This window comes from Triturus cristatus, chromosome 8 (genome assembly GCF_964204655.1).
Source record: "Triturus cristatus chromosome 8, aTriCri1.1, whole genome shotgun sequence".
Taxonomy (NCBI): domain Eukaryota; kingdom Metazoa; phylum Chordata; class Amphibia; order Caudata; family Salamandridae; genus Triturus; species Triturus cristatus.
Window position 1 is genome coordinate 193,138,520 of NC_140591.1, and position 72,089 is coordinate 193,210,608.

A 72,089-nucleotide genomic window follows, 5' to 3' on the forward strand; every position below is an offset into this window, starting at 1 on the left:
ACACTGAGGAATTTCTGGCGCGCCTCCTGCACCGCCAGTGTAAAGTAGGGGTGGGCGGAATTTGCGGAATTAACTTCCGCAAATTATCGCGAGAATGCAGAAAATCTCCGCAAACACGCCGGAAATATCGCGAAGACGCGGAAGTTTTTTTGCCGCCTGTTCGCGGTATTTTTTGCGTGATCGCGGGTCGCCAACTTACCCATGCGGTTGCTCACGGGCGCGGCCATCTTGTTTTCACTTGTCCCGCCCTCTGGCGATGTTTACTTCCTGTTCCGGGTCGCGCAATGCATGTTCGCGGTCGATATTTCCTGTTCGCGACCGCTTTTACTTGATCGCGTTGCTTTTTGCTTGCTCAGGGAGAAAATATCGCGCGAACTTGCGCACGTGGTCGCAATGGGCGCGGCCATCTTGTTTTCCACTCTATTGCATGGTTCTGGGGCCTGATTTTCAATCCTCCCTAAATCTTTTCAATCCTTTGTTTATAGCCACTTTTTTTGGATCTTTATTACTTATTATTTCTCTAACTATTTTCCTGCCTCTATATTTTTGTTTTTTGTCTACTTTTTTTTTGTTTTTTAGCTACTTTTTCTCTTTGTATTGCCCGCTATTTATTTCCTTTACTCCTTTATTTATTTTACCTTTTCTTTCCCGCCCCGTCCCCAGAACCATGTCCAAGGGCAGGGCTGTTCGCCGGCGCAGCCAGAGCCGCGACCGCCTTCCTCGCGGAAGGCGGCGCCCACAAGGGGTGCATGCACAGGCCTTATTTGGGGAGGCGGAGTTGGCTGCACTAATTTTCTTTGTGCAGCGCCAACTCCCCTCAACCCTGGCAGCAGGTGGCAGGCCTGGGTCCGGGTACGGCCTCCGGGAGCGTCGGCAGCGGTGGGGGAAGGTGTGCCGGGCAGTGTCGCGCATCTCTGGGGTCCGGCGCACCCAGGCACAGCTGACGCACCGGTGGTCCGACATCCTGGACCGTGAGCAGGACCTGCTGGACCTGCTAGGAGTGGAGGTCCCGGGGCTTGGTGAGTACCTATTTAATTATTACAACTTTGTGTCTGTTCTTCTGCTCTATGTCATATATTGCGAATATCTTTTTTTCCTTCCAACCAGCTAGAATGTTGCTGCTTACAATACATTCCAGGTTAATAACGTTTAAAAGTCTTCTGTGATTATGACACAGGTGCTCTTCTGCGCTACTTCTAATCTTACTTGTTTGCAGCTTTGCGTTTGCGCTTGCTTAGCGTGATTCTTTACGAGTTTATTTTAGAGAAATTAAGTTACGTAATGCTACAGTGACTCACGTCCACTCCTTAATTTGTCCTGTCACTAATAGATAGGGGCGGATTGATACATAGGTTTAGGTACTTTGTATGAGCTTCTAATTGGTTAGTGGTATGCGTGATGCCCCCCCTCACTCAGTTACGTGACGTGCTGCTAGTACGGCAGTCTTTAGAACCTTTTCTAGTTTGTTCAATGAGTGGAGGTAGGCTTTGCAGTTACTTAGCAGTAGCAGATCAGCATCAATCAAACCAAAATTTGGTGTATACAAAAAATGTAGTCATGTTCATGTGTCCTCCATGATTGGATCATACACATTGTTGAGGAATACAGTGGAAATGCATACTTAATGTACAATTGGCATGCCTGGAATAGGTGGGCTAGGTTGGGTGGTACGTTGTACTAATACTTAGGCTTACTTGTAACTTAGTTTTCTGGAATCAGAATGGAAGAATGGATTACTGTTGATAAATAGTAACTTAAGTAGTCGAACTGCGAATCCCACGATATTACATGTTGACCAGATGAGATCGGTCAATGTAGTAATTGCAATTGTTGTTTACATAAGTGTTTTTTGACCGTTGTTGAAAAATATTGTATTTGTTTGACACCATCCATCAATGTTTGTCTCTTTCTTAATTCTTATATCTCTCCTGTCCATCAGCACCCAGGGGCAGACCGACAGGGACTGGACAGTCGGCGGGACAGGAACACCACCAGGAGGACACCGCTGAGGGCTCCTCTGCTGGCCCCAGTAAGTCTTCTTGTTTTTAATAATATTTCTTATTCCATAACTTTTACTGCCCCATTTCTCCCGAACTATAGTGTGTTTCCAAATGCTATTTTTTTACCACCAATTATCCTTCGATCTGTACGGTTTCAAAAAGCTTATCCCTGCCTCCGCTATGATGACTGAGTACTACTACATACTATCAGTCTGTCTGTCTGTACTGTAGTAGCTAGTCTTGCCCAGTTGGCCAGTGCCACTCTTTGTGAAAGGTTGTAATATAAAACTCATATTCACCAGTAGCTCGTACAATCCGTTGGGTCGTTGTCTTGTACTACTTTTTACTCTTATTGATGTTGAGGCTTTGAAAATTCACAGCAACAACAGCCCTACCAGATTTCTTAATATTTTGATATGATACCCTATAGGACATACCACTGTTGTAGGGATCTTGCACATACATTTGCACCAGAAAATAGGATGTTGGTGATGGTAGGTTGGACCTTCCTTGCACACCTCAATCAGAAATTCCGCACCCACCACAATTCCACTGCTTGACTATAGTACTGTCTTGTCATACCTATTAGGTCTCGGAACCCTCCCCCCAAGATAACCAACAAGTAGACAACCCAGAACATAACACACCCAACCTCTGTCGTCGAAGCAATTCACATGCACACCCTTACTTTAATTTGCTCACTCGTGTAAGTTAGTCCACTCCACACCAAATAACACGAAGTCTATGTAAGTTTAAAATGTTTATTTCAATTTGAGAAGGTCTGTACACTGTTTTCTTAGCAGCACCAACCGGCAAATCAATAACATTAAAACAATATACATTGTTACACTTATACAGTTGGGAATTAAATCATGATAACTGAACAGTGGTGGAAGGCAGCACCACCATCCCATAGCAATTTAGTTTATATACATTTATAAATGAAGATGTGAGTGAAGGGACCCCTCACCTCAGAAGAACCTAGTACTGGTAGTTGGTGCATCGTTCAGAAGCTCTGGTTCGTAGAAGGGAATCTTGCGTCAGTAATGCGAAAAAAGAAATGGTGTGCGTTAGTATATTGCAACTTGCAAGCATTTCTCAGCCGTGCCAAAAAGTGTAGCATCTATGGATAAGCAATATGGACTAACAGTAACAGTAGTACACCAGTTGTTCCTAAAAAAGTGGCTTGTTAATGTTTGTTGACCGCTTGTACGCAGCGCGTAGACTAGACAGTAGCAGTGTGAGGCAGGTCATGTGGGCTCAAAGGTGTCTTAAGAAGCTGCAAGGTAAAGGTAACGTCACATGTGCATGGCTAGGGCTAATCAAGCAAATGCTACAATGATCATATAACTTAGTGTCTACTCTACTACTACCTGATTTGTACTAGTGATGTATGTTGGTATTAACTCATTTTTCAACCTTGCTACTGATCAATAGGGGGGAGGTGTATATGTCGCCTAATAAATGTGTAATGTTTTCTAGGCGCACTACCGACCACCATTGCTGGGGCCAGCGAAGGCGACGCCGAGGGCGAGGATGCGGCAGTTGCAGATAGCAACGGAGGGGGAGTGGCAGCACCAGTGGCAGGCGGTGGTAAGTTAGATTCATAATCTTTAACTATTGTTGAACTTGACAGCACACTCACTGCAAAGGTGTACTGTATGTATATGTATACTGTACAGTTGTGAATTAGGGCCCCATTAGGATGGTGGGCGTATTGCCCCCGCCGGGCCGGCTGGAATTCACTGCCGTCACCGCAGGGGCAAACCTCCCGCCATCCCTGTAGAAAATATTCAGACATGTCCAGGCGGAAAAGGGTTCAATATGGCGGTGGTGTCTCTCTCACCACACCGGCAGCCATATAATCTGCATTTTGGAATGCCTTTGCGTGGCGGCATTGCCATCCGCCACGGAAAGGCATGCACACATTGCAGAGTATGCTTGGGGGCCCCCATGGAGGGTACCTACCGATGCTATGGTACCCCCCCGACTTTCAAAGCAAAATGTGACAGGCTCCGTGCGAGGCCCATCATGTTGTGCTTGGAAAAGCAGCACAACATTTTAGCATTGCTTTCAGCAAAGCCAACCAGAATTTAAATTTAAAAAAACAGGGTGCACCCGCCACTGTGCCGGGCGCATCATCCTAAATAATTGTCCCCACTGGACCCCCACCCTTTTTAGCAGTCGGATGGCGGGCGAACTTTGTCCGATGTCGTAAGTAAGTATGAGTTCTTGGGGACGTTTGAAGAGTGAACTAGAAGACTAGAATTCCCTTTAATCGGTATAGGACTAGGAGCCGGAGTATTGAGTAACCAATGTCCTCATCTATCTGATTTCAACTCCGCTTTGAAAGTTTTATGGAGAAGAGCACCTGGTGCACTGTTCAACTAAAAAGTGTAAGACAGGTGGAAGGAAGAAGGACGGGCGACATTTAAAATGTTATGTACTACTGTGCTTTATTTTATAGTGCTACTCTACCATGCCACTATGTGTATAAATAATTACCTTGTCCTACTGTTTTATTAAGACTATATTTTACAATTGTCTTGTTTTTTTTCTTTTTGATACACAGCAACTCCGAAACTCAACCGTAAGGAGTTGGCCGCCAAGGCACGGCGCCGGAAGCTGGAGGCAATCCAGCAGGAATACCGGCGGCTGGTGGTCCTAGCCGAGGAGGAGGAGGAGGCTGCTGCAGCTATTGAAGCCTCCTCCAGTGCCCCGGGCCCCAGCCACCGCCCTCCAGCGGTACGGCGCCACCGCCGCCACCGTGTCATCTCCGGTGCCCCCCCCACTGTGGCTGCAACTGCCGCGGCCTTAGACGCCGCGTCGCCCATTTAGAGGACCAGATGCGTGTCCTCCTCCAGTCCCGCCCCACCAGTTAGTCCCTGTCACTGCCCCTTTTTTAATTCCTGTTCGTTCTTCACTCGTTTGGGCGTTCTCTACTTCTATGGACAGTCGTTGGGGTTAGGGAGGTGGGTGGGTCAGCTTTTGTGGGTTTAGTTTATTTGTTAGGGTCAATTAAATATATTTTTCTATGTTACATGCAATGTTGTTAATGTTTTGTAGGTGGGGTAACTGTTTTACATCACACTGTTTCCTTGCTGGTGCATGGCCGCCCATAGCGTGTGTTTGATTTCAATAATTTGCTGACTGTATAAGACACAAACAGATAGATGAGACACACCTCACTCATTGACTGGTCCTACTATGCATTCTTTGGAGTGGTGTTTGAAACTGAAATCATTGACAACATGTCCATTATTAATTCTGCCTCCCCCAAACTTCTCTCTTACCGGTGCTTGATGTTTATGTCCAACTGTGGCACAGCACTGGCTGCATGGTGAAGATGGTTTCCTTTTTCATACATGCCATGATTGGGGTGGTGGTGGTAGTATAGTAGTAGTAGTATACACTGGCAGGGTGGCAGCATTTCCAAAAAAAGAAAAGGAGATAGTCAATCGCCTTTGAGAGACTGTTAGAGGAGTAGTTGAATGAAGTACATCACAGAATTTACCGAGCAACAATTATATGCTCAAATATTTGACAAAAAAACTGAATGCTGGTTATTATGAGGATAGCCTACTAGACAGAGTTACAAACTATAGTTTTGTCGACTTGACTATGCCTACAGTCTAACATTTAGTGCTGTATATGAGGAATGACAACAAACAAATCCAATCAATGCCGGCAATTCATGCTGAGGTATATGTTCCTTTGGTAAATAAAATAACCTCTGAAATATCCTACTCATGGGTGGGCAAGCAGAAGAAGATCATCGCTCTGCATTGAAATTGAAGTAGTGTTGCTTTCACCACATCCGCCCCAGCAAGTGTGTGATTAAGTATTGGTGTACATTTAATTTAGTTACACCTCGACAATAAGTCACACAGCCCGGGGGAAGAGGGTTAGGGTCCGTTGATTGGATGGGAAGGGGGATTTTGGGAAAGGTTTGACATAGAAAAACAGTATGCATACATAGACAAACAAACGACAATCATTGAAGACTACCATACCATATCCATTCCATATGTTAAGGGAGAAAAAGGCAATGCATGCATGATGATGAGACCCGGATTACATACACTTCTATTTCTTGTTCTGTTCCGGCCTCAATACTTTAACAGATAGCAAATAGAAATTTTAAATATTGGTAGTGAAGAATCGTAAACACAGAGCAAACGTAATGATGATTGATAATAACAACTCCAAGAACACACTGTTGTAAAGAATGTATACAAGATATTAATCAAATTATTTAAAAGAAGTGAAAAGTGGATACTGTTACTGTCTTATCCTGGTCAAAAATGTGGACTGGTTTTTTGCATCTCGGGATTCCTCTTGCTCCTCTCGTCCATCAATCTTGGGTGTGTCGCCTCGCCACTCGCCACTGCCCGGCTGGAATAAAAAGGTGATTGATTGGTAAGGTAATTAATATGCATTGTAATGTTTTACAAAGTTTTGGACAAGGCCAGGCCTGTAATTTTAGATTGAAAACCAAAGGGGATATTCAGAAAGAAAGTGAAAACAAATGCACAAGTGATGGTGTAGTGCAACAAGAACACTTTCCGAGGTGGCATGTATGCATATGCATCATCTCTACTGTAGTCTGTTTCCAGCATAGACCTTCAACAGTAACAGGAGAGATCAGGCCCACAGTGCTTACCATTAGCACATCCTACGTTAACACTTTAGAGTCCTTTTTTTTTCTCTCAAAGAGTTGGACAAACACCAAGCACATTATCCATTCCAAACATAGCATTTTACAGTTAAAGTTAGTAAAATCAATGCACTGCAGTCATCCCACCGCTACACTCTATTCAACTTCTACACAGACATTTGGGTGTGCTGTGGTTGTTGTTGACGTGTTTACCTTTAGGCTTTTCCGTTTTATGCCACTCATGAAACATCCTCCTGACTTCATCATCAGCTCTGATACTTCTACTGACTGACTGGAGATCGGCCTGCAGTACAAGTGTAATTTTTATAACACAACAAGAGTAGAAATATAAATATTACTGACTTGAGTCATTCTTTATTGTGTACAGAAAGATAGATTACCACTAGTACACTTTGACATCACTTTGTGCACAACAAACAACGCAAACACAAAGACCAATAGCTCAGAGTCAGGTGTCCAATGCATGCCATTAATTGTCATCATTCATTACCTGTTCCTTCTCATCTTAAGTTAACGGGCCGTCTCTTTCGCCATCATCATGATGGACGGTGCTATTAAGTCACAGTCATTTGCATTGCGCAGATTGAGTGAGTCCCCTTCCTGTATTGAATTAAAAGCAATGTATCACCAAGATGCAGGAGAAGTACACATTTCTTGTTTGCCAGAAGGGGAAAATTAGTAATTACTAGTGTGTTCTGTAGAAAGTTGATTAGTGGCAGTGCACAATTACATCAATTCATGCGCAACACACACCACAAAATCTACATCATTCAGTCTGCCATTCTGCGGCCAATGCATGGCATCAATCATTACCTGTTGCATCTCATCTCGTTAACGCTGCAGGCCGTCTCTTTCGCCATCATCATGATGGACGGTGCTGTTAAGTCACAGTCATTTGCATTGCGCAGATTGAGTGAGTCCCCTTCCTGTATTGAATTAAAAGCAATGTATCACCAAGATGCAGGAGAAGTACACATTTCTTGTTTGCCAGAAGGGGAAAATTAGTAATTACTAGTGTGTTCTGTAGAAAGTTGATTAGTGGCAGTGCACAATTACATCAATTCATGCGCAACACACACCACAAAATCTACATCATTCAGTCTGCCATTTTGTGGCCAATGCATGGCATCAATCATTACCTGTTGCATCTCATCTCGTTAACGCTGCAGGCCGTCTCTTTCGCCATCATCACGATGGACGGTGCTGTTAAGTCACAGTCATTTGCATTGCGCAGATTGAGTGAGTCCCCTTCCTGTATTGAATTAAAAGCAATGTATCAACAAGATGCAGGAGAAGTACACATTTCTTGTTTGCCAGAAGGGGAAAATGAGTGTGTTCTGTAGAATGTTGATTAGTGGCAGTGCACAATTACATCAATTCATTCATGCGCAACACACACAACAAAATCTACATCATTCAGTCTGCTATTCTGCGGCCAATGCATGGCATCAATCATTACCTGTTGCATCTTATTTTCAGTTAATGGCCAGTCTCTCTCGGCTCTGAAGGAGGATAGCTATAGAAGTCATCAGATTCATGGTCCACTTGTTTTGGAAGGACGAGGAAAGTTTGAATTTGTTGTTACCATCATCCAATCATCATTCATGAGGGAAATGGAATTGACCAGGAGATGCAGTATGATCGAGCGGAGGAGCTGGATTCTGAGGACTGTAGTGTCAAATGGCAGACACCTGAAACTTGTATCTTAAATTAGAAGAGTAGAAGACGGTGATAATGCATTGGTTGCGATTCACAAGTTTATAACCGGAACAACAGACACAAACAAAGGGGGAAAAAAGGGAGGAAGACAGTAAGTGCGAGCCTAATTGTCAGGGAAGTATAGCTCGTCCTCAAACTCTGGGGGATCTTCCAGTAGTAGGTAATCATCTGACACAATACTTCCGTCACCTGAGCCGCTGTCCTCATCTTCCTCTGTTGATTCATGCATTGTGTAATTCGGTGGTATGAAGTGCTGATTCATTTTGATCATTGTTAACCTCTCCACGTTTTTGGGAGATAGACTGGTCCTTCTCAAGGTTACAATGGAACCAGCAGCACTGAAAACACGTTCGGAAGAGACACTTGCGACAGGGCAAGCCAGATAGCTTATCGCCAGCCTGCTGAGCTGTGGCCATTCAGACCTTTTCCTATACCAATACTGCACTGGGTTTTGATCAACATACACCTCTGTTGGGTCGTCCAGATAGGCCTGGACCATCCGCTCAATGTTCAGGGTTGCTGCTGGTAAGCTTTTGTGCTGTTTTTTCTGTGCATCAGCACTGTGCTTATGGCCCATCTTTACATACCAATCTGATAATGATTGTACTCGGCCGAATGATCCAGTTATTGTTTTTGTAGTCGATGGTGATGGTGAGTGTTGCGATTGTGAGCCAACCGCACTGCCCTCAGCCGACGAAGTTGCACTTGATTCTGCATGGCCTGCTTCAGTATCAGTACTTGTTGTGGGTTGATGTGGCGGGCTTTTAATTAGCAGCCCTTCGTTTTCAAACTTGATGGCTGCTTCAGCTATACAACTTTTGTAGCGGGCAACATCATTGTCGGAAAAAGAAAGGAATAGTCCTAATTTTGCACGTGGATCCAGAATTGTGGCACAAATGTAATGTTCTTGTGACAAAATTTTATTTTGTATCCTTACATTTTCTGATAAGCGCCTGGATAAGCTCTCCACCAAGTCATGGGCTTGCCTTCTGTCCTCTACACCTTTGTAGGATTCAGACACATTATTCAGCTCATGCTCTAGCATTTGCAACAATGGGATAGCTTGGCCCATTGTACAGTCCTCCTTGCTGACTTCACGTGTGAAGACCTCAAAAGGAGACAGCATCTCAGTCAGGCATTGAATTAGGGTCCATTGCTCCCTCTGAAGGGTCATGCCTTTAACACTAGCATCACTGCTTCTGTACCAGACATATTCATTGAGTGACCTCTGCTGTTCGTACAGACGATCAAGCATGTAATACGTTGAGTTCCAACGTGTTGCCACCTCCTGGATGAGTGCCTTGACTGGCATCCTACGCTCACGTTGGAGGATCCTCAGCTGCTTCCGAGCTTTAAAAGAATGGCTGAAATGAGTGCATATTCTTCGGCAGATGGCCAGTAAATTGCTTACTATGGGTTCTTTTTTCAGAAAGTCTTGCACTATAATGTTTATGCAGTGTGCCAAACACGGAACCCTGAAATAGGAACCAAGTTCCATGGCCTTAAGTACATTACTGCCATTGTCTGTGGCAACAAAACCAATACCAAGCCCTCTGGGCCGCAGCCATTCCAAAACCTTGGTGCGAAACTCTTCTAAAATGTTTTCAGCCGAATGAGATTTCTCCATGGCGAACATGGCTACAGTTGCATGTTTCCGAGTACCTTCAAAAATCGCAGCTGTGTCAACAACACCTCGTGCAGATAGTTGATCTCTAACCCCCACAAAAGAGATCCAGTGTGCAGTGATGCACATGTAATCTGTGGCTTGGCAACTGGTCCACATGTCTGTTGTCAGGTGGATATTGTGCACAGCACTCTGCTGCAAACCGTGACCAACCAATTCCAGCACATCATGATGTAGTGCCGGAACAGCAATTCTTGCGAAATAGGACCGGCTGGGAACTTTCCATTTCGGGCAGATGGCAGACACAAATTCAAGGAAACCCACCCCTTCCACAAATGAAAAAGGAAGAAGGTCCAGCGCTAACATTTTAGCCAGCTTCGCATTGTACAATCGTGCCGTTGGGTGGTTGCGTTGGAACTGCCCCTCCAACCTAAACATGCTGTCAATGGTAGGCTGTCTTACTTTCCTTAGTGGTGCTGTTTTCATTAACCCACTAAGGCTCAACGACACAGATTGTCTCATTGAGGTACTCGCCGGTCGCCTTGGTGTCTCACCCACACTCTGAGTATGGCTCTTACTGCGGTGCCACTCTGATGTTACTGAGGAGGATGTGGGCGTTACCACTGCAGTGACTGCGCTACTGGAGACAGGGCTAGAAATGCCTCCCTGTTCTTCACCTGCCACCACAATAATATCGCTCCCTGATTCCTGACCAACTTCAAAGGGTTTAGTTTTCCTACTTTCTTTTAACTTACGTAGGTGATCCTCCCACACGATATTGTGGTGTATTTTTAGATGACTTGCTTGTCCTCCGGTACCATAGTTTGTACCAAGCTTACCACGCCGAACACCTTGCCGACAAATTGCGCATATAGCAACGTTCTCCTCCTTGGCGCTAACAGAAAAGAAGTCCCAAACTGGGGAGGAGAACTTTCTGGCACTGCTGGATGTGCCACTTTCAACACCAGATGAACTTGAGGGGGTGCTTGAAAATATGTGACCCTGTCCACCTACACTGTGACTTGTACTACCACTTCCTACTGAGATGGTTGAGCTGGATGTAGGTCCCTGCCGGGCCTTGGAAAATATGGCAGCTGGAGGTAGTGGTGGTGTAACCTGTGTTGGTGAGATCCGTGCTACATCCCGCTCAGTAGCAGCCTTTCTGGATAGGGTGAGAATGTCGGTCTCCAATCCCTTTGGGGCGGGAGTAATGTGCGTGATGACTGGCTCGTCTTCATCAACATCATCACCCCCCTCTTCTACATCTACCTCCATAACTCTAAGTTTTTCTGGGACCTTCCTTTTCAGAAGCAATGTCTTGTGGCGTACTTCACTCTCAGACCGAGCTGGTGGGACCCAAGTGTCATCACGATCATTAGAAGCGGGGCTTGAAGAAGAAGATGACGGACTAAGCCTCCTTTTCCTTGCTGGTGGTCTGGAAGACAATTGATCTTCTGAAACAGTGGTTTGACTTCGCTCCGCTTTGTCTGCAGGAAGCTCGATTTCCTGAAATGCCCCTACGTCAGGAGCAACAACTACTATGGTGGGCTGTTGCGGCGGCTGCTGCTGTTCTGGTTGCGGCGGCTGCTGCTGTTCTGGTTGCGGCGGCTGCTGCTGTTCTGGTTGCGGCGGCTGCTGCTGTTCTGGTTGCGTTACAACAAACAAATGATGGACGGAATGCTGACAATGCAGACATTCTCCCCCAGTCAAGAGATCTGGGTTAAATCCATCTTTCTTTTGCCCACTACGCCACCCCAGTTCAAACATGGCCATATGCAAATCAGTCTTGACCCTGTGCCTCATGGGAACAGTCCAGCCCGAACTGCCAAGCCATGTCTTCCCTGGACCGGAATCAAGCATCCTAGGACTGGTTTCTGGCTATCAGCCATCATCAGCCAGGATAGCTTGACTCCAGTGGCGTAGTGAGCACGGGACCCACGTCTGGGCATACCCATCCCACTTAGGGCGAAAAGCGTTACAACAAACAAATGATGGACGGAATGCTGACAATGCAGACATTCTCCCCCAGTCAAGAGATCTGGGTTAAATCCATCTTTCTTTTGCCCACTACGCCACCCCAGTTCAAACATGGCCATATGCAAATCAGTCTTGACCCTGTGCCTCATGGGAACAGTCCAGCCCGAACTGCCAAGCCATGTCTTCCCTGGACCGGAATCAAGCATCCTAGGACCGGTTTCTGGCTATCAGCCATCATCAGCCAGGATAGCTTGACTCCAGTGGCGTAGTGAGCACGGGACCCACGTCTGGGCATACCCATCCCACTTAGGGCGAAAAGCGTTACAACAAACAAATGATGGACGGAATGCTGACAATGCAGACATTCTCCCCCAGTCAAGAGATCTGGGTTAAATCCATCTTTCTTTTGCCCACTACGCCACCCCAGTTCAAACATGGCCATATGCAAATCAGTCTTGACCCTGTGCCTCATGGGAACAGTCCAGCCCGAACTGCCAAGCCATGTCTTCCCTGGACCGGAATCAAGCATCCTAGGACCGGTTTCTGGCTATCAGCCATCATCAGCCAGGATAGCTTGACTCCAGTGGCGTAGTGAGCACGGGACCCACGTCTGGGCATACCCATCCCACTTAGGGCGAAAAGCGTTACAACAAACAAATGATGGACGGAATGCTGACAATGCAGACATTCTCCCCCAGTCAAGAGATCTGGGTTAAATCCATCTTTCTTTTGCCCACTACGCCACCCCAGTTCAAACATGGCCATATGCAAATCAGTCTTGACCCTGTGCCTCATGGGAACAGTCCAGCCCGAACTGCCAAGCCATGTCTTCCCTGGACCGGAATCAAGCATCCTAGGACCGGTTTCTGGCTATCAGCCATCATCAGCCAGGATAGCTTGACTCCAGTGGCGTAGTGAGCACGGGACCCACGTCTGGGCATACCCATCCCACTTAGGGCGAAAAGCGTTACAACAAACAAATGATGGACGGAATGCTGACAATGCAGACATTCTCCCCCAGTCAAGAGATCTGGGTTAAATCCATCTTTCTTCAAGCTATCCTGGCTGACGAGGGCTGAAAGCCCGAAACCGGTCCTAGGATGCTTGTTTCCAGTCCAGGGAGGACCTGGCTTGGCAGTTCGGGCTGGACTGTTCCCATGGGGCACAGGGTCAAGACTGATTTGCATATGGCTGGGTTCAAACTGGAATGGCATGGTGAGCAAAAAAACGATGGATTTAGGCCCAGATCTCTGTACTGGGGTGAATGTATGACATTGTTCTGCATTCTGTCCATCAATTGTTGTTTTTGCATTTGTCACCCCGAGTGGGAAGGGTATGCTCAGACGTGAGTCCCTTGCTCTCCATGCCACTGGAATCAAGCTATCCTGGCTGACGAGGGCTGAAAGCCCGAAACCGGTCCTAGGATGCTTGTTTCCAGTCCAGGGAGGACCTGGCTTGGCAGTTCGGGCTGGACTGTTCCCATGGGGCACAGGGTCAAGACTGATTTGCATATGGCTGGGTTCAAACTGGAATGGCATGGTGAGCAAAAAAACGATGGATTTAGGCCCAGATCTCTGTACTGGGGTGAATGTATGACATTGTTCTGCATTCTGTCCATCAATTGTTGTTTTTGCATTTGTCACCCCGAGTGGGAAGGGTATGCTCAGACGTGAGTCCCTTGCTCTCCATGCCACTGGAATCAAGCTATCCTGGCTGACGAGGGCTGAAAGCCCGAAACCGGTCCTAGGATGCTTGTTTCCAGTCCAGGGAGGACCTGGCTTGGCAGTTCGGGCTGGACTGTTCCCATGGGGCACAGGGTCAAGACTGATTTGCATATGGCTGGGTTCAAACTGGAATGGCATGGTGAGCAAAAAAACGATGGATTTAGGCCCAGATCTCTGTACTGGGGTGAATGTATGACATTGTTCTGCATTCTGTCCATCAATTGTTGTTTTTGCATTTGTCACCCCGAGTGGGAAGGGTATGCTCAGACGTGAGTCCCTTGCTCTCCATGCCACTGGAATCAAGCTATCCTGGCTGACGAGGGCTGAAAGCCCGAAACCGGTCCTAGGATGCTTGTTTCCAGTCCAGGGAGGACCTGGCTTGGCAGTTCGGGCTGGACTGTTCCCATGGGGCACAGGGTCAAGACTGATTTGCATATGGCTGGGTTCAAACTGGAATGGCATGGTGAGCAAAAAAACGATGGATTTAGGCCCAGATCTCTGTACTGGGGTGAATGTATGACATTGTTCTGCATTCTGTCCATCAATTGTTGTTTTTGCATTTGTCACCCCGAGTGGGAAGGGTATGCTCAGACGTGAGTCCCTTGCTCTCCATGCCACTGGAATCAAGCTATCCTGGCTGACGAGGGCTGAAAGCCCGAAACCGGTCCTAGGATGCTTGTTTCCAGTCCAGGGAGGACCTGGCTTGGCAGTTCGGGCTGGACTGTTCCCATGGGGCACAGGGTCAAGACTGATTTGCATATGGCTGGGTTCAAACTGGAATGGCATGGTGAGCAAAAAAACGATGGATTTAGGCCCAGATCTCTGTACTGGGGTGAATGTATGACATTGTTCTGCATTCTGTCCATCAATTGTTGTTTTTGCATTTGTCACCCCGAGTGGGAAGGGTATGCTCAGACGTGAGTCCCTTGCTCTCCATGCCACTGGAATCAAGCTATCCTGGCTGACGAGGGCTGAAAGCCCGAAACCGGTCCTAGGATGCTTGTTTCCAGTCCAGGGAGGACCTGGCTTGGCAGTTCGGGCTGGACTGTTCCCATGGGGCACAGGGTCAAGACTGATTTGCATATGGCTGGGTTCAAACTGGAATGGCATGGTGAGCAAAAAAACGATGGATTTAGGCCCAGATCTCTGTACTGGGGTGAATGTATGACATTGTTCTGCATTCTGTCCATCAATTGTTGTTTTTGCATTTGTCACCCCGAGTGGGAAGGGTATGCTCAGACGTGAGTCCCTTGCTCTCCATGCCACTGGAATCAAGCTATCCTGGCTGACGAGGGCTGAAAGCCCGAAACCGGTCCTAGGATGCTTGTTTCCAGTCCAGGGAGGACCTGGCTTGGCAGTTCGGGCTGGACTGTTCCCATGGGGCACAGGGTCAAGACTGATTTGCATATGGCTGGGTTCAAACTGGAATGGCATGGTGAGCAAAAAAACGATGGATTTAGGCCCAGATCTCTGTACTGGGGTGAATGTATGACATTGTTCTGCATTCTGTCCATCAATTGTTGTTTTTGCATTTGTCACCCCGAGTGGGAAGGGTATGCTCAGACGTGAGTCCCTTGCTCTCCATGCCACTGGAATCAAGCTATCCTGGCTGACGAGGGCTGAAAGCCCGAAACCGGTCCTAGGATGCTTGTTTCCAGTCCAGGGAGGACCTGGCTTGGCAGTTCGGGCTGGACTGTTCCCATGGGGCACAGGGTCAAGACTGATTTGCATATGGCTGGGTTCAAACTGGAATGGCATGGTGAGCAAAAAAACGATGGATTTAGGCCCAGATCTCTGTACTGGGGTGAATGTATGACATTGTTCTGCATTCTGTCCATCAATTGTTGTTTTTGCATTTGTCACCCCGAGTGGGAAGGGTATGCTCAGACGTGAGTCCCTTGCTCTCCATGCCACTGGAATCAAGCTATCCTGGCTGACGAGGGCTGAAAGCCCGAAACCGGTCCTAGGATGCTTGTTTCCAGTCCAGGGAGGACCTGGCTTGGCAGTTCGGGCTGGACTGTTCCCATGGGGCACAGGGTCAAGACTGATTTGCATATGGCTGGGTTCAAACTGGAATGGCATGGTGAGCAAAAAAACGATGGATTTAGGCCCAGATCTCTGTACTGGGGTGAATGTATGACATTGTTCTGCATTCTGTCCATCAATTGTTGTTTTTGCATTTGTCACCCCGAGTGGGAAGGGTATGCTCAGACGTGAGTCCCTTGCTCTCCATGCCACTGGAATCAAGCTATCCTGGCTGACGAGGGCTGAAAGCCCGAAACCGGTCCTAGGATGCTTGTTTCCAGTCCAGGGAGGACCTGGCTTGGCAGTTCGGGCTGGACTGTTCCCATGGGGCACAGGGTCAAGACTGATTTGCATATGGCTGGGTTCAAACTGGAATGGCATGGTGAGCAAAAAAACGATGGATTTAGGCCCAGATCTCTGTACTGGGGTGAATGTATGACATTGTTCTGCATTCTGTCCATCAATTGTTGTTTTTGCTGCTGTTCTGGTTGCGGCGGTGTTCTGCTCGATTTTCCCGGTCTTCCTGTATTAACAGGTGATTGAATGTGACTTCAGTCTCTTACCATTCAAGCCTAAGGGTTAGAGTAGTGAATGGAGCCTATTTACTAGGCACTTCGACATGATTCTGTGCTCTTCCCCATAGATCAGGGCTTGCACACATAGCCTTGGGGATAGATTTGTTAGCATTAGGGATAACCTGTCCTGTAGTGAGGGTATTTCATGGAGCCGTGCTGAATTCAGGCCTGGTAGGCCTCAAACGGGAGAGACTCCATCTTTCTTTCTGCTCCGGCAGCTTGGGATTCTTTTAGGTCAAACGTAATGTTTTAGTTATGAGGTGTTATTCGCTTGGAGAGAACCGGTTCAGGCCGGCCCTTATCGAAGGATTGTATTTTTCTTCATGCCGAAGACACTACATCAGGCCGGCCGGCTGGGAACGTGTCCTTGGTACGGGGAGGTACAAGAATTTGGTGGGCGGCAGGTTACGGGCCGGAATTTTCCATGAGGAAACGCACCTCTATATTAGTGAAAGTCTGAGGCAGTTACATGTTCAGTCCGTAGGCGGCATCTAGCCGTTACAAGTAAAGCTACTACTTATTCCAGGGAAGACAGACGCCATCTTGAAGGCGGAGAAGAGCTGAGAGACAGATGCTTTCCTAACAGAATAGCCAGAGAGGAGAGAGTAGCCGATAAGGAAGAGGTCCCAGTGACTCGGAGAAGGGTGATTCCAGGCGAGCCGAGGCACAGACGAGAAGGGAGCCTAGATGACCACTGAGTGCAGGCTACATACTACTAAGGTGATGTCGACCCTTTCTTATTAGAGTGTACAACTTAATCTTTCACTTTTCTTTGCAGGTTATGTGTTATATCGTAATGTTATGTGATTGTGTATGTAATGGGTAATAAAGTATCCAGTTTGTAGTGAACCAACATGTGCTGTGTGTTTTCTTGTATAAGAGGGTAGCCTATTCTTCTAGTCAGCTGCGGCTACATGAACAGATGTTAACCCTGATCAGGTAAGTGGTAGCTGAATAAGGGAAAGAGGAGCCCCTCAAACCTGAGAACAGGCTATGCCCGAACTGGCAATCCTTGTGTGATCTGATGAATAGTGAGACTGATTCCCTTTTTGTATGTTATGGTGATCATAGGATGAACTGTCATATGAGACTGCCGTCTAGGTAGAGAGGTCTGGATTCGTAGGCGATCGCGAGGCCGCCAATTGTGCTGAGACTGCCGTCTGGGTAGAGAGGCCTGGGTTCGTATGGGACCGCGAGGCCACCACTTGTGATACTGTCGTATGGGCAGAGAGGTCTGGGTTCGTATGGGACCGCGAGGCCGCCAATTGTGCTGATACTGTCGTATGGGCAGAGAGGTCTGGGTTCGTATGGGACCGCGAGGCCGCCACTTGTGATACTGTCGTATGGGCAGAGAGGTCTGGGTTCGTATGGGACCGCGAGGCCGCCACTTGTGATACTGTCGTATGGGCAGAGAGGTCTGGATTCGTAGGGGATCGCGAGGCCGCCGATTGTGCTGATACTGTCGTATGGGCAGAGAGGTCTGGGTTCGTATGGGACCGCGAGGCCGCCATTTGTGATACTGTCGTATGGGCAGAGAGGTCTGGGTTCGTATGGGACCGCGAGGCCGCCATTTGTGATACTGTCGTATGGGCAGAGAGGTCTGGGTTCGTATGGGACCGCGAGGCTGCCACTTGTGATACTGTCGTATGGGCAGAAAGGTCTGGATCCGTATGGGATCGCGAGGCCGCCGATTGTGAGATCTTGGTATGCATAGTAGGAATCCCCTGTCCTTAGGTGATAGATTTATGTGGTTGTAGGATTGTAAATAGGTTCTAGGGATGGGGTAACGTTCTGGCTGGGTTAGTGAGGCTCTGATGAGCGAGTTCTATCTGATCAGAAAACCCAAGCAGAACATTTGGCGTCACGAACCGTTTACGAAACCTGTGTGCGTTGTGGTTGTATTGTATTTGCCTTCGGCGCGAGCGTGATTTTGTTTGTCTATTATTTGTATCTACCTGCGTGTAGTTTTCTTTTCTCTTTCTTCTTTTTCTTTTTCTCTTTTTCTTTCTTTTCAAAAATGTTTTCTAGAAAGTCGAAATCTACTTTTAAGTTGCCCGTTGATATTCCCGGCTGGGATTCAACGCCTTATGAAGCCTTAGCCCGTGAGTGGGCTGATTCTACTGGTTTGAGTGAGAATTGGAATTCTTTTTTGGAGCTGGCGGAGCCGGCTAATGTGATTACTTGTTTACAGAAGGCGCCGGTATCTAAGGGTGATGAGCTTCCCGTTTTAGGGCGCAGAGGTTGGATTGTTCTGTCTGCGTACAGGATTCTCCATGAGAGGTTGTTGACGTTGCAGAACTTGCATAAGGATTTGGAAGCGAACTTTGTTGAGATTCAGAATGCTCATACTTTGTTGCGGTGTCAAAATAAGTTGCTTGCTGATAAACTTGAGACGTACCAAACTATTGCCGAGAGGGCGGCTGTGCGAATTGCTCGTTATAAATACAAAAATCGGCGTGGTCGGGTTTCGACGCGGAAGGTGCGTTTGGTCGTGGCGAAAGCCGGACTGGATTGGAATCCTGATGAATGGGATGGTAATATCTGGAACTCGAGTGATTCTCCTTCCTCGGGTGAGGAGTCTGCCAAGCGCGAGTCCTCTCGCTCCGGCCGTGCTTGTAAATCTGCTTCTTGCGCCTCTGATGGTGCACCCCGTGATTGCGCTCGTCCTTTGAGAGGGGTCGATGCTTCTTCCACTGATTGTTCCTCTACGTGTACTGGTCGAGCTCCTTGTGATGCTCATCCCGCGGTCTCGGCGCATCCAGTTTTTCGACGGAAGGTGCAGCAGGCTCCCGGTGCTCCGAATGGTATTGCTTTAGACTCTTTGGAGGATTTTACTCAACAAGAAATTAGTGATATTTTGCAGCGATTTCGGCAGCGAGCTGGTGAGACCTTACTCACATGGATGGTGCGCCTTTATGAACTGGGCGCTGCTGGCATTATGTTGGATGCTGGCGATTGTTTGAAGTTTTGTTCCTTGAGTTCGGATTCTACTGTACAGGATCATTTTGGTAACTTTAATGGTGGTGGTCAAATTTCTTTGCTTCAATTGGCGACTGAGGGTTGTAATCAAAAATATCCTACTGAGTCTGACTGGCCTGTGAATGACAAACCGTGGTATACTTTGCGCGATGCTGCGCAACGTCTCAAAGAGGAGGTGATGAAAACGGCAATTTTTCTGAATACTGCTGACCGGTTGCTTGATGGTTTCTTGACATCTTCTGTGCGGAATCGTATTATTCGTTCTTCCCCTGTTGCTTATAAGCAGGTCATGATGACTTTATTGATTAATCAGACTGGTAACATGTTATCTGTGGTGCTGGAATCGGCACGCCAACTCGGTGAGTTGGGTGAGTGGTTTAAACCTGAACGGCAGTCCCGGCCTGACACTCGTACTCCTGGTGAAAATAAATTTACTAGACGTGATATGTTTCTTGCTCTTCTGGCTGATGGTGTGCGAAAGGAGGACATTGATGGTGAGACTACTTCTCGTTTGTGGGAAATGTTTCGCAAACGTGGTTTGGATCGAAAGGAGGGTGCCCGGCGTGTTCGGACAACTGAGTGTGATCGTGGTTTTTCTGACGGTAGCGGTGATGACGACCGCCGTGGGCGCTCTGATCGTCGTGATGATCGACGTTATGCGCGTGATTTGTCCCCCCGTCGTGACAGAGACAGGGAGAGAGAGGGGGAAAGAGAGAGGCGGAGTGATGATTATGTTAACAGCAGACGTAGAGATGATAGGGATCAATCCCCTGAGTTGAGAAGGAGAGAGGATCGACACATATTGGCCGATCGAAACCCGCAGTACAATGCAGGGAACAGTAATCCATTTCGTAATGGAGATGGATATGAACAGGAGGTATCGATACCTAGGTACCGTGAGAGTCTTTATCCTGATTTATCCTGGTACACAGAACACAATAAAAAGGACTAGGAAATAGGTCAAGCTCCAGTACACAGATGGGCTCACAGAGATAATAGACCCTATGTAGATATTGATATTTATTGGAGACATCGTAATATCCAAAGGGCCCGAGCATTGGTAGATACAGGAGCGGAGGCCACTCTTATTCATGGAAAATCAAAGAAGTTTAAAGGTCAGCCTTTTACAATTACCGGATTAGGTGGAAAGGAAACTCCCGCAGTTCAAACCTTACTTGAAATGAGAATAGGTAGAATTCCTAGAAAAGAATACTCTGTATTAGTGGTGCCACTCTTAGAATTCATAATTGGAATTGATATTTTGAAAGGAATGACTTTGCACTTAGATGATGGATGTTACCAATTTGGAACTAAACATTATATATCGTCCAGGCCTGTACGGGTTGGTCGTTTAAGAATGCCCCCCATAAAAGTTCCCCAGGCGACAAAAGTGGTTCGTCAGAAGCAGTATCGTATTCCAGGTGGTCATGAAGAGATTAGTACCACTATTCAGGAGTTGGTGGATGCAGGAGTTATAACCCCAGTTACTTCTGCTTGGAATAATCCTGTTTGGCCTGTACGTAAGAGTGATAATTCTTGGCGCATGACTGTTGATTATCGAGAATTGAATAGACACACACCCCCTTTGACTGTTGCAGTACCGGACGTTATTACCCTAATTGAAAGAATCCAAAAACATCCAGGTACATGGTATGCGTCCATTGATATTGCTAATGCTTTCTTTTCGATTCCGATTGCCCCTGAGTGTCAGGAACAATTCAGTTTTACGTGGAACGGGCGTCAGATGACGTTTAGAAGTCTTCCTCAGGGCTATGTGCATAGTCCTACGATATGTCACCGGCTGGTGGCAGAGCATCTGGCTGAGGTACCAGTTCATCCACAAATTCAGATATGTCACTATATTGATGATATTTTGATCCAAGGTGAATCACAAGAGGAAGTTCAGACCCAATTGGATAGAGTCATTGAGTGCTTGCGTGAGAAAGGTTGGGAAATCAACCCGGATAAATTACAAGGTCCGTCCCAGGCTGTGAAATTTTTGGGAATTAATTGGCATGAAGGGCACCGAGAAGTGATCCCTCAGGTTAAACAGAAAATTCTTGATTTTGCAGTTCCGAGAAATAGGAAAGAAGCCCAAAGCTTCATTGGTTTGTTTGGATTTTGGCGCCAGCATATTCCTCATTTGAGTCAAATATTGGCCCCTTTGTACCAGGTCACTCGTAAAAAGAATGCATTTGAATGGGGTAAACCACAGCACGATGCGTTCAGTCTGGCTAAAGAAGCAATTCAGCATGCTCTGGATTTATGGCCTGTATGTGATGGTGATGTGGATTTGAATGTGTCTGTACAAGGCCTTTATGCGAATTGGAGTTTGTGGCAGAAACAAGGCAAAAGTAGAGTACCGTTAGGTTTCTGGACCAAAAAGTTACCTGATGCTGGTGAGCGTTATACACCTTTTGAGAAACAGCTACTTGCATGTTATTGGGCTCTGGTGGATACCGAGCAGTTGACTTTGGGACATGATATAGTTTTGCGACCTGAAATTCCTATCATGCAGTGGGTTATGAGTTCGCCGAAAACTCACCGAATTGGACACGCTCAAGAGGCGAGTGTGATTAAATGGAAATGATATATACAAGACAGGGCACGTGTGGGACAAAAAGGAGTTGCATCTTTGCATGAGCAGGTGGCACGGGCGCCATCAACTGAATCTGAGAGTGTATGTTCCGTACCTTTAGTACAGGAATCTCCTGTTAAGTGGGGTAAACCTTTTGATGATTTGTCCGCAGAGGACAGAAACCATGTCTGGTTTACGGATGGTTCAGCAAGGTTCATAGGGACGAAACGGCATTGGAAGGCAGTGTCCTATAATCCGATCACACAAAAATTGCTGAGTACAACTGGTGAGGGTAAGAGCAGTCAATTTGCTGAACTCTATGCTGTTTATCAAGTTCTGAAACAAGAGTTACCTGGCACATGTCATATTTTTACCGATTCTTGGTCTACTGCCAATGGACTGGCAGTTTGGTTACCGACTTGGCATTCCCATAGTTGGAGAATCCATTCCAAGGAATTGTGGGGAAAAGAATTATGGCAGGAGATTTGGGAAATGCTCCCACAGAGTACTGTTACAATCTTCCATGTGGATGCTCATACCCCGATAGACTCTCCTGACAAATTCTTTCATAACATTGCAGATGAGAAATCTAAAATTGCTGAGGCAGTGGTGGACACGCAAGATTCTGATATTGCGGGATTGGCGAAATGGGCCCACCAGAAAGCAGGACACTTTGGAGAAAAAGCCACTAGCAGGTGGGCTGCTGATCGAGGAATTTATATTCCCCTAGATTTAATTAAAAATGTTATTCTACATTGTCCCATTTGTCAGCATATCAGGCAGCGTAAAGTGCCCCAAATTGTTAAAGGTCATTTACATCGCGGGAAATTGCCCGCTCAAATTTGGCAGATTGATTACATTGGTCCACTTCCTATGAGTAGGAATTGTCAATATGTTTGCACTATTGTTGATACATACAGTGGCCTGTTGGTGGCCCTTCCCTGTAAGCAAGCTACTCAATTGAATACTATTAAAACATTGGAATTGATTATGATGTATTATGGTGTGCCATTCCAAATTCAATCTGATAATGCATCCCATTTTCGTGGAAGATTGGTACAGGAATTCTGTGTGGAAAACAATATTGAATGGGTATTTCATATACCATATTATCCACAGGCCTCGGGTCTTGTGGAGAGGTTGAATGGCCTGCTAAAAGACCAACTTCGCAAATTAACAGATGACAAGTATAAGAATTGGCGAGATTTTTTGCCTCAAGCGCTATTGATTTTGAATAACCGTCCTTTTCTAAATGCTGAATCCCCACTTATGCGTTTGTTTCCCCCGAATGTTGATGCTCAACCTAATGAGATCAGAGAGACTGTGATGTACTGGGAGATTACTCCCGGAGCTTTGGCTCCATGCAGAGCGACCCCAGGGTCGGCAGGTTTAGACTTGCATGCCATGGATGACACCATTATAAAAAGTAAAGATCGAGTCATCCTTGAAACAGGTGTTGGTGTTCAGATACCACCTGGAAATTTCGGATTAATTGCCCCTAGATCGGGGCTGGCTGTAAAAGGCATTCAGGTGCTTGGAGGAATTATTGATAGTGATTATCAGGGAGAGATTAAGGTGCTCCTGCTGAATAGCAGTGAGGTTGACTTACTGATACATAAAACTGACCGAGTGGCTCAATTGCTAATAATGCCTGTGTTCAGCGGTGAGATCACAAAAGGCACTGCCCCAACGTTGCTAACGGTACGAGGCCAGAAAGGTTTTGGCTCCACAGATAATCCTGGGGCCAGAGTTTGGGTGCAGTCGCCTAAGAATCCCCCTGAACGAGCAGAAGTGATTGCAACCGGTCAAGATAACACCATTTTAGTTATGAGACCAGGGAAAGATAGCTGGGAAGCAGTCCCGGCTGACAAATGTTACTTACGAGAATGAATAATGCCTGTATTTGATTCTTTTTCAGATCATTCTTTGGACTGTTGCTGCAGGATGTGTCGGCATTGGACTCCTTTTGGGATGGTACGACGAGAGAAGAGGGATCCCATCAAACCGGGCTGAGTTGAGAACCCGAGTGTCGCGTTCCTTCGCTGCGTGGGATTCGTCGCCAAACTTTTGGGTTACATTGGCCAAGCAAGTGACGAAGACCCCTTATTTCTGCTTGACACCGATGAGATCGGTAACTGATATATTGGCAACTTGTTTGGTTGCTGTCCCTGCTTCATTGGAGACCCTGACTTATATTTTTAATATAACAAATGCTCGTCCCAATGTTCTTCTGGGCGATTTCGCTGCCCATGAGTATTGCCCCTTGTGTACTGTACTGTCGGACCCAATACCGCCTGTCCAGTCCCAAATAGTTACCTATAATATCACACAAGGTGATTTATGTTTTTTCCTTACTTGTGATCCTAGTGCGATTTCTGAATGTATGCGTTTAAAATTGAAAGGTGCCACCTCATTCACCGCTCGTGAACGAACTTTGTGCTTTCAAAGGACACCGAAAACATGTACTTCTGTTCAGAATAACATGACTTGCAAGAGTATGGTAGTTACTCCCAGTCACTATCGCACGATGTTACTGCCTGCCGGATGGCTTTTCTCATGTGGTAATACTTCCTGGCCATATATACCCGCAAATATTTCTGGAGGCCCTTGTGCCATTACTAGACTGAGCTTGCTCATGTTTTCCTCACATCCGAATGCCAACTCTCGTGTGATTCGAGATACAGTGAGGTTACAGGAGGATTGTGACTCATCTTTGCATTTATATTCCAAGTCTGAATACCTTAGCCTGGCTGTTTCAATTGTTGGTGTTCCTGCTTTGGCAGTTTATAATGCCAAATCTATTGGGAAAATGGCCTGCTGGATGGTAAAATCCATCAATCATACTTCTACAATCCTGTCTGACATGCTATTAGACGCCCAGGGTGAACGAAGGGCTATCTTACAAAATCGAGCGGCTATTGATTATCTTTTGCTTAAACATGGACACGATTGTTCTGATTTTGAGGGTCTTTGTTGTTTTAACTTGTCGGATCATACAAAATCCATTCAGGTTCACATTGACAAATTACATGACTTGACAGAAGAAGTTAGAAAACACATTGACCAGGGCTGGTTTGACTGGCTCTTTAATTGGTTACCTGATTTGCATATGTTACGTCAAATATTAGGAGGTATTCTGATTACTATCGGCATTTTGATTTCTATCTGTTGCTTTATTCAGTGTATTCCTTCACTACTTCAATTCTGCACACCTGGTACTAGACATAGATCAGTTAGTCTTGTTTCATATTATTCTTCCACAGATATTAGTTCTGTTTAATGAATGTATAATAGACTGAAGTCAAGGGTGAAATGTTCCGCTCGATTTTCCCGGTCTTCCTGTATTAACAGGTGATTGAATGTGACTTCAGTCTCTTACCATTCAAGCCTAAGGGTTAGAGTAGTGAATGGAGCCTATTTACTAGGCACTTCGACATGATTCTGTGCTCTTCCCCATAGATCAGGGCTTGCACACATAGCCTAGGGGATAGATTCGTTAGCATTAGGGATAACCTGTCCTGTAGTGAGGGTATTTCATGGAGCCGTGCTGAATTCAGGCCTGGTAGGCCTCAAACGGGAGAGACTCCATCTTTCTTTCTGCTCCGGCAGCTTGGGATTCTTTTAGGTCAAACGTAATGTTTTAGTTATGAGGTGTTATTCGCTTGGAGAGAACCGGTTCAGGCCGGCCCTTATCGAAGGATTGTATTTTTCTTCATGCCGAAGACACTACATCAGGCCGGCCGGCTGGGAACGTGTCCTTGGTACGGGGAGGTACAAGAATTTGGTGGGCGGCAGGTTACGGGCCGGAATTTTCCATGAGGAAACGCACCTCTATATTAGTGAAAGTCTGAGGCAGTTACATGTTCAGTCCGTAGGCGGCATCTAGCCGTTAGCAGTAAAGCTACTACTTATTCCAGGGAAGACAGACGCCATCTTGAAGGCGGAGAAGAGCTGAGAGACAGATGCTTTCCTAACAGAATAGCCAGAGAGGAGAGAGTAGCCGATAAGGAAGAGGTCCCAGTGACTCGGAGAAGGGTGATTCCAGGCGAGCCGAGGCACAGACGAGAAGGGAGCCTAGATGACCACTGAGTGCAGGCTACATACTACTAAGGTGATGTCGACCCTTTCTTATTAGAGTGTACAACTTAATCTTTCACTTTTCTTTGCAGGTTATGTGTTATATCGTAATGTTATGTGATTGTGTATGTAATGGGTAATAAAGTATCCAGTTTGTAGTGAACCAACATGTGCTGTGTGTGTTCTTGTATAAGAGGGTAGCCTATTCTTCTAGTCAGCTGCGGCTACATGAATAGATGTTAACCCTGATCAGGTAAGTGGTAGCTGAATAAGGGAAAGAGGAGCCCCTCAAACCTGAGAACAGGCTATGCCCGAACTGGCAATCCTTGTGTGATCTGATGAATAGTGAGACTGATTCCCTTTTTGTATGTTATGGTGATCATAGGATGAACTGTCGTATGAGACTGCCGTCTAGGTAGAGAGGTCTGGATTCGTAGGGGATCGCGAGGCCGCCAATTGTGCTGAGACTGCCGTCTGGGTAGAGAGGTCTGGGTTCGTATGGGACCGCGAGGCCGCCACTTGTGATACTGTCGTATGGGCAGAGAGGTCTGGGTTCGTATGGGACCGCGAGGCCGCCAATTGTGCTGATACTGTCGTATGGGCAGAGAGGTCTGGGTTCGTATGGGACCGCGAGGCCGCCACTTGTGATACTGTCGTATGGGCAGAGAGGTCTGGGTTCGTATGGGACCGCGAGGCCGCCACTTGTGATACTGTCGTATGGGCAGAGAGGTCTGGATTCGTAGGGGATCGTGAGGCCGCCGATTGTGCTGATACTGTCGTATGGGCAGAGAGGTCTGGGTTCGTATGGGACCGCGAGGCCGCCATTTGTGATACTGTCGTATGGGCAGAGAGGTCTGGGTTCGTATGGGACCGCGAGGCCGCCATTTGTGATACTGTCGTATGGGCAGAGAGGTCTGGGTTCGTATGGGACCGCGAGGCCGCCACTTGTGATACTGTCGTATGGGCAGAAAGGTCTGGATCCGTATGGGATCGCGAGGCCGCCGATTGTGAGATCTTGGTATGCATAGTAGGAATCCCCTGTCCTTAGGTGATAGATTTATGTGGTTGTAGGATTGTAAATAGGTTCTAGGGAGGGGGTAACGTTCTGGCTGGGTTAGTGAGGCTCTGATGAGCGAGTTCTATCTGATCAGAAAACCCAAGCAGAACAGGCGGCTGCTGCTGTTCTGGTTGCGGCGGCTGCTGCTGTTCTGGTTGCGGCGGCTGCTGCTGTTCTGGTTGCGGCGGCTGCTGCTGTTCTGGTTGCGGCGGCTTGACACTGATATGCTGAGTTTGCGCCTGCGTTGAACTTGATTGTGTACTACTTTGCGGTAATGACATTTCTTCAACATCGCTGCCCGTTAGTAGACTGGCTACCTCTGCGACAGTAAAGCCCTTGGGCCTAGGTTGGTGGGGTTGCTGGACCGCTGTGCTGGTCCCAGCTTGGTTCCCGGACAACGCTTTGGTGCCAAAAAAAACCTTGGCCGGCACACCACCAGTCGTGGTTAATGGCACTTCCTTTTTCTGTTCCTTCTTCTCACCAGCAACTTTCTTGGTACTGGACCTGGTACCTTTCTTTGGGGCCATCTTATTCCGATGTCAGGCAGGAGGCAGATGCACAACAAGTTCTGGTCACACGTGGGCGTGATGCGCAGCAGGACTTCTGTCTGGCTGGCAGTACAACGGGTAGCCAGGTGATGCCGATGACACCTCCTACTCTGTCTTTTGTGCACCTAAAAGCAAAGAAGACAGGAGAAGAACATCAGTGAAATGTTGCATTTGTTTTTGTGGTTCAGTTACTTAGTACTGTACTAGTGCAAACAAAAGATAGTCTAGCCATTTATGACTTTTTTTTAACTAGAGCTATGTTATACTACTAGTACTGTGTACAGCCACACACTACACTCTCAGGAAGGTGATGTCTAAAAATTCAACAGATCACATAGAAAACACTTGATCAATAAAGCTGTGGCTACCTACTCTGATCCTAGTGGATGAAAAAGCAGGCCTGTTGGCAGACAAGGCCAGGCAAGCTTGCAGGCCTAGGCCTCAAAATGGCCACCAGCCACATGGCCAGGCCCAACAACATCAGCAAGGCCACCCCAAAAAACACACTTCCCCAACTCAATCCAATGCCATCCATGCCCTAAATGATGTCTAAATTCACCAGAGCAAACAGAAAACAGTAGATTACTAAAGCTGTGGCTACCTGCTCTGGTAGCAGTGGATGAAAGCAGGCCTGTTGGCAGACAAGGCCAGGCAAGCTTGCAGGCCTAGGCCTCAAAATGGCCACCAGCCACATGGCCAGGCCCAACAACATCAGCAAGGCCACCCCAAAAAACACACTTCCCCAACTCAATCCAATGCCATCCATGCCCTAAATGATGTCTAAATTCACCAGAGCACACAGAAAACAGTAGATTACTAAAGCTGTGGCTACCTGCTCTGGTAGCAGTGGATGAAAGCAGGCCTGTTGGCAGACAAGGCCAGGCAAGCTTGCAGGCCTAGGCCTCAAAATGGCCACCAGCCACATGGCCAGGCCCAACAACATCAGCAAGGCCACCCCAAAAAACACACTTCCCCAACTCAATCCAATGCCATCCATGCCCTAAATGATGTCTAAATTCAACAGAGCACACAGAAAACAGTAGATTACTAAAGCTGTGGCTACCTGCTCTGGTAGCAGTGGATGAAAGCAGGCCTGTTGGCAGACAAGGCCAGGCAAGCTTGCAGGCCTAGGCCTCAAAATGGCCACCAGCCACATGGCCAGGCCCAACAACATCAGCAAGGCCACCCCAAAAAACACACTTCCCCAACTCAATCCAATGCCATCCATGCCCTAAATGATGTCTAAATTCACCAGAGCACACAGAAAACAGTAGATTACTAAAGCTGTGGCTACCTGCTCTGGTAGCAGTGGATGAAAGCAGGCCTGTTGGCAGACAAGGCCAGGCAAGCTTGCAGGCCTAGGCCTCAAAATGGCCACCAGCCACATGGCCAGGCCCAACAACATCAGCAAGGCCACCCCAAAAAACACACTTCCCCAACTCAATCCAATGCCATCCATGCCCTAAATGATGTCTAAATTCAACAGAGCACACAGAAAACAGTAGATTACTAAAGCTGTGGCTACCTGCTCTGGTAGCAGTGGATGAAAGCAGGCCTGTTGGCAGACAAGGCCAGGCAAGCTTGCAGGCCTAGGCCTCAAAATGGCCACCAGCCACATGGCCAGGCCCAACAACATCAGCAAGGCCACCCCAAAAAACACACTTCCCCAACTCAATCCAATGCCATCCATGCCCTAAATGATGTCTAAATTCACCAGAGCACACAGAAAACAGTAGATTACTAAAGCTGTGGCTACCTGCTCTGGTAGCAGTGGATGAAAGCAGGCCTGTTGGCAGACAAGGCCAGGCAAGCTTGCAGGCCTAGGCCTCAAAATGGCCACCAGCCACATGGCCAGGCCCAACAACATCAGCAAGGCCACCCCAAAAAACACACTTCCCCAACTCAATCCAATGCCATCCATGCCCTAAATGATGTCTAAATTCAACAGAGCACACAGAAAACAGTAGATTACTAAAGCTGTGGCTACCTGCTCTGGTAGCAGTGGATGAAAGCGGGCCTGTTGGCAGACAAGGTCAGGCAAGCTTGCAGGCCTAGGCCTCAAAATGGCCACCAGCCACATGGCCAGGCCCAACAACATCAGCAAGGCCACCCCAAAAAACACACTTCCCCAACTCAATCCAATGCCATCCATGCCCTAAATGATGTCTAAATTCACCAGAGCACACAGAAAACAGTAGATTACTAAAGCTGTGGCTACCTGCTCTGGTAGCAGTGGATGAAAGCAGGCCTGTTGGCAGACAAGGCCAGGCAAGCTTGCAGGCCTAGGCCTCAAAATGGCCACCAGCCACATGGCCAGGCCCAACAACATCAGCAAGGCCACCCCAAAAAACACACTTCCCCAACTCAATCCAATGCCATCCATGCCCTAAATGTGCTTGAAAATGAAATATATTCAAAAAACAAAAGGAACAGTTGCTTCATCATGCACACACACACCCATGAGGCCATGCCCATGGCTAGCTTGGGCCTACTACTACAACCCACAAAATTAAAAAAAAAATTTTAAAAAAAGGAATGATGATGATTAATTATCAAAAATAAATTGTAGTTACACAACAACTGCAATGCCCACAATCAAACACAACAACCACTTACTTGTAAAGTATCCTATTCCAAAAATCCTGAAAACCAATTGCAATGATGCAGCAGACAAAAAGAGTGATCTTTCCAGCTCCAAATCCAAAGGCAGAATGAGCAGGAGATGGACAAAGCACTGGGAGGAGCCTGCTGGACAGGAACAGGAAGTTGGAGATTCTGTGTCACTTCCTCCCTCTCTCCACCTTGTAAAAAAATGACTCCTTGCACAAAAAAGGAAAGCCAAATGTGAATGTAAGGAGTTCTTTTCATCCAAAATCAGTATTTGCAGATGGTTTCATGCTGCTAGAGCCGATATTCCTCTCCAAATTGTAAATTTTACGTTGTTGAGTTCTCGAGCTTCACATTACTTCCGCCGGCGTGTCGAAAACGATATGATCGCGTTCTCTTCTTTGTCCCTGTCGCGTTGGATATGAAGTGTTCGCGGTCTCTTTCTCCTGTTCGCGTTCGATTTCACGTGCCCGCGTCCTCATCCTCTGGCTCGCGATGTAGAATGACATGTTCGAGATCTCAATCTTCTCATACTCGCGCGGTGCATGATCGCGAGAAGAAAGACGTGATCGCGCGACAAATGACGTGATCGCGTGAAAAATGACTTTAATGCGGCCGCGAACTCTCGCAAGACAGCGCAAAATGGCTACCAAAATCCAACATCTCGTGGAGAACGCGATCGGGTCAAGAAAACTTGTCGGAGAACGCAGGGATTCAGGTAAGGCGATCGCGCGCGCGCGAGAATGTATTGTTTTACAGCGCGAGCAAGAAAAAAATTATCGCTAAGCTGCGGAATGCGGAAATTTTGACATTTTCGCGCTTTCCGCAGAGCGCGAAAATGCCAAAATATCGCAATTTCCACGAACGGAACGGAATTTTGGCCCAGGCCTAGTGTAAAGTCTGGATAAATGGTGAATGGATTTCCTTCAAACTGCAGCGGCTTCAGTTCACGTGCCTTCTGTAATTCCACATTGCGGTCATGGTAATTGAGAAGACGAGCAATGATGGGCCCTGGGGCCTCTCCATGGGGGGTCGTGGGCCCAAGGAGCGATGCGCACGTTCAACCACCAAGTGCGCGAAAACGAATCTTCACCGAAGGAGTTCTTTATAAGACGTTTTATGTATTCCTCCATACGTCCTGTATTTGTACTTTCAGGAATACCTAGGATGCGGACGTTGTTGCGGCGGCTCCTGGCTTCAATGTCCTCATTCTTAGCTGCAATGACTTTTAGAAGTTTATCCATTTGAGCGACTTGAGTCTGCATCCGAGTAGTGACATCCTCATTCTCAGATTTGCGTCTTTCCCCCTCCTTTAATTGACCATCGTGCTTGTCAACCTTTTGTACCAAGAAGTCAAGCCGATTATTCATAGTGTCCATCTTTCCCGATAGATCCGACAGGCTATGTTGTACCACTAGGAGCAACGTTTTAACATCGTCCTCGGAGGATTGTGAGGTGGATTGTGTTTGGTCCGTAGTTGCAGATTCGGCATCAACAGAGGTGGATCTCGTCGCAGCTTTTTTTTGGATTCGAAGGTTAATCGTGGTTGACATCTGTCAGGTCTCCCCATCGCAGCTGTCAAGTGCGCCAGCAACTCCACAGCATGAAGGAGCAAGCGCCGAACAGCTACAAGGAGGCTCAGGCTGTGGGTCTGTCGGGCTGCACAAATAAGCGATGGCCTGGGTTGTCTGCGGAGAGCGTTATGGTTTGTGGTCGACCTTCAGATTGGGTTGTCTCTCAAAGCAGGCTGTTTCGTGAGGGAGTTTCTCCAGAGGAGACTATCCAGGCCCTGATTTCTGTGGAAAGCAGAGGGCCCCCTCACTGCAGCACAGTGGCGTGAAGGGGCAATCGTTGAGTACCTGTCCCCGTGTGCCGGGGTATGCACGTCAATCAGCGTCGAGTATATGACCGGCCAGTGGTGCAGCGGCAATATGAATGGCAGCGGTTCAACGACAAATCACCATGAGGGCCGTGCCACAATGCGACACACAACAGATGGTGCAGTGAGCCTGGGGGGAAGCAGAGGCCGCGCCAGCAAAATTCAGGGACCAGATCAGTGCTTAGGATGTTGAAGATTAAGTGGGCCACAGGAGCTTCAGTATGTGGCACGATATGTGTAGCGTCGCAGGCCAATGACAATTAAATCGCAAAACTAGGACAGCGCCCCGTGGGCCCGTACTCATGCGGCCGCCACAACACCTAGATCCTTACAGGTGACGTACACCATATCAGCAGTCAGTGTCCCGAAATTGCCACGTACCGCACCGTCTCTCCACCGACAGCAAGCACAATCCTCTGAAGCAGGAAGGGCAGCAGCAGAGTCAGAAAGGAGCCGGCAGGGAAGGGCCAAGCTGCAGCGCAGGAGTTCCAAGCGGATCCGAGGCAGGGCAAAAGGGCGCACTGCAGTTTACCTCAGTCCTCACCGCCCTCGATGTCAGCAAAATGACCCAGGCCTCCGTAGATGAATGGAATAGCGGCAGTGTCCAGAACAGGATCAGCAGGTGAGGATCAAGATTGAGGCCGCAGTGCCGCGACTCAGGCCCGATGATGAAACTAAGGCATACCACCTCGTGGCAAGCCGCGGGGCTCGAGTAGGCACAGCGGCTGAATCAGGGCTCCAGCAGGCACATCCGCCGCAACCCCCGTAGGCCGCACCCTCTCACAGCCGGAGCAAGGAAGCTTCGGGAACCGCAATTCTTGGCCCAATGGTAGCGAAGTTGTCAAGTACCAAATAGGCAGCAGTTACTATTATGCCACCATAGTAGAGGTGAGGATAAATTACGGATAAGTTCACCAAGCTTCCCGAGCCTCACAGGTGTGCGGCCATCTTGGATGTGTGCCACTTAGCGCCCCCGTGCCCTTGAAATTTATCATACTTCTCCACTACAATCTTAATTGATGTGTCTTAGGTTATTATTAAAAACTTTATGATATTAGTTCTGTCTAGTAAAAGACAAACAAACCCTACATACATTGTAAATTCTCTTTTGTGTGTGCTGCTCAATTTTCTTTTTGAATTTTAATGTTTACATTAATTTAACTTTGCGATGAAGATCAAACACCAAAATGCTCATTTTCAGCAATTGTAAGAAGTCTTTGGCTAATATAATGATAGCCATGATAATGTAATGATTTAACAATCATTAAAGTAACTAAAAAAAAACAAGCTATGTTTAGATAACAAATAATTCATAATAATTATATCTAAAAACTAACCTAATCCAATATGAACACCAAGGGGCCGATTCCAATCCTGGAAAAAGGCTGTACAAATCGTTGTATGGAGCGTTTTTTCCGTACAACTCGTACCCGGTAAACTTTTCTTACAACCTAGAAAGTAAGATTCGTACAGAAAGCCTCTTTCCATACAAATCGTACAAAAGACCATACAGCTAAAATAAAGCGACGATTCTGATCCGGAACAGCTTGCATGCGACATCTGTATGTATTTAAGCAGCGGTTTCCAGCCCAGCAAGTACGATTCGTCCCTACGGCACTCCGTACGGCTCTTTTCTTACGGGAGCCAAAAACAGCTGTAAAAGCAGAGTCCCTAGGGGTACGAGTCGTACAGGCATACACCCCGTGCGTTGTGTATGAATGGTGCGTACCCCAACATCGCGTATGTACTGTGAGTACCCCCAACATCGCGTACCCAACATCGCGTACCCCAACATCGCGTATGTACGCACCGTACATACACGATGTTGGGGTACGCGATGTTGGGGTACGCAATGTTGGGGTATGCGATGTTGGGGTACGCGATGTTGGGGTATGCGATGTTGGGGTATGCGATGTTGGGGTACGCGATGTTGGGGGTATGCACAGTACATACGCGATGTTGGGGTACGCACCATACATACACAACGCACGGGGGTGTATGCCTGTACGACTCGTACCCCTGTACAACTCACACCCCGGGAACAACTTTTCCCGGGATACGAGTCGTACAAAGTTTGCTTCGTAGCGGGTAATGGCATTCCCCGTGTACGGGACGTTTTCCGTACAAATCGTAAATCGGAAAGCCGGTCCAGATCGTACTAGTACGGTTGGACTGCATTTTTACAATTTGTATGGAAAAGTGTCCGGGTCCGTCTGGTACAACTTTTCCCGATCCAATTTGTAAGGATCGGGCCGATCCGTACAAATCGGATCGGGAAAAGTTGTATTTTTCCCGTACGAATCGTACTTCACGGGTCGGACGGGACTTGTACGATTTGTATGGAAAAATTTACTGATACGAGTCGGGCGGGAAAAAAAAATACAGGATCGGAATCGGCCCCTTAAACTGATCACACTAAAAACTACCTTACTGAATCTAAAACTATTATCTTAATAAATATAATTAGAAAATACACAAGTGCCTAAAACCTTAACAAAAATCTTCAAAAATCTAAATTCCATTAAAACACTAATTTCAACCTAGATGAATACATATAATGCTAAACACATCATAAAACATTTACCCCCTCCTCTCTAACATCTCATATACTAAAAACTCTCAGAATCTAGCTACTTAATTCTACTCTAACATCTATCTGAAACTATTTTAAACTGCAACTTTATAAAGTACAACAGTATATCACTAAAATATGAACAATGACATTTTAAAATAGTTCTCCTTAGTGGCTCAAAGTCAGCTTTAAAATTTGTTGGTCAATAGTGTGCTTCCTGGGGGGGCGTGGCCATCAGCATGGCTGACTAGCATCATTTGCCGAGGCTCCGGCTGCCCGACATAGATCCTGCATCGAATCCTGTCTTTCAGCCACACACGACACACTCATTTGCCAGCCGAGTGCACCTTAACCCTCAGCCCCATAGAGGAAGCCGCCTTTAGAGCAGCTGCAGCGAAATTGACAGCAGGAAACTTGACCAACAAGAAAACGGGTCCCCGCCCGCCAAAATGGCCGACCGGACCAGATAGCTACCCAGCAGTAATCGGGGGTGCCCTCTAGGCAATGATAGGAGGGCCGCCAGCATGCCAAGCTGAGATCGCCGCTGTACCTGCCCTTTAGCGGAGCCCGATCTTGCTGACCGACAGACAGACGGGCGGCATCACAGAGGAACCTTGCTGGTCCTGCAGCGCTGTGGCAGCCGCCCTCCCCAACCGAGATGACGAACAAGTATCGCTGGCTACGCGGCGAGGAAGGGCTCCCCTTTCCTTCTCCCTCGATCCACTGCAGTGTGAGGGGCCGCACCGCTATCCTGGAGAAACACGGGCCGATGGACGGGCCCGTCTGGATGCGGCAACACTGAGTAAACCCAGCCTCCTGACCAGACCACCGGGGGACCCGGAGACAAGTTGGTGGTGTGTCTGGCAGCGGTGCGCATTGGGGAAGTAAATAACACCGATGGCGTTGAACCGTTGTAGACGCCACGCAGGGACACCCCAGGTCAGTTTCGCCATTGTTCATAGACCAGTCGCTTATGGACTTTTTTAGGGTGAGTGGGCCAGTCATAACCACGCATATCTGGTCTCTCCCTCCTCACTGGAAGACTACTTTAGGGCCCACCATTCCAGACGGCAACAAGGACAGGCATATTGCTGGCTCACGGACGACGTTGGGCTTCCAGTACTGGCTGGTCCTGCGAGGTAACGCAGGGTCAGAACCTTTGAAGGGAACTTCAGAAGGGGCCCAGTGGAAGCACCACTAAGGATTGAGGCACTGGTACACGCTGGAGAGCAGTCCTTGCTGATAAAGGAGTAACACACACGCTAGGAGGTCCCGCTGAACACTGACCTAGCCGGGAGAGAGACATTTCTGCAACGTAGCAAGGGGAGAGGATGTTTGCGGGCAGGCCTTCAATCTACGCTACGCGCAAGAGTGGGGTGACGAGCCTACCTCACATGCATTACTTAATAAAATAGCCTCCCCGAAACAAGCTTTTAATCCTCCCACTAGTACCTTCAGCCTCTGGATGTGTGGACGGCAGCACCTACTACACCCGACAATGGCCCAAGGCAAAGAACCCAAGACGCAAAAGCAAGGGAAAATGGACAAGTATACGAAGGTGCTTCCTCCGCACGCAGAATCAGAGGGGGAGAATGCGAGTGCACCAGACAATGCATCCATCCTCCAGGCAATCCATGCCTCGAGAGAAGCCATTGAAGGCAAAATGGCAGAGATTAGAATGGAGGTGACCCTTCTTTGACAAGATGTACGCAACATTGCAAACAACGTCACTCAAACAGAGGCTCGCATATCTGAGGTGGAGGACACGATACATAAATCCAAAGGAGACATCAAGGAGCTCCAAGCCACCATGAGAGAGGTGATGTGGAAGGTCGACGATGCGGAGAACAGGACCCAGAGAAATAATCTCCGCTTTATCGGGATACCAGAAGGACAGGAGAACACTGATCCAATTGCCTTTCTGATGACATGGCTGAGAGAAGTCTTTCCAGGAGCTAAGTTCTCCACTTGTTTTCTCATTGAACGAGTGCACAGGATGCCAGCTGTGAGATCCCCGCCTGGGACCCCCCGCGTCCACTAATCGCACGATTCCTGAACTATCTAGATCGGGACGTAATTCTGAGGGAATGGTGGAAAATGGGAGAGCTCAAATTGGCCAAAACTAGAGTCATGATCTTCCCTGACTACTCTAGAGAGATGGAGAAGATGCAGCGGTCTTTCGATTCCGTAAAAGTTAAACTACGGGTCCTGCACATCCAATATATGTTTCTCTTCCCAGCCAAGCTCAAGGTCATCTTCCAAGACTCGACCCAGTTTTTTCAAACACCTGAAAATGCCTGGGCGTGGATTGAGGAACACCCGAAGCCTAGACAGGAGATTAGTAGCAACACAACAAGCCCGGGGGACTCACAATCAAGATGGGAGCCTAGACCGCTGGGAACAAGACCGAGGAGGCCTCTCATTGTGAGAAATCCAAAGCGCCTGGGGAATACGCAGCCTGGGACTCCCTATCGATAGAGGGGGGAACCCTTGGAGGAGGAGACGGGGGGCCCGGGCCACCAACAGAGATTCGATCCAAGGGGATAGTACTCATGCTGATCCTTCTGATCAAGAATCCCTGACGGCGACATTTCCCCCCGCTTAAGGCCATTCACAATGTGGAGGGATCTGGGGTAACTGGCCCGGAAATGGGAAACGAACGTCAATTGAATCTAATTGAATCTAAATAATATTGGCGAAAAAATGTGAACGAAGGGCGTGATGGAAGAATATGCTGGCGGTACAGTGACTGCACGGAGGCCACCCCTCCTAGACTTATTTGCACCCAGGAGAGACTGTGTGAACCACTTTCCTGGATTAGGATCATATCCTTTGTTGTTTTGATTATTATTTGAGGATAAGGGGGTGGGGAAGGGAGGGTTCGACAGACTCCTCAGTTGACACTTATGCCTGTTGTCATGTTGACAGTTGAAAGGTTAGACATAGGGTAAGTGAGGATGTGGGGTGGGGGGTTTAAGGAGGGGAGGGAGGGAAGTTCGGGGTTTTTTCCATTGAAAGGTTTTTCGTTATTAGCAACAGCAGGATGTCTTAAATGACAGAGTCAGAAGCAACCGGATGGGGGTTGGCAGGTTAGGGAACAATCCTTGTACAAACCACATGAGCCACAAATGTAATGCAAGATACACCATATACCGTGTTGACGTGGAACGTCAACGGATTGGGTAGTAAGATTAAGAGGGGCCTAGTGAACAAATATATCAAACGGATCACGCCAGACGTAGTTCTCCTACAAGAAACTCATCTCTTAGGTACCTGATGCGCATTTATTGGGAGAGGGGTGTATGCTACACTGGCACACGCTGGATTTTCCCATGGAGCCCGTGGAGTAGCCATTCTTATTAGAAAAACCCAACCCTTTCAAGTAGTTAAGACCTGGGTTGACCCTGGGGGCACATAAGCAGCGGTCTGGGGTTTGTGGGGACAGAGGGAGTTTACCCTGGCCTGTGTTTATGCCCCGCCGCAACTGCAGCCCCAGACGTTACAGGCAGTAGCTAAGATACTGATGGACTCAGATTCCTCAACTTACATAATAGGGGGCAACTTCAACAATGTGATGAACCCACGCTTACATAGATCTGATGCAGCGGCTGGAACTCAGGCACCTACCCCACTGGTGGACTTTGTGAACTCCTTAGGACTGACTGATCTCTGGCGCCGCCAACACTCACTTGACCATAGCTACTCTTACTTTTCAGGGGCACATAAGACCTTTTCCCGAATTGACTACCTTTTTCCCCCGGCATGGGAGATTCAAGTCATTGAAGACGCAGAATATCTAGCTAGAGGTATCGCCGTTCACTTGCAATTACAGTTAAAGGCAGGGGGTAGGCAACATAGACCCAAATCGGACTGGAGACTGAATGCCTGGGTTTTACGGTACAAACGAATAGCAGATACCATTGACATCGAGACCAAATTATTTTTCCACGATAACAAAGGCTCCATACCCACGGAGGCCACCCTTTGGGAGGCATACAAGGCAGTCCTCAGGGGGAGACTACAAGACGTAATTGCCTGAAAGCATAGAGAAGAAACGTTGCAAATACAAGACTTAGAAGGTAAATTGCTGGAATTAGAAAAGAAACTATCCCTGGACAACGAGGCAGGGACGCTAGACAGTTGGAGGTCACGCGGCGGGAGCTCCGGGCTTTAGTAGAGGGAGAAGCCCGCACCCAAATTCTGACCACCCACCACAGACTATACGAGTCAGGGGATAGAGCAGGGAAGCTACTAGCCTGGTCAAGCCGGAAAGAGAGAGAAGCAAATTGGGTAAATCAAATAGAAGAGGCAGGGACACGACACATGACGGCCCCCGCAATTGCGACAGCATTCACAAATTATTACACTAACCTGTACGCGGACTGACTGACAACACAAGAGGATAGCATAGATGACTATCTCACAACAATAGACATGCCCATCTTGCAAACTGAGGACACGGCGGCCTTAGACGAGGAGATTACTTTAGAAGAAGTCTATGCTGCCATTGCCAAACAGAACTCGGGGAAAACTCCAGGACCAAACGGAATTCCAGGGGAATTCTTCAAACAGAATAATAATATATTAGCTCCACGCCTACTAAACATGTTTTTAGCGGCAAAGGATGAGGGAGCACTTCCTTTGGGCCTCTGTCAGGCCACAGTTGTGGTCATTCCAAAACCGGGCAAGCCCCCAGAAAATTGTGGCTCCTGTGGCCCAATTTCGCTCCTTAATGTTGAAACCAAGATATTGGCCTCCATACTGGCCACGCAATTATTGACTGTCATTGCGTCCCTGGTGCACAAAGATCAGTCGGGCTAAATGCCCAAGCATGCCACACGGCTCAACCTTCGTGGGCTGGCAAACTGGCTAGACAAGGTCAAAGGGAGCGAGGTTTCCCATATGCTTCTATCACTCAGCGCCGAAAAGGCATTTGATACGGTACACTGGCCTTTCATGAGACGGGTCCTCATAAAATTAGGCTTTGGGCACAACCTCCGGACGTGGATCAATCTCTTATACACAAATCCCAGGGCTAGAGTACGAGTAAATGGCATTAAATCAGCCGAGTTTCCCATCCAGCGGGGTACTAGACAGGGCTGCCCATTGTCCTCCTTGCTCTTTGCGCTTGTTCTGGAACCTCTAGCGTGCCTGATTAGAACACACCCGGATTTAACAGGGTTCCAGGACTCCAAGGGATGGCTGTTAGATGAACGAATCTCGCTCTACACACACGATATCCTTTTGTATATAACTATCCCGGATAAGACACTTCCAATCATTTTTCATGTAGTCAAAGACTACAGTAAGCAGGCGGGGTAAAAGATCAACTGGGGAAAGTCAACCATATACCCAATAGGGGGCCACATTGACGTGCGGTCCATACCGGTGCATCTCCCCATTGCTGAAGAAGGCTTTAAATATCTAGGACTCTACATTTCGTAAAACGTGACAACTTGCCTCACCCACAATATTCAGCGCGTCCTAGCAGACTTCCGGGATGACGTGGCTAGGTGGCGGCATCCCCCCTGACATTATTTGGAAGAGCTGCTATGTTCAAAATGATCACGCTACCCAAGCTATTATACATTTTCCAAAATACGTACTGTAAAATACCGGAGCCAATCTTTAGGGCGATAAATACTGAATTGAGATTTTTGCTATGGGACGGAGGCCTCCCTCGAGTGGCGCTGCAAACGTTGCAATGCAGCCAGTATAATGGGGGAATCGCACTGCCAGATGTCCGGGTATACTATAGAGTGACACACCTCATAGTCATCAACGAATGGGGGCATGCCCATCAGGATCACCCCACATACGCCCTAGAGAGACTCCCATTTTCCAAACACTCACACTTTCACTACATATACAGGGGCCACGGGATGAGAAGCCTGCTGCCAGCAACACAGAGGGTAATTGAGGCATTGAGGGAAGCCGAACGTGTAATGAAATGGGAACAAAGACTAACTAAGTCTACACCCCTAGGGGAGGGTAAACAGCTGCCTGAACGTGCAAAATTACAGGGCTTTAAAGGATGGGATGCTATTATGCAACATTATAAATATATTCAACTCCGACACGCTTGGCAGGTACAAAAACCTTACATCACAGATCTCCTGGAATATGCCCCACTAGAAGGCCGGTTGCTGCAGAAAGAGATACCGGAGAAAGCAGTCTCCTGGACATATAAAACTCTAATAAACAATATGCCCGATAATTTATTAACACTTCGGGGCAAGTGGGAGGACCTCGTAGGCACATTGGAAGACATAGATTGGGAGACGGCCCTAATGCACCCTAGAGAGGTGGCGATTAAGCTCAGGCTATGACTGGTTCAGTTTAAAATCTTACACAGGGTATACTACGACAGGGCAAAACTACACGCGATGGGCAGTGCGGAGATGCCGGAGTGTCTGCGATGCTGAATAGAACTCGGTTCCTTCGCCCACACTCTATTGGACTGTCAGCAAATGCATGGCTACTGGACACGGATAGTGCAAGAACTAAATAATATACTCCATGCACAAATCCCGATGGACCCTAAGTATATTCTGTCAGGCATCCACACGGATGTCAACATTCCTCGATATCAACTCCTACTTAGTAACTTTGGCCTCGTAGTGGCAAAGCGTGATATAGCTAAATACTGGCTGCGACTTGAACTTCCCACCCTGAAAGAGTTGCGAACCAGCATGGACATGTACATGGGTGCCGAAAAGACAGTGTATAAAGTGAGGGGATGCCCGCAAAAGTTTAGGAAAATCTGGCAGCCATGGTTGAGTTACTACAATCTAGATATGGAAGAGGACGATGTAGAAGTACTGGAAAACACATGAAATGGTGCATGGGCGAGGGGTTTGTTACTCTAGGCACATACCTAGCTGAGGGACTCGAGAGATATCTAGCATGGGGGGTGGAAGGTACCAAGGGGGCCATGAAGGAAAACCATAATACCGTCAACTCTGCATCATTACTAATTGTAAATGTTGTCACTTGTAATCGATGGATACTGATTGAGATGTACCTGCTGCGTTGTTTGATGTTTTATCAAAAAATACTTAATAATATTTATAAAATATATATATATATTGTGCTTCCTGACACCACATTAATATGACTGTTATCTGTCTCAATTACCTGTTGATGCTTCTTGAATGTTAAGTAAAGTTTTTCAGAAGTGCGTTGATCTTCTGTTCGATTCTGAATGTATTAATTAGTTTTTTTTCCATTTTTGTTTTGTAATTTTGATTCTGGTTGCTACTCGATGTCTAGAAGTGGGAGTTTGAGATTTTCTTAGATTGGAAGATATGCTTACTTGGCGAGAAATACCTTGTCCTGTCTTTGTTTTTTTTTATTTAGGAGCATGTTGTTCGGCTTTGCATGCCTCATAAATCCTGCCTATTTTGCGAAACCCTGGGCAATTGCTTCCAGGCATTGCTAACATGCCTTACAGATGTTAAAAATGTTCTTGTGCTTATCATGCATGTTATTCATGCAATAGAATACAGATTCATATGTGAAATTTATTTTTCACAACATGTATACATTCCTGGGAAAAAAACAAGTTAACAAAGTCATTAACAAATGTACAATGATCTCGGACATGTCCAACCAAAGAAATATAAATTAAAGATGGTACTTTATAATTAATGACTATGGGGCCGATCCACAGAACTAACTTAAGACAAAATCCTAAACTTACTACTTTTGGTATTCACAGAAGTTAGGATTTTGTCTTAAGTTTGTCTTAAGACAAACTTAAGACAGACTTAAGACAGACTTAAGACAGACTTAAGAAAAACTTAAGACAGACTTAAGACATACTTAAGACAGACTTAAGACAAACTTAAGACACACTTAAGACAGACTTAAGACAAACTTAAGACAAAATCCTACTTAAGTCTGTCTTAAGTCTGTCTTAAGTTTGTCTTAAGTTTGTCTTAAGACAAACTTAAGACTAAATCCTAACTTCTGTGAATACCAAAAGTAGTAAGTTTAGGATTTTGTCTTAAGTTAGTTCTGTGAATCAGGCCCTTTGACATTGGCTAACTAACACTCAATACAGACTTATAACCAGCAGGAAAGAAAATTGATAAAAATAGTGATATCCCTAACAAAATACTGGCATTAATCCTCAATTTAGACACAGTAAATCCTTCTTAGAAACAGAAGACTACAGTATATTTTCAAAATGTAAAATATATCAAACCAAATTGACATTTGTTTCGTTTCCCAAATATAATTCAGTTTCGTACTGAAATTAACATCAACTACACTATAGCTATGTATTGGGTAACTTTTTGCCATAGTATTAAGAAATGTAATATTACAGTTCTTGCATGTCTCTTAAATTTACACTTTTGATTTGAGACTACCAAAATATATATGCATGAGTAAAAACTCATGCATGTATGCCTCAAGTTATGATGAAGTCAAAGGATAGATCTATGTCATTGACTATGACACATGTCTTATGTTTCACATTTTATGTGTCCAACTAAGCCACACACATTAACATTTTGTAATTGCCAGCATTATTATAGAAATCATTCCGCTTACCTTTCACAAATATTAGCCAGGCTTATCTCAATGGATTGCTGATGTCACCATGTTTCATGTGTGTATGTGTTTGCAGATGCTCTGAATAAACTAACTACTTAGATACATCAAGAATTTTTGTATTTACATAGCATATTAACCTTTTTTATTGTGTATATATTTACTTGCACTTGGACAAGGCACTCAAAAAGACATCCAATCTGTTTGGTAGAAGACTGTGTCATTTAAGACATATTTCCTTAGCATTTTTAATGAACTTACTCTATTGTACATTCAGGAGAAAACGTTGGAGTTCCAAATACATATATTTAGAAGACAATATCCACATAGGTGTCTTCTTTTTTTTTATTGCAAATTTTGGACCAAGAATACATGTGTTTACCTTAAAACACATGATTTCTACTAGAAAAATTTGTTTATTTTAACATATGTCAGGCATGGTGATTGTTATGCTAATCTGCCCTGATTCCTGGGTGCCATGTTTCCATTGATATCTGGATCACTGATAACACATTAAGGTGATGATGATGACAAACTGATCTTCCATGTGCTCAAAGATCTAGTAATGACTGATTGATTGGGGACTTGTATGATCAGGAGTAAAACACAATGTAACGTCATTGTAATACTAAAGGACTCCAATCCTACACATTATTTAGTTAGCCTGAAAGTGGTGGGTTTAGAATAGCATAAGGGTAATACTGAACAGATTCATGAACATTAACGTGCACACATGGCACAGGAGTGGTGGCAATCCATACACTAATATAATGTTTTGTCCCTGTGTACATATTTCACACTCAAACATAATCTTTATGGTATCTAGTGTTTTTGAGCATCTGCTTACCGTGATTAATTAGTATTTAAATGTTTTACTGTGCTTGATGGAAGCATCTGAAACACAGGTCCCTGTTATGAAATGGGGGGTGGAGGAGTCATTAGAGACATATTTAAATTGCTCTGGATTCATGCAAGCTGGGTGGAATGCACAACTCAGAAATGTATAGACTAGGACCTATATTTAATTCTCTAGGAGTTAGTTAATATGTAAAGGTCACTGATTAGTGTGTCCTGACAACTTTTTATTTACAATATAACCCTGTTAATATAAACACTGCAGATTAATAAGATTGTCATAATGATGGCAGGGTTTTAAGTTAATTTTGTTTTGACATATGAAATTTAGCATTACATTGAAATGGGATGCTCTTCTCACTCCTATGGCCTGAGTTGTTTGCCTACAAATGTGCTTCTTTCTCTTGATTTCACAGACTTCTGCCTCTCGTAATGAGGAGTCCACACTTCAACAGAGGCTGCAACCACAATCTCAAAATGTAAGAGTGAGACAGAAATACAAATCTGTTGATGTGAATGATTTAAAATAATGCCTGCCTCTTTCTTTCATTTCTTTTAGGAAGAACCAATTATTAGCATGTCTTCATACATCATCCTTGCGGAAAACATGGCAACGTTTGGGTCTTATGAGCAAGGCAGGTACCCAAGTTATGCAATTAACATTACAGTGTGATTGAACAACAAACAAACCGAAATTATTTTTAAAATCAAAAAGGCTGGGGACCCAACAACTGGCAGACTTCTCAGACTGGAGTTCCCTGTGAGGATGATGAGTGGCTGAATGAAGGGAGGGCCTTGGAGATTAATGCTGACTGTACAGTGTTATCAAAGTCCAGTTGACAAGAGAACACTGCATATGAAGTCCACTCTTTCATACAGATAAGAAAGCATTAATCATAACCTATATATAAAAAAGTAACACTGACATTGTTGATAGTTAACAAGACAGTTCAAATCAGTCTTTCCAAATTGCACTCTGTAAATGATTGGACAGCACATTTAACCTGTGAATAAAAATATTTCGTTAGTGAAACAATCTTAACAATAAAAAAAAACACACTGGCTGCAGCGGGATTTTGGAAAGAGCCAATCTCCAAGGAATCAAAAGGTAGTGGTCCACCTAAATGGAAAGGAAACTCCTTCAGGATTTTTGGAAATGGCCCTTTTTGCAGGGTTATCCCCAAACCTTCTGATTCTTCCTCCTAGTTTTTCCTGACCTGCTGTTATTGGTTTTAGGACTCAGGGCACTTTACCACTGCTGATCAGTGCTAAAGTGCATATGCTCTCTGTAAATTGTGTTATGGATTGGGTTTTCCATGATTGGCATATTTGATTTACTTGTCAGTTCCTAATAAAGTGCACCGAGCGTGCCAGGGCCTGTAAATCAAATGTTACCAGTGGGCCTGCAGCACTGATTGTGCCACCCACATGAATAGCCCTGAAAAGGTAACTCAGACCTGCCACTGCAGAGTCTGCATGCAGTTTGTAACTGCCATGTCAACTTGGCAAGTATACCCACTTGCCAGGCCCTAACCTCCCCTTTTCTTACCTGTCAGTCACCCCTTAGGTAGGCCCAAGGCACCCCTGGTGCAGTGTATGTGAAAGGTAGGACATGCCCTGTTGTTTGTGGCATGACCTGATAGTGAACTACTGCCAATTTCGTTTTTCACTATTGAAAGGCTATCTGGCCCATAGGAAAGCATGGGAGTTAATTTATAACATCTTATAAATATAAATTCCCATTGGGACCAGATAGGAAAATAAAGTTTAGTATGTCTGAACTCAGAATCTAACAATAGATCTTTTAGTAAAGGTGATATTTACATTCTGTGTTTTAAAAAACACTTTTCGAAAGTAGGTATTTTCTTGCTTAGCCATTCTGTGTGCCTCTGCTAGAATGAGTATTGATTGTCTGGCTTTGGAGTGACAGGAGTTGGGGAGGTGCATTCTCTCAGACGGCCACCGGCCATGTGTGTCCTGCCTTTCCTGAATGAGTCCGGGCTGGGCTGAATAGATCTGGGCTGCATTCAGATTGGTGGGAGGAGTTGTCACTAGCACCTGATTAGGCCCAATCTGCATTTACAGTGGTGGGAGGAGATTTCCGTTGCACCTGAATAGGCCCTGCCTGCCTTGGACAATGCTGTCTCCACCTCCTGCCAGGAATCTGCACCAGAGAGGACAGAACTGGTTTGGGCTGGGCACAGACACTCTCTGCCTTCAGAGAACAAAGCATTTGGTGGTCTAAGTATTGGGGCCCAGAACACAGAACTTTAGAACTCTTTTGGACCAAGAAGACTGCCAAGAAGAAGAGCTGGAGAAACTGTGAGGAGGAATTACCACTTTGCTGTGTGCTTTGCTGTGTTGGCCTGCAGTGGCGGCTTCTGTCTTGGGCACTGAAAGGACTGGATTTGAACTTTCTGCAATCTCTTTTTGTGAGTTTCTCCAAGGGCTTGAGGTAGAGCATGCCCCCTGTTCGAGAAGTCTCAGGAACAGCAAAGACTTCAAGTTCTTCTGCTCTCAGGACTAGGGAATGTGTGTTTTGTGCTGCAACAGAAGGAAAAGCACCCCGACGCCATCTACAATGCCGCCGCCGACTCCGTATCCTGAAGGCACTGCAGAGGGCACCGCCGCACCGCAACCCTGGTCTCACCGATTACACCTGCTGACGCCACCACCGAGCTGCTGCTTGCACCGCGACCTGTAGGCACCGCACTCCGCACCGCCTTGATTCACACCGTCGCCTTGGTATCCCTGATGACGCCGCTTCAAGCCGACATCGGTGCTGCTGCTTGCACCGTGGTTCAAGGGCACCGCTCGTAAGTTACACAACACACCGTCCTCATCCCGCACCGAAGCCTTAGCCTACTAACGCCTGCTCCATCGACCCCAGTTCGTCAGTCGACAACAGCACTTCCGCAACGACGCCGCCGCTGCTTGCACCGTGACCTGCCAGCACCGTGACTAGCACCGCATCACTTCGCACCGCAGCCCTGGTCTCACCGACACCGCTGGCCAACCGTCACCGAGCCGCTGCCTGCACTGCGACCTGAGGGCACAGCACGCCGCACCGCTGCACTTCGCACCGCAGCACCTAACGCCTGCCGACGCCGGCGCTCCCGACTTCAACCGCAAGCAGTTCAATCTGCATTGTGTGTGACTTCAAGGGCCAGACAACTCCTGCACCGACCTCCAGAACCGATGCCTACGGATGTTGTGCTTTCGGAGCTCAACGAGAGGCCGCCGACAACCTGCCTCTTGTGGGTCTTCCCGACACTGTAGCTGGCCTGTGACGCCATGGTAAGACAGAACTGTTTGGATTTGTTGTTCATGATGCCGTGATAGCCCCAGGTGGAGCTATTGACTTCAAGGAACTGTTCTTCAAGTTTATTTTGATAACTGAAGATTTCGAAATACTGCATTGTGGATTTTTATTATTTTTGATCTTGTCTTAAGTATATCAAAATATTGGATATTTTTCTAAACTGGTGTGGTGTCCTTTTGTAGTGCTTACACTGTATAATGCTTTACACACTGCCTCTAAGATAAGCCTGACTGCTCGTGCCAAGCTGCCAAGGGAGTGAGCAGGGGTTATTTTAGGAGTGTAACTCCCTTATCCTGACTAGAAGGAAGGGTCCCTACCTGGACAAGATGCCAACCATTGCCAACTAGAGACCCCCATTTCTAACAAGCATCATTACTGATCCACAATTATTACAACTTATATTATTGTATTTATTGATGTTTTAAAATCACATTAGATACAATGGTAAGATGGCGTTTGTGTGAGCGGTCGTGTTCGGCCGCTCTTCCACTGCTCGGAGGGTCATGCAGAAATACTGCCATGGTTAACTGCGATTTTTGTGTATTAAGAGCAGGGTATGTGTTGGTGCCAAAGAAAGACTTACCGAAAAACCGGGGAAGCGTATTTGGGTACCAATTCATCAGTGGAAAAGGGATTTAGAGATAGGTCAAGATGAAGCATGATTTTTTTTCCTGTAGTACTCAAATTGTGGGAAGATGAAATGCACTGTTTTGGCACTTTACTAAATGGTGAGAGCGTCCTGATATGCTTAAAAGAATAAGGCTTGGTCACTTTTTTTTACAACACATTTTTTTTATGAAACATGTAATATAATATGGCTGAAGGATGTCCTGTTAAAACTGAACTAATGTATATGATTTCATGACAAATTGACAGTTAATACCATTAGGTTGATATGGTTCCTCGATTTCATTTTACTTGGGTGTTTTTTATGGATGAATCTCCTCATGTATGTATGTATTTATTATTGATAAAATGTGCAATAAAAATATTTTTAAAAACTCACATTACACATTTTTAAACATGAATTGTAAGGTCTGGTGTTACTGAAGACACATAAGGACATATTCTGCAATCATAATTGACAGAAATAAGAATTTATCTACACACATTTAGTCTTAGGCACTCATCACATCCATGCTGCTAGGTATGTGAGCTCGGACTTTATTGCAATAGTGAGTGTGTTACTGTCTGGCTAATGACAATGGTTAACAGGCTGAAATCATACGTCCAGCTAAATGTAATGTCATTTTTGTGTCAATACATTGTAGGCAATTTTCAGCACATACTTATGAAATGAATAAAATCATAGACATCGGCCATTCTACATGTGTGTATTAAGCTCTTGTGTACTTATCACACTTTGCTTTTGAAGATTAATATGTAAGATTGCTCTCATTCACTTGCATTTTTAGAAGGATTTGTCCCATTTGTTTTATGTAGACATTTACAGAACAGAATCATGTTATGTACAAAGCAACACTAAATCAGTTTTGTATTTTTGTAGCAGAAAGAAATATTAAAGAATGCCACATCCTGGTGCCTTATGTTACTTACTATAATGTACCAACGACATGGGTGGATAGGAGGCATTAATGGCCATGCACCCATTCACTTTGTAAAAAAAAGATTTGAGGCCTACATTTACATTTGCCAGACACTGGCATAAATAGGACAATTACATTTCTATATTATCTTTTTTACTATTGGCATATGTGCTGCATTTAGCATCACATGCACAAAGAGTAAAATACAGGCCAGGTGTTTATGTTGTGCAGAATGGTTTGTCTTCTTAACAGAGAAGAATCCTTAGCTTAAACCTCTCTCACTTGCAGTACTTTGCACGTGTCTGCATGTTAAAAAGACAGTCAGTAGTGGAACAGCACATGGCTAATTCAAAAATTTCCTAAATTGTAGTTTAAATTTTACGTTTCTGTTCTGTGACATTTTCAAAATGCAGCACAGCAGTTTCACTTGCTGCCTTACTTTTTGCAATTTGAATACCATTCAGATTTTGGATAAAGTCAGTTGATGACACACAAGCATTATCACAGACAAAAAACATTGGGGCATTTTTAGTAACATTTCACACAACACAGCACAGCATGTGAAGTTTCTCTCCCGTGTTGCATGAGTGGGAGAGAGCAGAACAGTGCTCTGTTTTAAAAGGCATGGTGCAGTTCTGATCTTTCCTAGTGCTGAGGCACTTGTCACTACTTAGCACCAATGCAGGCATACCTTCTTGCACAAAAACTATAATTTAAGGCTATTTCCTCTTTGTATGTGTGCGGTAAAAGGCAAATGATCAGTGGCAATCAAGGGTTATCCCTTACATGGTCTTCATTGCACCTGACAGGGTCAAAGGGGCAGCCTTCCCTGGACTCCACCCTGCCACACCGAATTCAGGGGCATATTATCAAGCACTGAGTTAAATTATCGCCGCTTTAGCGGCAGAAAACTGCCGCTAAAGTGGCGATAATGGCCTTGATAATATGCCGCAGAGAATTCCAATAGAAGCCCATGTTGACACCAGAACATGGGCTTCTATGGGAATTCTCCGGGGCATATTATCAAGCCCATTATCGCCGCTTTAGCGGCAGTTTTCTGCCGCTAAAGCAGCAATAATTTTAATGCCGTTTGTTGATAATATGCCCCTTATAGAGTATGAAAGGTGAGACTGGAAATTGGTGCCAAGCAAAAGGTGAAGAAGTGAAGAAAAGAAGTATTAGCAAGGCAAATAGTGGAAAAATACAAACCTTTTAAAAAAGAAACCTCAAAAGAACAAGCAAAAACAGTTAAAGAATGAAAAACAACAAAAATAAACTAAGAAAAAATAAATTTGAATCACATAGAGAGACAAGGGAATGAACTGAAGGGGGCATTAAATGCGATGAAGATGGCATAACCTAGGTATCGTGATGGACTCCTTTAGGGTTTACTCACCTTTAAACAGAGGGACCAGAGAAGCACTGCTGATGTGACCTGGAAGAGGTGATACTCCATCTTGTCTTGGTAGAAAAGAAATTGTAAAGAATTAATAGTGTGCAATGTGGTAATATTATGTTTTGGCCACCAAATATCAGTAGAAGGCAGAGAGAAAACAAATTAAATCCAGGGACAGCACTGTAAGGTTAATTGGAATTGCCAAAAAACAGCAGAGAGAATGAAGAGCGGCTTGAAGTAAGAGGAAAGTACAGTAAGGGATCAATGTAGCAGCCAGCTGATTCATTGAAGGCCGAATGCAGAACATCAGTGGAGGCGGGTTCACATCTGTCAGCTGAGGGAGCACAAGAGCTGGAAGGCAGAGCAATCCGCATGCTTCCTCACATCCTGACAGGACCATGCCTCCAGCCCTGAACGTCGTCTCCCTGACTCTTTTGGGTGGCACACAGAAGCAAAGGACACACCTGAGCTGAACAGTGAGCAATAACAGCAACAACATTGAGAATGCCTTTTGAGAGCCTCATGTCTATTTGGACAACTATTAGAATGAAAAATTCATACATTGCCTAAAGAGAAAAAATATGTTTCTTCTTTTGGAAACTACAGCAATCTTCTTCCTCAGAAATGGGTAGATCATCTTTAATATAACCATTCAAGAAGTAGCAGCAAACAGGCAAATCTCTGAAATAGCATGGTAAACATATCTCTAGTGAAAGTTTCCTGAAGCAGAAGCTAAGTTCACCCGGGAAACTGATGAGATCAGTAACAGACCAGGGTTTCTGGTATGAGGGATGATACAGCACTTCCTGGAAGCCTTGCAAATGTTTCCTTGTGAATTGCGGATTCTTCAAGTAGTACAGGATGACTATCAAACAGAATTTTCGGCCATAAACTCAGTAGTCAGACAAACTCTGTGGGTAACTAGTCTAATACAGAGAGCAGTATTTGTGACAGCTTCATGGGACTTACAACTGAGGAATGCAGTTGTGCCAGTACCTGTGGAGGAGAGAGGGTATTCTGTCATCTGTGTAGCACCGATATTGTCAGGAGAGTAAAAGATGGCGATATATGCAAACAACGTGAATCAATGGGTAAGAGTAATTTCCTTGAGAAATAGAGATCCTTCAGAACATCATTTCTCTAGTGACTTTATGAACCTTCATGGTCACTCTGGACTTAATGGATACTGACTTCTATGTCAGTATAGCCATGGACCATCAGAAATATCTAAGCTTTTGTGATTAGAATCTTAACTTTTGCTTCTGAGTTCCTCCGTCAGGACTTAGATCTGCCCCCAGAGTCTTCACTAAAATGGCTGTAACCTTAGTTGCTCTTCTTCACCTGCAAATACAACACAAGTATTCTGATGGCTACTTCATGCAACATTTAAATCACACATTTTGAAATGCCTGAATGCAATCCATGATTGTCTATGGCATGTGTTCCTATGCAACTGGAAAAAGTGTCAGCTGTCTCCGTCCTAAAATTAGGTATTTATAGATGCCAGGTTCAGGGCGGATGTTGACATGATTTTTCTTCTGGGGAACGAGTAGAAAATCGCAAATTGATATCTTACATTACACAATATTCACAGGCCTGAGCACAAGTATGGTTGAGAATTCAGGGCCACATGGCATTGTGTGTGTTTACAATGCCATGACCCTGCCGGTGTCTCTGGTTCCCTCTTTCTACATCTTCATACTGCCTGAACTCTAGCCTACCAGGACTTAGAGGCAATAGTTTCACTGTCACCAAAAGTATCTCAGGCCCTCTACTGGTGGTTGGTTCCAAATAACTTGTTAAGGGGTCTGATGCTTCATCCATAGATCCTTGAAATGGCAACAACAGATGCCAGTTCTCTGCGGTGAGGAGCGACCTTGGAGGACTAGACTCTTTAGGGTCATTGGTTCTTAGTGGGGAGCGTATGCTCCTTCAATTGGAGGGGATTGACTGCAGAGTTCAGGGCTCTCAGACATTTCCAGCAATTTCTTTCTCAGAAAGAGTTTCATACTCAAGCCACACAGTTGTGAAGAAAGAGACACCAAAGAACTGCAGGATTCAAAGGCAGTTAATTCTTCAAGTAAGTTGCTCTCGTCCTGGCTGGACTGGTCAGCTCAGGATCTCAACTGTAACTGGGAAGAGTCACCGTTGAGTCCCTGACTACCACTCCATTCCAGAACAAGAAAACAAATCATAAGGAAACATTCACATACACGACACTCTACATACACCTCAACACCTTCCCCCAAAAGAAAAGAAAAGTCTAACAGTAAGTACAAACATTCAATACAATACGTAATCATTGAATTTTTCAGGTTTCTAACCGCACGGCTAACATAGTGTACAGAACTGACTACAGCACCTTTAACATGAGGCCGTACTGCCACATGTCACACTTCCACAGGACCTGCATTAAGGCACGTGTCCTGAACACTTTCACCTGCTGATGTGGCAAGCCAATTAGGCCACTCCAGATCTGTCAAATCTGACTCAGCAATGTTTCTTCTGGTTTCACTGATAGAGACAGCTTGCTGTGGATTGAGAATGACCAACTGTCTTCTATTCCACCATCCCTCACTATCCAATAACAGCGCACCTTTACTGACTCTCACCACTTGAACTGGCAATTAAAGCTTTGATTTACCCTTCCTTACCATCACATGTTTTTCGATCTAAACCTAATCACCAGTTCTAAAAACTACCTCCCTCAGATTGTGCTTTCGGTCAAAATATTTCTTCATTGTTGACTGTCTAACAGCCATATTGGACATCAATTCATCACAGTTATGAACATTTTTGCATGTCTTTTTTTTTTTTTTTTTTGCTCTTCAGACAACCAGGGAATAAATTAGTATGTGGAGAACTACCCCTCAACAATGTGATAGGTAACACACCTGTAGTGCAGTGTGGTGCAACATTGTAACTCCACACTATGGTCTTCAAAAACTTGGTTACATCACTTCTTGAAGTGACTGCAGTTTGTATACCTTCCTTCAAAACTTTGCTCACCCTTTCCATCAAACCATTAGATGAAGGTGAGTACAAGGCAACTCTCAAGTGTTTGATGTCATGCTTTTTCATGAATGCACACATGCATTCAGAAACAAATTGTGTGCCATTGTCTGTCACTATTTCCTTTGGTGCCCCTACCAAACTGAAAATATTTTTTCCTAATGGAAACCAGAGAAGCATAATATATACATTTGGAAAAGTAATCAACCAGTACTATAAAATAACGCATATTACTTGGTAAAATCAAAAAAGCCCCCTAAAAATCCTCTGCTACCGACCTTCTCCCAAACAACCCTAGGAAAAGTTACAGGAAGTAAGGATGACCCTCCAGTTTTCCAATGCTAATCAGAGATAAGGCATTGACCCCATTTGTCAACAAAATGTTTTACCTGACGATCAAGGAAAGGCCGCCAGTAAACCTATTTAAAGATTTCTTCATGTTTTATTGATGCCCAAGTGTCCTTGATGCACCAATAAAATGAGATAATTTCTTAAACTTTCAGGAGGTATAAAGAAATTATCTCTCATGACTATGTCAGTCACCGAGGGGTAACTCATCCAACACCTGTAAAAAAATGTTTAAGTCATTGCTCAGACACCTGACTTTCGGACAACCATTCATTACCTGTTGCTTTACCTTTTGAAAAGTTTCATCATTTGTATAAACCGTCATCCACTGCTCTTCTGAAATGACTTGTTTACATTCTGATACAGCATCCACCACAGCTAGCACACATCCCAAGTCATCTGGTACCTCATCTTCATCAGCAGTGTTAAGAGGCATACGAGAAAGACAATCCACAAAAAAAGTTCAGCCTCCTGCCAGGTGTTTTATCACAAAATTATATTCTTGAACCTTGCATAGAAATCTTCAGTTGCGGCCGGCAAGGCTCACGGGTGGGGGAGGGTGGTCACGGGGCCACGTGGAGTAGGGGCGGGTCCCAGAGGATGTTGCATGGAGAGACATAAAAAAATTTAAACTGACCTTGAGGCCAGGTCCTGCGTCATCTCTGCTCCTGCTCTCCTGCCTCCGATAGGAACAGGAAGAAGGCAGCCAGGCTCCCTCCCCTAAGCCAATCAGATTGCTGCATGCAGCGTTGTGATTGGTCTGGAGCTCCGTTACATGGCGCTCAGGCAGGGGCTAGAGGGGTGGGCATGTTCTCCATGCAGGCTGCATGGAGAAGAGAAAAGTGCAGATGACTGGTTTGGGCGGCACGAGAAGGCCAACCATACAGTCTTTGCGGACTCATGAGTGGGCACATCACTCCTCCCCTGCCCTACTCGGACCACAGAGAAGCCTTGCCCACATGTAAAACAAACATAAAATGGTAATAGCTAAAAGTTATTACCATTTTATGTTTTTGCTTCTCACACTGCGAGAAAGCAGTGGGGTGATGCTCCTCCGCCATGGCGGAGGAGCCGCCCCTGGTAATCTTATCAACTTGACAGATCCATTATTAGTTTTCCTTTCACCTAGCATGTACACTAACAGTTTATGGATAGAAACTAATTCAAACTCATATCCCGATATATACATCCTGAATTTCTAACCAGCCCAGGTTCAGGCTAGCGTCTCGCATTTAATTGTACTGTAGTTCTTCTCACAGTTCCTAAGCATTCTGGAAGCAAAACGTACAGTTTGTTCCTTATTTCTAACCCACTGACTGAGTACAGCCCCTAAACCAATCAAGATTGCCTCAGCAGTAATGATGCACTTGCTGCCTCCCTTAAAAGCATGCAAAGCTGGAACCTCCTAAATCAGTCTTTTCACCTTCTCAAATGCAGTATTAACCTCATCTGACCAAACAAATCTAGCACCTTTTCTCAACAATGCCCTCATAGGTCCAACCAGCCGTGCATACCCTTGAATGAATAGGTCATAATTCTCGGATAACCCCAAAGTTAAGCCTAATGTATCTCATAAGAGAAACTTTAGGCTTGACTCCTGATGCAGTGATTGTGTGACCCAAATAATCTAACTCCTGTATCCCAAATCTTGGTCATACCAGAATGTAACAAAATACACAGCACTTCTCTCAGAATGGTATTGTGGCTGTTCATAGTTTCAGCATAGATCACGCTATTATCTTGATAAGCTTGTACTCCTACTACATCCCAAAAAAGATTATCCATAAATTTTTGTAACACACTGGCTGAGGATGCAAGGTAATCTAAGGTACCGGTATTCCCCAAAAGATGTGACAAATGTTTCTAACTCTTTTAACCCCTTCGCTGCTAGGCCTTTTCCCCTCCTGTGCTAAGCCTTTTTTGGGCTATTTTGGGGTAGTGCGCGCTTAGGCCCCTGTAACTTTTTGACCACATTAGGTATCCACGCCAAATTTGCGTCCTTTTCTTCCAACATCATGGGGATTCTAAAGGTACCCAGGGTTTGTGGATTCTCCTAGAGGGTTCCCAGAAATTAGTCAAAATACAGCAAAATTTTGTTTTTTTTGTGAAAAAAAAAAAACGGGCTGCAAATGAAAGCTTCTGGGTTTTTCTCTGCAAATGGTATCAAAAAAGGGTTTGTGGGGCTGAAATCACCATTTCTCCAGCTTTTAGGGAATGACAGAATTTTGTCAGAAAACCAACATTTTTTACACAGTTTTGGCATTTTTCTGGGACATACCCTCTTTTTGCTATTTTTTGTGCTTTCAACCTCCTTCCAGTTAATGGTAGAAATGGGTACAAAAACAATAATGGACCCTGGAAAGCTATACATTTTTGAAAAGTAGACAAAATTCTGAATTCAGCAAGGGGTCATTTGTGTAGATCCATCAAGGTTTCTTTATAGAAACTAACAGTGAAATATAGGAAAAATTAAAAATTAGTTGAAAAAAGCAGCCTTTTGAGTCAACGTTTTCACCTGTAACTTCTTCTAATTATCACATCTCTTAGAAAGCAATGTACCGTTACATCCACTGGACCTTCCTGGTTGTGGGGATATATAGGACTTGTAGGTTCACCAAGAGCCCAACGAACCCAGAGTAAAAAACTGAGCAGCATTTTGTAATGGTTTTTTTTTTTGTTCCGGGTCTATAGCAATTATTGTGGGAAAATGTATACATGTAAAAATCGGTATGAAAGACACCTATGTATTTCTGAAATGGGAACAAACTACAGAGTTTAGAAACAGTGCATATTTGCAGAATTGGGAATACTCATACTTGCATGACAATTATTGGTCATTTTTCAAAATGACTTTTTTTTTACACAATGTCTTTCATTTGGAAGGGAGAAATGCATCCAAAATCAATAGGTAATAACAGTTGCTTTACAAATCTGAACTACCCTAAGTCTCCCGATAAAAATGGTATCTCACTTGTGTGGGTAGGCATAGTGCCCACGACAGGAAGTGGCTCAAAACCTAAGCTGGACACACCACATTTTCACACAGAAAATTTACACTTTTTTTGCGAAGAGTCTAGCTGTAGTTTTTGAACCCTAGCCCTGCCGGCACCTAGGGAAACCTAGCAAACCTATACATTTTTAAAAACTAGACACCCAGGGGAATCCAGGATGGGGTGACTTGACTGCCTCCCACCATGGTCTGTTACCCAGAATCCCTTGCAAACGTAAAAAAATGACAAAAAAAACATATTTTCCCCACATTTCTGGGATGGAAAGGTCTGGAATCTGCGTGGATCCACAAATTTCCACCCACCCCGCGTTCCCCAAAGACCTACGAGAAAAATGGTACCTCACTTGTGCGGGTCGGCCTAGTGCCCGCGACAGGAAATGGCGCAAAACGCAACGTGGTCACACCTCAATTTTGCAGTGAAAAATGACCCCTTTTTGGCAAAGTGACTAGCTGTAGTTTTTGAACCCTAGCCCTGCCAGAACCTAGGGAAACCTAGCAAACCTATACATTTTTGAAAACTAGACACCCAGGGGAATCCAGGATGGGGTCACTTGACTGCCTCCCACCATGGTCTGTTACCCAGAATCCCTTGCAAACGTAAAAAAATGACAAAAAAACCACATTTTCCCCACATTTCTGGGATGGAAAGTTCTGGAATCTGCGTGGATCCACAAATTTCCACCCACCCCGCGTTCCCCAAAGTCCTACAAGAAAAATGGTACCTCACTTGTGCGGGTCGGCCTAGTGCCCGCGACAGGAAACGGCGCAAAACGCAACATGGTCACACCTCAATTTTGCAGTGAAAAATGACCCTTTTTTGGCAAAGTGACTAGCTGTAGTTTTTTAACCCTAGCCCTGCCGGCACTTAGGGAAACCTAGCAAACCTATACGTTTTTGAAAACTAGACACCCAGGGGAATCCAGGATGGGGTGACTTGACTGCCTCCCACCATGGTCTGTTACCCAGAATCCCTTGCAAACGTAAAAAAATGACAAAAAAACCCCATTTTCCCAACATTTCTGGGATGGAAAGTTCTGGAATCTGCGTGGATCCACAAATTTCCACCCACCCCGCGTTCCCCAAAGTCCTACGAGAAAAATGGTACCTCACTTGTGCGGGTCGGCCTAGTGCCCGCGACAGGAAACGGCGCAAAACGCAACGTGGTCACACCTCAATTTTGCAGTGAAAAATGACCCTTTTTTGGCAAAGTGACTAGCTGTAGTTTTTGAACCCTAGCCCTGCCGGCACTTAGGGAAACCTAGCAAACCTATACATTTTTGAAAACTAGACACCCAGGGGAATCCAGGATGGGGTGACTTGACTGCCTCCCACCATGGTCTGTTACCCAGAATCCCTTGCAAACGTAAAAAAATGACAAAAAAAACACATTTTCCCAACATTTCTGGGATGGAAAGTTCTGGAATCTGCGTGGATCCACAAATTTCCACCCACCCCGCGTTCCCCAAAGTCCTACGAGAAAAATGGTACCTCATTTGTGCGGGTCGGCCTAGTGCCCGCGACAGGAAACGGCGCAAAACGCAACATGGTCACACCTCAATTTTGCAGTGAAAAAGGACCCTTTTTTGGCAAAGTGACTAGCTGTAGTTTTTTACCCTATCCCAGCCGGCACCTAAGGAAACCTAGCAAACCTATACATTTCTGAAAACTAGACACCCAGGGGAATCCAGGATGGGGTGACTTGACTGCCTCCCACCATGGTCTGTTACCCAGAATCCCTTGCAAACGTAAAAAAATGACAAAAAAAACACATTTTCCCCACATTTCTGGGATGGAAAGTTCTGGAATCTGCGTGGATCCACAAATTTCCACTCACCCCGCGTTCCCCAAAGTCCTACGAGAAAAATGGTACCTCACTTGTGCGGATCGGCCTAGTGCCCGCGACAGGAAACGGCGCAAAACGCAACGTGGTCACACCTCAATTTTGCAGTGAAAAATGACCCTTTTTTGGCAAAGTGACTAGCTGTAGTTTTTGAACCCTAGCCCTGCCGGCACTTTGGGAAACCTAGCAAACCTATACATTTTTGAAAACTAGACACCCAGGGGAATCCAGGATGGGGTGACTTGACTGCCTCCCACCATGGTCTGTTACCCAGAATCCCTTGCAAACGTAAAAAAATGACAAAAAAAGCACATTTTCCTCACATTTCTGGGATGGAAAGTTCTGGAATCTGCGTGGATCCACAAATTTCCACCCACCCCGCGTTCCCCAAAGTCCTACGAGAAAAATGGTACCTCACTTATGCGGGTCGGCCTAGTGCCCGCGACAGGAAACGGCGCAAAAAGCAACGTGGTCACACCTCAATTTTGCAGTGAAAAATGACCCTTTTTTGGTTAAGTGACTAGCTGTAGTTTTTGAACCCTAGCCCAGCCGGCACCTAGGGAAACCTAGCAAACCTATACATTTTTGAAAACTAGACACCCAGGGGAATCCAGGATGGGGTGACTTGACTGCCTCCCTCCATGGTCTGTTACCCAGAATCCCTTGCAAACGTAAAAAAAATGACAAAAAAACACATTTTCCCCACATTTCCAGGATGGAAAGTTCTGGAATCTGCGTGGATCCACAAATTTCCACCCACCCCGCGTTCCCCAAAGTCCTACGAGAAAAATGGTACCTCACTTGTGCGGGTCGGCCTAGTGCCCGCGACAGGAAACGGCGCAAAACGCAACGTGGTCACACCTCAATTTTGCAGTGAAAAATGACCCTTTTTTGGCTAAGTGACTAGCTGTAGTTTTTGAACTCTAGCCCTGCCGGCACCTAGGGAAATCTACCAAACCCAGACATTTATGAAAACTAGACACCCGGCGGCTTCCAGGGAGGTATGGCTTACGTGGATCCCCCAACGTTTCCTTACCCAGAATCCCCTGCAAACCTCAATTTTTGCTGAAAAAATCACTTTTTTCACACATTTTGGGGTGGGAAAGTAGTGGCATCACCGGGCTCACACAAATTTACCACCACCCAGCGTACCCCCAGGTCTCCCGGTAAAAATGGTGCCTCACTTGTGTGGGAGGCCCAAGTACCCGCGGCAGGCAAGGGCCCAAAACGTAGTGAGGCGACATCAAAATGGCCTATCGCAAAACCACCTGGTTTTGCAAGGGGGGTCACTTTGGTTTTTGGCCCGGTGCTCGGCGGCCATCTAGGGAAACCTACCAAACCCACGCATTTCTGAAAACTAGATACCCGGCGGCTTCCAGGGAGGTATGGCTTGCGTGGATCCCCCAACGTTTCCTTACCCAGAATCCCCTGCAAACCTCAATTTTTGCTGAAAAAATCACTTTTTTTCACACATTTTGGGGTGGGAAAGTAGTGGCATCACCGGGCTCACACAAATTTACCACCACCCAGCGTTCCCCCAGGTCTCCCGGTAAAAATGGTGCCTCACTTGTGTGGGAGGCCCAAGTACCCGCGGCAGGCAAGGGCCCAAAACGTAGTGAGGCGACATCAAAATGGCCTATCGCAAAACCACCTGGTTTTTCAAGGGGGGTCACTTTGGTTTTTGGCCCGGTGCTCGGCGGCCATCTAGGGAAACCTACCAAACCCACGCATTTCTGAAAACTAGACACCCGGCGGCTTCCAGGGAGGTATGGCTTGCGTGGATCCCCCAACGTTTCCTTACCCAGAATCCCCTGCAAACCTCAATTTTTGCTGAAAAAAGCCCTTTTTTCACACATTTTGGGGTGGGAAAGTAGTGGCATCACCGGGCTCACACAAATTTACCACCACCCAGCGTTCCCCCAGGTCTCCCGGTAAAAATGGTGCCTCACTTGTGTGGGAGGCCCAAGTACCCGCGACAGGCAAGGGCCCAAAACGTAGTGAGGCGACATCAAAATGGCCTATCGCAAAACCACCTGGTTTTGCAAGGGGGGTCACTTTGGTTTTTGGCCCGGTGCTCGGCGGCCATCTAGGGAAACCTACCAAACCCATGCATTTCTGAAAACTAGACACCTGGCTGCTTCCAGGGAGGTATGGCTTGTGTGGATCCCCCAACGTTTCCTTACCCAGAATCCCCTGCAAACCTCAATTTTTGCTGAAAGAATCACTTTTTTCACACATTTTGGGGTGGGAAAGTAGTGGCATCACCGGGCTCACACAAATTTACCACCACCCAGCGTTCCCCCAGGTCTCCCGGTAAAAATGGTGCCTCACTTGTGTGGGAGGCCCAAGTACCCGCGGCAGGCAAGGGCCCAAAACGTAGTGAGGCGACATCAAAATGGCCTATCGCAAAACCACCTGGTTTTGCAAGGGGGGTCACTTTGGTTTTTGGCCCGGTTCTTGGCGGCCATCTAGGGAAACCTACCAAACCCATGCATTTCTGAAAACTAGACACCCGGCGGCTTCCAGGGAGGTATGGCTTGCGTGGATCCCCCAACGTTTCCTTACCCAGAATCCCCTGCAAACCTCAATTTTTGCTGAAAAATTCACTTTTTTCACACATTTTGGGGTGGGAAAGTAGTGGCATCACCGGGCTCACACAAATTTACCACCACCCAGCATTCCCCCAGGTCTCCCGGTAAAAATGGTGCCTCACTTTTGTGGGAGGCCCAAGCACCCGCGGCAGGCAAGGGCCCAAAACGTAGTGATGGGACATTTGGGATAGGCAATGTTGATGTCGCCTCACTACGTTTTGGGCCCTTGCCTGCCACGGGTACTTGGGCCTCCCACACAAGTGAGGCACCATTTTTACCGGGAGACCTGGGAGAAAGCTGGGAAGTGGTAAATTTGTGTGAGCACGGTGATGCCACTACTTTCCCACCCCAAAATGAGTGAAAAAAGTGATTTTTTTCAGCAAAAATTGAGGTTTGCAGGGGATTCTGGATAAGGAAACGTTGGGGGATCCACGCAAGCCATACCTCCCTGGAAGCCGCCGGGTGTCTAGTTTTCAGAAATGTGTGGGTTTGGTAGGTTTCCCTAGATGGCCGCCGAGCACCGGGCCAAAAACCAAAGTGACCCCCCTTGCAAAACCAGGTGGTTTTGCGATAGGCCATTTTGATGTCGCCTCACTACGTTTTGGGCCCTTGCCTGCCGCGGGTACTTGGGCACCCACACAAGTGAGGCACCATTTTTACCGGGAGACCTGGGGGAACGCTGGGTGGTGGTAAATTTGTGTGAGCCCGGTGATGCCACTACTTTCCCACCCCAAAATGTGTGAAAAAAGTGATTTTTTCAGCAAAAATTGAGGTTTGCAGGGGATTCTGGGTAAGGAAACGTTGGGGGATCCACGCAAGCCATACCTCCCTGGAAGCCACCGGGTGTATAGTTTTCAGAAATGCGTTGGTTTGGTAGGTTTCCCTAGATGGCCGCCGAGCACCGGGCCAAAAACCAAAGTGACCCCCTTGCAAAACCATGTGGTTTTGCGATAGGCCATTTTGATGTCGCCTCACTACGTTTTGGGCCCTTGCCTGCCGCGGGTACTTGGGCCTACCACACAAGTGAGGCACCATTTTTACCGGGAGACCTGGGGGAACACTGGGTGGTGGTAAATTTGTGTGAGCCCGGTGATGCCACTACTTTCCCACCCCAAAATGTGTGAAAAAAGGGCTTTTTTCAGCAAAAATTGAGGTTTGCAGGGGATTCTGGGTAAGGAAACGTTGGGGGATCCACGCAAGCCATACCTCCCTGGAAGCCGCCGGGTGTCTAGTTTTCAGAAATGCGTGGGTTTGGTAGGTTTCCCTAGATGGCCGCCGAGCACCGGGCCAAAAACCAAAGTGACCCCCCATGCAAAACCAGGTGGTTTTGCGATAGGCCATTTTGATGTTGCCTCACTACGTTTTGGGCCCTTGCCTGCCGCGGGTACTTGGGCCTCCAACACAAGTGAGGCACCATTTTTACCGGGAGACCTGGGGGAACGCTGGGTGGTGGTAAATTTGTGTGAGCCCGGTGATGCCACTACTTTCCTACCCCAAAATGTGTGAAAAAAGTGCTTTTTTCAGCAAAAATTGAGGTTTGCAGGGGATTCTGGGTAAGGAAACGTTGGGGGATCCACGCAAGCCATACCTCCCTGGAAGCCGCCGGGTGTCTAGTTTTCAGAAATGCATGGGTTTGGTAGGTTTCCCTAGATGGCCGCCGAGCACCGGGCCAAAAACCAAAGTGACCCCCCTTGCAAAACCAGGTGGTTTTGCGATAGGCCATTTTGATGTCGCCTCACTACGTTTTGGTCCCTTGCCTGCCGCGGGTACTTGGGCCTCCCACACAAGTGAGGCACCATTTTTACCGGGAGACCTGGGGGAACGCTGGGTGGTGGTAAATTTGTGTGAGCCCGGTGATGCCACTACTTTCCCACCCCAAAATGTGTGAAAAAAGTGATTTTTTCAGCAAAAATTGAGGTTTGCAGGGGATTCTGGGTAAGGAAACGTTGGGGGATCCATGCAAGCCATACCTCCCTGGAAGCCGCCGGGTGTCTAGTTTTCAGAAATGCGTGGGTTTGGTAGGTTTCCCTAGATGGCCGCCGAGCACCGGGCCAAAAACCAAAGTGACCCCCCTTGCAAAACCAGGTGGTTTTGCGATAGGCCATTTTGATGTCGCCTCACTACGTTTTGGGCCCTTGCCTGCCGCAGGTACTTGGGCCTCCCACACAAGTGAGGCACCATTTTTACCGGGAGACCTGGGGGAACACTGGGTGGTGGTAAATTTGTGTGAGCCCGGTGATGCCACTACTTTCCCACCCCAAAATGTGTGAAAAAAGTGATTTTTTCAGCAAACATTGAGGTTTGCAGGGGATTCTGGGTAAGGAAACGTTGGGGGATCCACGCAAGCCATACCTCCCTGGAAGCCGCCGGGTGTCTAGTTTTCAGAAATGTGTGGGTTTGGTAGGTTTCCCTAGATGGCCGCCGAGCACCGGGCCAAAAACCAAAGTGACCCCCCTTGCAAAACCAGGTGGTTTTGCGATAGGCCATTTTGATGTCGCCTCACTACGTTTTGGGCCCTTGCCTGCCGCGGGTACTTGGGCCTCCCACACAAGTGAGGCACCATTTTTACCGGGAGACCTGGGAGAACACTGGGTGGTGGTAAATTTGTGTGAGCCCGGTGATGCCACTACTTTCCCACCCCAAAATGTGTGAAAAAAGTGCTTTTTTCAGCAAAAATTGAGGTTTGCAGGGTATTCTGGGTAAGGAAACGTTGGGGGATCCACACAAGCCATACCTCCCTGGAAGCCGCCGGGTGTCTAGTTTTCAGAAATGTGTGGGTTTGGTAGGTTTCCCTAGATGGCCGCCGAGCACCGGGCCAAAAACCAAAGTGACCCCCCTTGCAAAACCAGGTGGTTTTGCGATAGGCCATTTTGATGTCGCCTCACTACGTTTTGGGCCCTTGCCTGCCGCGGGTACTTGGGCCTCCCACACAAGTGAGGCACCATTTTTACCGGGAGACCTGGGGGAATGCTGGGTGGTGGTAAATTTGTGTGAGCCCGGTGATGCCACTACTTTCCCACCCCAAAATGTGTGAAAAAAGTGATTTTTTCAGCAAAAATTGAGGTTTGCAGGGGATTCTGGGTAAGGAAACATTGGGGGATCCAAGCAAGCCATACCTCCCTGGAAGCCGCCGGGTGTCTAGTTTTCAGAAATGCATGGGTTTGGTAGGTTTCCCTAGATGGCCGCCGAGCACCGGGCCAAAAACCAAAGTGACCCCCCTTGCAAAACCAGATTAACTATTGTTCCTACAGCGTGAGAATTTTGGAATAATATTGCAAAGAAAATGTGGCAGACATTTTGAGGTTTGCAGGACATTGGGGATAAAAAAAAAATTTGAATTCACAAGAGAGACATCACCATGAACTCCCACGGGTTTTCGACAATATCTACAGTTGGTGGGTTATTTTTGCATGGAAAGTGTACCTTGGCAGAGAAACTAAAGACAAAGATTCCTGCACAACCATCTATTCCTCAAACACACACACATACTGGTTGGATTTGGCACGAGGGCGAGTCATGGTTCAGTGTATTAAATTTTATTAACAAGAGATTTCACAAAAATGAAATGCACTGTCAATAATTAAATTCACAAAAAACCAAACCAATGACTCACAGCTCGTGAGCTGTAAAGCCACGTCAAGGCACCAACCACTTTACAGGCCATTCACACACCTTTCATACGTGATACAAACAAGACCATTCGCACCACCAGGCACAAAAGCAACACATTACAAAATTCACCAAAAAGGGACAAGGTACACCCTGCTTCAGAAAGACAAATATTACTGCACAGCCATCTAATCCGCAAGCACACACACATACTGGTTGGATTTGGCACGAGGGTGAGTGATGGTTCAGTAGATACAATTGTATTAGCAAGTGATTTCACAGAAATGAAATGCACTGGTAATAATTGAAAGGGCGAGAAACTGAACCATTGACTCACAGCTCGTGAGCTGTAAAGCCACGACAAGGCACCAACCTCTTTACAGGCCATTCATACACCTTTCATACGTGTGAGACATACAAAACCATTCACACCGCCAGCCGCGGGCCCATCACATAACAAAACTCACACCAGCACACAGCGCCATTCAAGGGCCCATCACTTTCACACGCCCACAATCCAGACACAGCAACTACACAGGCTGATGGATTGCGTGGAGTGGCACTCAGCTAGCAGTGTGTGTAGTGACCAGCAGAAAGTCACTACTCACACTCAATAGATGACTTCTACCGGCACGCGGAGACTCTAACAAATAAATTAAAGGCTAGAGGGTATCCAAAAAAACGAATTAAAAACTCATTAAAAAGGGCTAGATTTTATAATCGAGAATGCTTATTAGAGACTAACAGAAAGAAAAAAGACATTTCAAGTGGTAGAATTGTCTTTGTTTCACAATTTTCCAACAAGAGCAACAAAATCAAGAACATAGTCAACAGAAATTGGAAAATTTTAAATTATGAGGTGGAGAACAGACTGGAAAAACCCCTTTTCTCATTCAGGCGAAATAAAACCATCCGTAACTCCCTGGTGAGAACCTACAGACAGGCGCATGACACTCAAACTACACTAACAGGTGAGAAAGCTAAAGGAAATCACAAATGTGGTACCTGCTCGATCTGTACGCAGTGTATAGAAACTAAAAGCATGACGTTCAACAACAAGACAATGTGGGCGACAACGTTGAACAATTGCCGCAGCAAAAATGTGGTTTACCTCCTCATATGTCCGTGCGGACTGGGCTATGTGGGGGAGACAGGGAGGGAACTCCGTATCCGCCTACTAGAACATAAATCCGCAATTAGGAACACGAAAGAAAAGGCCCCACTCACAGATCACTATGGAAAACTTGGACACAATTGTAATGAATTCAAGTGGTTCATATTGGAAAAAATCACCATAAACAGGAGAGGAGGTGATATTGATACTAGAAGGAAACAACGTGAACAGTGGTTCATGTGCCACCTCAATGCAGTACACAGGGGTCTGAATTCGAAGGAGGACTGGATGAATATTATCACCAGATGACAAGACTTCGGTCCCCTAGTGATTCCTGAAATAGCTTTGATATCTATGATACCCGCTAATGATAAGAAGAGAGATTAGATAAGAGTGAAAGAAGAACTGTCGTTGTCGACATTGTAGATGTCAATAAAGTTTTTGACAATGCACTAAGAACAGGACACCTTCTCTTGCCCAGAAACCTCATATATGAATATGCCATCTTAGGGCGATGAAGAAATAGAAATCACAATTCTAAAACAAGTGGATTTAATGTTGAAAACAAAATCGGGCAAAAGAGTCTAAGTTATGCATTTCGTAATTAGCCAAAAAAACAAAAAAACAATAAGATGCATTGAGACGAATACAGATAGGACCAGCTGGCCACAGACACAATAGAACGAATCAAGGGACTCGATCTATATGATGTAAACACAATTGGCCCAGCCTGCGCGTTAGTATTGGTTGAATCGCAAACGAGAAGGAGCCATATAGTAGAAACGGCACGATTGGCCGTGTAGAAGTCACCTGACAGAGACGACCAATAGGAAGGCGTGGCCCTTAGAACATATGCAGGGCAGGATACACACAGAGCGGTAATCAGAAACCGCACCACGGAAGTTTTCCTGCATGGACGTAACAGCCTGCAGATTGCGAGGTAAGAAACCAAATAAAAACGTAGGGGAAACCGATTAGAGTGTTTCCATGACCGAGAGGGTTACCGGGGTACTGAGTGAAATTCCGGACAAGCCCACACGAGTTACAATTTATCAAACTCTCTGTCCCACTACAGAACAGGGGAATTGATACACAACAAGGACGCTTTATCAACTGCAGGTCCATATCAAATTTCAAGACGAGTCTGAGAACTTACAGACCGAAAGGGAAGTACTCTACATGCAGGACACCCGATGGTAATCACTATCAGGTACGGACGAAGCCGTCACAATTTGGGATAATGAGAGGCGTGTAGGGGGTCATATAACAAAGTGATATTTGCACATTTTACAGGTACAAATAAGTGACAACGATAGCCGGGCCAATCCTCCAGACAAAGTATAAAATGTCTACACTTTGAAGAAATAACGTAGAGATAGAACACGATCAGAACCAACGACAAGGTGAGAATACATAGATCACATTGTTTAGAGGTTTAGAGTAAGAAAAACTCACCCTAGATGATAACACTTTGAACGGGTATAAGCGGATATATATGTTTTTACAGATTAGAGTACAGAGATCTCTTGAAGGATCATTATCTATCCTCAATACATCATAAGAACTGTCTATCCATTTATAGTGGACCTCAACAAGAAGTAGAGTAAAAAGAAAATATCAAGGTGAGAACATTTGATACATTTAGTCAACATGTATGTGAAGCGGCGAGAGTCAATTCGAAGGGTGGGCTCCCAGAGCAGAGACATGTGGAGTGCAGATAAATTTCTACAAAATAACTAGGTTAAAAATAGAGCAAAGTGGACAAAAATTGGAGTGAGTTTTGATAGTTTTAATTAATCAAAAAGAAGTGAGTTGACATTAAACAGATTACAACTATCTAATGTATAATTATAATATCTTTTCTCCCATAGCTGGAACCTTTATTAAAATGTGAACTGAGAGAGAAACACTTATTACTGGTCTTGATAAAGATAGCGGCATAAATACAGCCCATCGAAACGCGTCGACGCATAGGAGCAACATAATCCAAAGAACCGGGCATCCACTTGTAGTGATAAATAGAGTCAGATCCCACAAGTGTATAATCCCTTGAGCAGTTGGCATTGGATGTGTATTTGATGACAAATTGTAGTGTCTTTTCTTTTGTATTCTCTCTGTTATGCAGGTTCATAATAGAATAATGCAATATATTTGATTGTTTGACCTCTCCTTTTAAGTGAGAAATGTTGTTCATGTAAATTGTGTGGTATACATTTTAAAGATTTCTTTTTGCATTGTGAATTGAGATCAAATGTGTTGATAAGAGCAGAATAGGGACTATTGTGAATTATGGTTTTTAACAGAATGTACTATATGTTTTTATTAAATAAATGTAAATCAATTTTTAACTGATTTGTGTATATAATGATTGCAGTTTGTTAATTGATTCGGTCAATTCTGGTGTTATCAAGGGACTGCTAGGAGATATTAGACACAGTATCCTATTCCCTTGATCTCTCATTAAAGACTTTATCTATATTTAAATTATCAAGGGATTGCTAGTTTCTTCTTGGAAGAGTACCCTATTCCCTTGATCTTTACAAGGGGTCCCTCTCTATTTTTCCTTTAACTACTCACACACAGCCAGCAGAGCACCAGTCCACACACACCACTAGCCAAACACCAGTCCATGCACACCGCTAGCCAAGCGCCAGTCCACGGACACCACCAGCCAAGCACCAGTCCGCACACACCACCAGTCCACGCACACCGCCAGCCAAGTACCAGTCCACGCACACCGCCAGCCAAGCACCATTCCACGCACACCGCCAGCCACGCTCCAGTACACGCACACCACCAGCCAAGCTCCAGTCCACGGACACCACCAGCCAAGCACCAGTCCACACACACCACCAGTCCACGCACACCGCCAGCCAAGTACCAGTCCACGCACACCGCCTGCCAAGCACCATTCCACGCACACTGCCAGCCAAGCTCCAATCCACGCACACCATCAGCCACGCACCAGTCAACGCACACCGCCAGTCCATGCACACCGCCAGCCAAGCACCATTCCACGCACACCACCAACCAAGTGCCAGTCCACACACACCAACAGCTAAGCGCAAGCCTACACACACCGCCATCACATTTAGGATTTTTTTTAGAAAAAAATAAAAACACAAACAAATTGCAAATAGATACAAATCTTCTAACAGAAAATCAGCAACTAAATACATTGCACTAACACCAACCTTGAAACAGAATCAAATTATCCAAAGAATACAGACCAGGCAGTTCACTTTACCACTCAAGAATCCTCCCAAAAATTCTTTCGTGTGTGGTACGCTCTACAACAAGCAGAGAGACACAGTGCAGGATGAGAAGGACAGTCGGGGCAGTACATACGACTCTCCTTCCGCAAACCTTTTCGCCAACAGACTCTACATCTCCTACTGGGAAAATCTTTTGCGGGTGTGGGAGGAATGTGATCTGGAAAGTGGCGTTCTTTCAATCTAGCAACATCCTCCACCAGTCCAACTCTAGGAACACTTGCCTGTTCCACTACAACAAGGCTGCCTATTACAGACTCCTGAAACTTAGCAAAAGTCATCTTTGACTCAGGGCAAGAATCCTGGAACACAACAAAAGCATTAAACATTGCCAAGTGGAAAAGATGGATAGCCAACTTCTTGTACCAAATGTAAGCCTTACGAAGAGCAGTGTAAGGTTCCAACTTCTGATCTACTCTGTCAACACCACCCATGTGCCTATTATAGTCTGAAATGCACACAGGTTTGCGCGCTTCAGCGACCTGACCCCAAACAGTCACAGGTGCAGTGCTTTCATCATGGATGGTAGTCAGCATATAGACATCTCTCCTGTCTGTAAACTTCACAGCAAGAAGCTCCTGGCAACGCAACGCACTGCACTGTCCCCGCACAAGCTTTTGACAAACAAGTTCTTTCGGGAAACCGTTACGGTTAGAGCGGATTGTGCCACAAACAAGAGTGTCCACTTTGGCCAATTCCCTGAACAACCGCACACCAGTGTAGAAGTTATCTACATATAAATGGTGGCCTTTGTTAAAAAATCCTCTTCCAAGTTCCCAAACAATTTTCTCAGTCACTCCAAAAGTGGACGGACAACCAGGGAGGTTAAACCTAGATTCCTTACCGGTGTACACCCTGAAATTAGAGACATATCCAGTCCTACTGTCACACAGCATATACAGCTTTATTCCATAGCGTGCCCTCTTACTAGGAATGTATTGCCTAAAAACCAAGCGGCCCTTGAACAACACCAAAGACTCATCCACTGCAATTTCTTTCCCAGGGGCATAAATCTCAGAAAATCGATCAACAAAGTGATCAAGGACAGGCCTAATCTTAAAAAGACGGTCACAGTCAGGGTGATCTCGTGGCAACGCTAAACCATTATCAACAAAATGCATCATCCGAAGCAGAAGCAAATACCTGTCACGAGTCATGACTGCCGGAAAAATAGACGTTGCCATCAAGGGACTGCTAGACCAATATGAAGACATTGATGGCTTCCTTAGCAAGCCCATGAAAAAAGTTAAACCCAAGAACTTCTTCATCTCTTCAACATTTGTGGGAGTCCATCGGGCAGCTCTAGAGTATGGCTTAAGACTGGCACTGTTGTCCCTCAAAAACTGTTCGGCATACAAATTAGTCTGCTCAACAATCTCTGCAAAAAACACATCGTCCATAAACAACTGAAAAAAATTGACCGGCAAAAAGTTTTCAGTATTCACTCTAGACCCTGGAACACCAGTAAACTCTGGCAATGCCGGCTGCACCATGCCAGGGGCAACCCAGAGGTCATCACTTTCAACGGGAAGACTTGCAGCCCCAGCCTGCAGCCCAGATGCCTCTTGCCGCACTACACCAACGGGAAGCCTTGCAGCCCCAGGCTGCAGCACAGATGCCTCTTGCCGCACTATCGGCACATCAGTCTCCGTCTCTAACACAGGCACTTCATCCGCACTAAGAGTATCTTCATCATCCGATGACTCCATACGGAGAGACAACTCACTGCCAGAATCGTCCCCTGCCTCCTCTCCCTCAGATGCAGAGTCAGTCTCTGAACCAATATCAGAGGAAGACTCAAACAGCAAACCAACAACCTGCTGAGCAGTCATCCTGCGGCTAGCCATTATACTTACTAAGATTGAAGACTGCACAAACAAGTCAACAACAACCAACAATGTGCAAACCAAGTAAGTAACGAAATGTGTACCTTTATCACAATGATCAATGTACTCAAAAACTATAGAATTCAATTACAAGAGACAGCTACACTCACCAGAACCTACTTTGCAGTGACACAAAAAATACCAACGATATCCAACTAGAAAGAAGAAGAAAAAAAAAAATTAATCACAAGACAAGAAAATACACATCGAGCACAAATGCAAACAGTTTTTGCCAAGGGGTCGCTTCCTAAATAAAAAAGAAGACATCCCTGGTGTCTAGTGGCCTTTTCTGCCCCCTCCCCTGGGAGCAGAAACGGACAGAACGACGACTGATCTGCCCCCAGGGGGGGCAGAAAAGTCTTCTAAATAATTAGGCCGCAAAGGAAGCGACCCTTGCCCAAGGGGTCGCTTCCTACATAAAGAAAAAGAAATCCCTGGTGTCTAATGGGCTTTTCTGCCCCCCCCTGGGAGCAGAAACGGGCAGAAAGACGACCGATCTGCCCCCAGGGGGGGCAGAAAAGTCTTCAAATTATTATGCCCTCCTAGGAAGCGACCCTTGCCCAAGGGTCGCTTCCTAAAAGACTTCCCTGGTGACTAGTGGGCTTTTCTGCCCCCCCTGGGGCAGACACGGCCAGGAAGAGGACCGATCTGCCCCCAGGGGGGGCAGAAAAGTCTTCGAATAATGTGGCACCCCTAGGAAGCGACCCTTGCCCAAGGGGTCGCTTCCTACATAACTAAAAAGACATCCCTGGTGTCCAGTGGGCTTTTCTGCCCCCCCCTGGGGGCAGAAACGGGCAGAAAGAAGACCGGTCTGCCCCCAGGGGGGGCAGAAAAGTCTTCGAATTATTTTGCCCCCGAAGAAAGCGACCCTTGCCCAAGGGGTCGCTTCCAACATAACATAAAAGACATCCCTGGTGTCTAGTGGGCTTTTCTGCCCCCCCTGGGGGCAGAAACGGGCAGAAAGACCACCGATCTGCCCCCAGGGGGGGCAGAAAAGACTTCACAAAAATTGGCACCCCTAGGAAGCGACCCTTGCCCAAGGGGTCGCCTCCTAAATTATGAAAAAGTCATCCCTGGTGTCTAGTGGGCTTTTCTGCCCCCCCTGGGGG